This window comes from Rattus rattus, chromosome 4 (genome assembly GCF_011064425.1).
Source record: "Rattus rattus isolate New Zealand chromosome 4, Rrattus_CSIRO_v1, whole genome shotgun sequence".
Taxonomy (NCBI): domain Eukaryota; kingdom Metazoa; phylum Chordata; class Mammalia; order Rodentia; family Muridae; genus Rattus; species Rattus rattus.
The window spans coordinates 112,678,358-112,733,926 of NC_046157.1; the positions used below are offsets into that span (position 1 = coordinate 112,678,358).

Below are 55,569 nucleotides of genomic sequence, written 5' to 3' on the forward strand. Positions count from 1 at the left end.
CAGTCTGGCCTACATAGTGAGTTTCCAGATAGCCCGGCTTAGGGAGACCCTTTCTCAAAAAGGGAAACAAAATGAATCAAACAAAAGGATTTAAACCATAGGATTCAGTGAAGGGTAGGTCCAGTGAGAGCCAGACTCCTGAAGGCTGTTTCCAGATTTACAGTCTTTATGTGGAATATCAGAGTCTGTCCCTGTGACCAGTAGAATAGGAATTTAACAGGAGATAAGAGGTGGCTTGTGGCTTTGTAAGTCGAGGTCAGCAAACACACCTTGTCCAGGCCCCTTGCTCCACTTTCTTGGTTCCCTTATTCCCGGGAAAGCCAGTTACCATGCTGTGAGCAACCCAGATAACGTAAAACTACAGCCCCCGACGAATGGACACAGATATGAACTAGGAAATGGATTTTCCAGCCCCAAGTCAAGCATTCAGAAGACTGCAGCTCCAGACAACACAGAATATAGCTTGTGAACCAGAACTACCCAGCTGCACTATTTCATAATTCCTGTGGTTAGGGAATCATGACTTAATAAATGTTTACTGTTTTGAGCCACTCAGTTTGGGGAGGGCGGAAGGTGATTTGCTATGCAGCAAAAAATAGCTAATGTACTCCTCACAGCCGAGTGGCGGGATGATCCAAGAAAGAAAGAGAGCTTGGCACCTCGTGCCACCCTAGAATCCCTCCTTAGTCAGAGATACGCACCAGTGCATCTCTCCATTCAACAAATGCTGCAACTGGAGGGAGGGGAGACAGACCAGAGAGTACTGGCCGCCCTCGAGCTGGAGGCGGAACAGCACTTGCTTGAGCCTGTGAGACCCTCCAGTTCAATCCCTAGCTTCTCCAAGCCCATACGGGAACACACAGGAGAGCTGCATTTACAACTGAGATAATAGAATTACACCTGCTTGGTGATTATTTTTCAAAGATTTTAATTAAAAAAACTTTAAATATTTTTATATTAATTTTTATTTATATGAGTAAGTATACTGTCGGTGTCTTCAGACACACCAGAAGAGGCCATCAGATCTCATTACAGATGGTTGTGAGCCACCATGTGGTTGCTGGGAATTGAACTCAGGACCACTGGAAGAGCAGCCAATGCTCTTAACCACTGAGCCATCTCTCCAGCCCCTTAACGGGTTTCTTAAGCTTTCCAAATCTCCATTGGAAAACTAAACTAACACCCCACGTTGTAAAATAATGTAAAGTGCTGGGCACGCACCTTTGATTCCAGCACTCAGGAGGCAGAGGCAGGTGGACCTCTGTGAGTTCGAGGCCAGCCTGGTCTACAGAGTGGATGCCAGGACCATCAAGGTTATACAGTGAGACCCTGTCTAGAAAAAAAACAAATAAAATAAAGTAAATACATAAAGAAATTGATGTGGGGGGGTTGGAGATTTAGCTTGGTGGCAGAGCGCTTGCCTAGCAAGCGCAAGGCCCTGGGTTCAGTCCCCAGCTCCAAAAAAAAAAAAAAAGAAAAAAGAAAAAGAAAAAAAAAAAGAAATTGATGTGAATGAACATGGATTAGCACTGCCAATCAGAGAGAAGAAACAAATAATAATGACTAGCTCTCCTAATTGTTCATAGCTACAAAAAGGGGCTGGCGAGATGACTAACTGGGTAAAGGTGATTGCTGCCAAGCCAGAGGACCTGAGTTCTAGCCCCAGTGCCTACAGAGTAGGAGAAAACTAACTCTGGAAAAAGTTGTCCTCTGATCTCCAAACATCACACACACACACACACACACACACACACACACACACACACACACACACACACACACACTAAAATAAATAAATTAAAAAAATTTTTTTTTCGAAGCTGAGGACCGAACCCAGGGCCTTGAGCTTGCTAGGCAAGTGCTCTACCACTGAGCTAAATCCCCAACCCCAAATTTTTTTCAATAGATTTATTTTTATTTGTCAATTGATTCTCAGCACCCACATGAGTGTCATAGTCTGTAACTCCAGTCCCAGGGGATCCAATGCCCTCCATGTGCACCTGCATACACACATGTGCACAATCATATTTCTAAGCAAACATTCATACAGAGAAAGTAAAAATAAAATCTAAAAAAAAGTTTTGGATTTTTTTGTTTGTTTGTTTTGTTTTTTAAGAAAAGACTTCACAGAAGACAGAAGAGGCACCCATTCCTGACCTCAGGAGTGGAGAGAGCCATGAGGAGGTCAGACTGTGAACAGATTAATGCTAAGCTCACCATTTCCTTGATGGAAGTAGTTGCACTCCCCCCTTTGGTTGACCAAAATCTTTGCTCATTTGTTCCAATAGCAAAATTCTTGAGACCCGTTAATTTACAAGAAATTAAATTCACGGACTCATGGTTCTGGTGTCTGAGATGGCGAGAACCGTGTGCTGAATCACAGCATGGTAGAAGGCCAGGTCCTCTCTTCTTCTTGCAAAGCCATCATGCCCCCTTCTAGTGACCTTAGCGAATCCTAATGCCTTCTCCGAGTCTCCACTCCCAGGTGGCGTTGACACAAGATTTTCAGGACTGAATTGCCCACACATGAATTCCAGGGGAGGCACCCAAACCATAGCCCCAGGAAGGACCGTACAGGACAGCCAAGAATTTAAATTAAGATTGAAGGTGCATCTGATTCAGTGCTCTTGTGTAAAAGCCCTGGAGGCCCAGAAATACCAGCTACTCACTACAGGCTCTCCTGGGAGCTTGTGTGGTGGCAAGCATTTAGATGAACTTGAGGAAATCTGGACACCTGGGAATGAAGACCTCATGTTCTGATTTCTGGGAGGGGTGGGGACACAATCAGAACTTGCCTTATTGATTTGCCCAAGGTGATAGATTGCCACATGTGGATTGTGACGTTGCCATGTGTCTCAGGTTTACTGTTGCTGGGGTGAAACACCATGACCGAAGCTACTTGGGGAGGAAAGGGTTCGTATGGCTTATACGTCCACATCACGAATCATCATCAAAGGAAGTCAGGACAGGAACCTAAGCCAGACAGGAGCCTAGAGGCAGGAGCTGCTGCAGAGGCCACAGAAGGGTGCTGCTTACTGGCTTGCTCCTCATGGCTTGCTTGGCCTGCTTTCCTATAGAACCCAGGGCCACCAGCCCAGGAATGGCACCATGCACAATGGACAGGAGCCTCCCACATCAATCACTAATTAAGAAAAACCCCCTACAGCTGGATCTTTCGAGGACCTTTTCTCGGTTGAGGTTGCCTCCTCTCAGATAACCCTCGACTGTGTCAAAGTTGACATGAAACTATCCTGCACACCATGAGTGCGACCACCAATGAGGAAGAACTGAGAGAAGGTTCTAACCCTCCAAGGGCGGCTCCAATGCTTACAGAAACACATGAGACCAGTACTGCGCTTACTGTGTGTTGGTCAGGAAATCAATTTAAGCCCAGTGGATGTTGTGCACACCTTTGATCCCAGCACTCGGGAGACAGAGCCAGGTGAGTCCCTCAGTTCAAGGCCAGCCTAACCTACTCAGTGAGTTCCAAGACAGCCAAGGCTACACAGAGAAATCACATAAAATAAAACAAAATAGAACAGAAAGGGGGAAAAAAAATCCATGTATCTGGATCAAGATCAGATTTTTTTTCTCTCTCTCTCTCCCTCCCTCTCTCAGGAAATAAAATAACCAGGGCTGGAGAGATGGCTCAATGGTTAACAACACTTGCTGCTCTTGAAGAGGATCTGGGTTCAGTTGCCAGCACCCACAAAGTGGCTCACAACCATTTATAACTCCAGTTTCAAGGGCTATAAAACCCTACCGTTATCTTCGTAGGCCCCAGGCATGCATGTGGTACCCATACACACACACAGGCAAAACACATACACGTAAAATAAGTAAATCTTTAAAAATGCAATGCAGTACAGGGGTTGGAGAAATGGCTCGGTGGTTTAGAGCATGTACAACTCAAGCAGAGGGTCTGAATTAGGTCCAGTACCACATCCGGTGGTTCACAACAGCCTCTAACTCCAGCTAAAGCCACTGGCTTTCCTGACCCCAGTATACTTGTGAGTGCGCTGGAGAGAGAGAGAGAGAGAGAGAGAGAGAGAGAGAGAGAGAGAGAGAGAGAGAGAGAGATTAAAAATAGTCTCAGGAAACAGACTTGTAGTTTTATATCTAAAGCCACTGGCTGAGCACTTCCTCTTCTCCTGCCCTAGTCTCTGTCCCTATCTTTGCTGCCCCTTTAGAGGAGGTCTAACCCACTCTACAGACGTCTAAGCTGTCATAGTACACTGCTGGGACAAGTGGGCATGGTGACCAACGGTGCTGAAAGTGGTGATCTCTAGCAACTTCTGAGTACCAGGAATGGTTCGGTGGGTGGGGCTAGGGGACCCCTTGTCCTCATCACTTGACTTGGGCCCAACCTCAGCACCTCAACAGCTGTCTCTGTCTTGTGTCCAGTGTATATCTCTGCCTACCAGACCTCATTCTCCACATGTTGCTAATCAGTGCTTTGTGCTTTTTTTAAAAAATTTTGTTTTGTTTTGCTTTGTCTCAGAGGCTCTCTCAATCTAGTGGAAGATGCTCCAGAGCGAAAAGAAAGCGAAGAAGGCAGGTAATGGAGAAACACTAAATGGAAGAGAAGCTGCCTGATGGGCAAGCAATCTGTGTGTCATACACTTTATGCTACTTGTCCTTGCTACAAGAAAATTCTGTTTTTCAGTTTTAAAAGTGCAGTAAAACATATGAAAATACCTGATTGAATATCAAATGAAATACCACACTGAAGTCCTGGCCCAAGGAGTGACTTTGGGCCACTGGCTCATTTAGCCCTTTCTGAAGGCTCTTGGTCCCTATCCAAAGGGAGAAAAAAGGGCTCTGGATGTGTGTGTGTGTGTGTGTGTGTGTGTGTGTGTGTGTGTGTGAAACGCTTCTCCAAGTCAATAGCTATGGAGGGCTATGAGCCTTCAAGTTTGATACAGCCTCTTCCTACTGCTAGCTTGTAATTTGAGAAGTCTGGTTCTTCTGCTGTGTGATGAAGCCTGTCACTCAAGAAACAGAACGACAGGAGAAAAAAAGTACACACACGTACACACATGTATACACACATTTATGTACACACACATATACACACCTATACATACACCTACATGCACACATGTATATATACGCACATACTACATATACATATACATATACATAATGCACATACACACAGTACACATACAGCACACACGCATATATATAAACACCCATACACACTTATACACACATATATACACATACACACATACGCATATACACATATAACCCACATATGCACATACATACATATACACATATGTACATGCACACACATACACACACATGCACATGCACACACACATACACACACTACATACACACAAATACATACACACATACCATTCACACATTTACACACGGCACGCACACACACACATACACACACACACACACAACAGCACACATATGAACACAGAAAAAGAAAGGTAAGTTAGTTTTTTTTTAAGACTCTTTATTTAATTATGTACATATATGGAGCCCAAAGGAGAACATGAGATTCCCTGGTGGTGGAGTTTTAGGCAATTATGAGCAGCCATCTTGGGTCCTGGGAACCCAACTCTTGACCTCTGTAGCATACTCTTAACCACTGAGCCATCTCTTCTGCCCCCTATTTTTTTTAATTTAACTTTTTATTGATTCTTTGTGAATTTTACATCATTCACCCCAATCCCACTCATCTCCCCATCCCTTGGTATCCACCCTCCACCCTTGCAATCCCCCACAAAAGAAAAAAAAAAACTCATTGTGGAAACTGCAGTGTGCCCCAGTGTATCCCACAGTACACCCTTTTGTTCACACTTCCTTGCTTACCATGTTCATTGCTATGCGTGTTTGGTCTGCTTCGAGGCCTCTGGCCTCTCATATGCTATTGCTCCTCACTCCCCTTGGATGTCCTGCTGTGGCCCTGTGTCATGGAGCTCCTGCAGCCCTGGATTTGCAGCACTGAACTCTTCACACACTCCAGCAGTTCATAGATGTTGTTGGTGTTGGGCTGGACCGATTCAAAGCCCAGAGCTGGGCCTGGGTGGTGGCTGAGCTGGACAGCCTGCCAGCTCTCCCGCACCCACACCACTAGGGCGAGCTCTCCAGCTCTGCCCCAGCTAGCTCACTCAATGCTGCAGCTTCAAAGGCTGCTCTCACACCCTCGGGGCTGGTTCACAGGCAACTCTTGCAACCACAGCCAGCTCCCTAATTTTTTTGGGGGGGAGGGAGGAAGCTTGACACTTCCCATATATAAAATAAACACCAGGCTGGCCTCAACTCTTAGAGATCTATTTGCCTTTGCCGGGTGAGTGCCAGGATTAAAGGTATATGCTGCCACACTTGGCAAACTGGAAAAAAAAATTATCTTTTAGACGGGGTCTCTCTACACAGTCCTGGCTGTCCTGGAACTCACTATGTAGAACAAACAGGCCTTGAGCTCACAGAGATCTGCCTGTCTCCGGCTCCAGTGCTGGGTTTAAAGCACCATGACCAGCTTAAAAACATTGTTTAAAGACTGAGGAGATGGATCATGTAAATGGTGAACACCCCATGCATGTAATGATTTCAGATTCAATAGGCAGAAACAGTGGCTCCCCCAGAAGAAGCTGGCTAGCATGTGTAGCCATATTGACAAGCTCTGGGTTTGTTTGAGAGACCCTTCCTTTATCTTGCCAAGGGTTGCAAAAGCTTGAGCGTCTGTGGAATTTCTTTCTGTTCAATTTTAGCCAAAGCCAGGTATGACCACTCATCTTTATAATAATTCTCTTGACATTCTCTCTTTTTCTTCATGCTACCATATGCTAGGCAAAGCAACCCATCACCAAACTGCATCACTGGCTGATTCTGTGCTGTTCTAGATCCTAGAATCTAGGGACACCGGGTCGTTCAGACATTCTGCTTCCTATAAAGCTAAAGGAGGCCCTACCAGGTGATGTGCTTTGTGATTTGTTATACTTTTCGGGTCAGGCTGGCCCTGTCTGCTAATTGTTTGGGATAAAAAGCACGAGGTAAGACAGACAGACAGCGGGGCAACAGACTTGCCAGAGCCGGGAGTGAGTTAGCCCATTGACCAGCTTCAGATGCATGCAAGGGTCAGACCGTAGTCAGGTGCTCGGGGCCGGTGATCCCAGGAGCTTTGCTTCCATTCCTTTGTAAATATTTAGCGTTTGTTATCTTGGTCTTCGGTTTTCTCTAGTGATCCCTAGTTAATCCCTTACAATACGAAGAGGTCAGGGCTGGGGACATAGCTTAGTGGTAGATAGAGCATTTCTTTATGTGTAGGAAGCCCTGTGTGTTCTCCCCAGCATCGAAAAGCAAAGCACCTTCAAGAGGCGGGTGCGTTGGCATATGCCTGCAATGCCAGCCCTCAAGAGCTTCATAGGGAGGATAGTGAGTTCAAAACCAGCCTGGATTACAACACAGCAAGACCCTGCCACAAACGAATAATAGACAACCGTTTGGATGGATGACAGCAGATGTTACCTGGGACTTGCTTCAAGAGTGTATAAAGAGCTAGGGATGCAGCTCAACGCTAGGTCGCATTTGCCACACAAGTAGAAGACTTTAGTTTTGATCTCTAGACCAAAGAATCCAAAGAGATACAGACAGACAGTGTTTGTGTGTTTTCAGAAACAGAAAAAACAAAAAAACAAAACAATCTTGCTTGGGTAACCAGACTTGGGGGACAGTGGGTGTTCCAGTGTGGAGATGGCAGTAGTGGGCAGAAGAGGGAAGAGGAGGGTGAGTCCCAGCTGGGGTCTGTGGAGACCCTCAGATTCATGTAACCTGGTGCTCTTCACGGAGGCTCTGGACAAGCAGAATTTGGGGGTCTCCTGGATGCTGAATAGTAGGTAGGCTTCTCTCTCCCTGATTTGCTAAGACTTCTAAGTTCTGACCCCATTTATTCTGTGAAAACGATTCTAACTTCTATCCAGTGTCACTGCCTCCAGCTTCCTTTCTCCCTTCCCCACAGAGGCCAAAGTGCCCAGATTGGATCTGGTTTAGTCTTATGTGACCTTTTCCTCAGCTTCTCTCTCCTTTCCCCACCATTCTACGGATCTCCCTCTGGAGAAAAGGGAGATCCGTGTGGCCAGGGGTAGATGGAGACACACGGTGATTTAAAAAAAATAAATGAGGGCATCTGGGGAGGAACCTACTATTATTGTTTTTGCTAAATGACCGGGTTGCCAAACTGCCTTTTAAATATTTATGTGTATAGCCATGGATTTGTGCTGCTCTCTCCTTTGATTGGAGATGCTTCGTCTTGCAAGAGGACATAAGTAGTCAAAATGCTGACAATGAGCGTCTCTGAGTGCTCGGCCCTAAATGGGGCAGCTATACTAATATCCCTCTCCTCCATACGCACCATCAAGGCTGAGAACATCTCAGAAGATCTGGGCCGGAGAAGAAATTGAAGAGCGGAAGGCAGAGAGCAGAATTGTCTTCTGGGCAAGCCATGGCCACGACACTCACACGAACCAAGAGTGGTTGTGGTTACCCGCCCTAGATGGAACCGATTATGTTTTCAGAATGGATAGCGGACAGGCACCTGAAATTCCCCGGCCCTAGATGAGAAGCTATTGAAAGCTGGTGGGAAAGGAAGAGTAACTTCTCTCTGTGAGTGCACCCTCTGGCTGGCTGCCCATGAAACTCCGCCCCACAACCGAGCATGCGCTAATCAGACTCAGTGGCTTAGAAAAGGGGTGGGGTATGAAGTTGGAGGGAGACATATTGTGAGTTAGAGGTCCAGGGGGAGTAGATGTGATCGAAATACATTGACTGCATATACCAAATTCCTAAAGAACAAATAGAATTTTTTTCCCCCGAGCAAGGAGTAAGGGCGTGTTCTCTCTAAAAAGCATTTGCCTCATGTGGTCACCTAGCGCATCTGTTGAACTCTTGCTATAACCAGTGAAGACCTCACTGAGCATCCTCACATACTCAGAATCCCAGGCCTCATAGACAGTCAGCAGCCGACAGCTCCCAGTGGGGCTTTCAAAACTCTGACCCAACACCAAGCGTCCAGCTTTCTGCGGTTCTGTTCCCAAGGAGAATACAATGCCAGGTGCCCCCCAGGGACTTTTGAAACCTACTTGCCCAATTAACACCAACTGTCCTTCTGTTTTGTGGCTTGGCATTCCTGCCCGAGACACACCCTTTCCTCGGTCTGGCCCCTCCCACCTGATGTTTTAGCTTTGTTTACTCCTGACACTCTCTACACTGAGGTCCCCATGCCCACCCTTGCTTGCTGGGATGATTTGAGTTGGGACTTGAGCTGGCTAATTTTTGGCTTATTTTGTCTCCCTGTACAGGGAGAAAGGTCCCTTCTCTCGTGAGACAATGCAACGGCTTGGACATGTCCACGTGACATAACGTAGGTTTCTGTGATGGCTAAGTGCACAGGCTGCCAAACTTACAGTGATGGCTTGCACCATCCCCTGATAAATGCACCCACTTTCCCCAGCCAACCTATCCATTCCAGGGCCCATGACACGCCCCGGGAGACTTCCAGTGTTGGGTCAGAGCAAGGCTTAGGCTCTGGGCACTATGAGGAGAAAGGCAGCCTGTTTGCCAACATCTCCTCCATCTTGGGAACCTAGAAGGTGAAGAGACTAAGAATCCATCTTGGAAGGGTTAGGTCCTGGTTCTCCAATTCAGATCCCCGTGGCATAAACGCAATACCAGGGACAAGAAAAGGAGTGAACTGGGCTGGAGAGATTGCTCAGGGCTGGAGAGATGGCTCAGGGCTGGAGAGATGGCTCAGCAGTTAAGAAGACTGACTGCAGGGTTGGGGATTTAGCTCAGAGGTAGAGCACTTGCCTAGCAAGTGCAAGGCCCTGGGTTCGGTCCTCAGCCTGAGTTCAACTCCCAGCAACGACATGGTGGCTAACAACCATCTGTAATGGGATCCCATGCCCTTTCCTGGTGTGTCTGAAGACACTGACAGTGTACTCACATACATAAAATAAATAAATCTTTAAAAAATATTTAAAAAAGAAAAGGAGCGAACCCTCTTAAGATAGCATCATTGCCTAAAGGGGGAGGTACACATATACACTCAGATAGGGCTGCTCAGGACCTCAAGACTGGAGAGCGTCACCTAAGGACCACGTTCTCTTGCAGAAGGAGGCATAAGTACGGACTTGACACTCCACCCCCACCCCCGCAGAGAGACTGATGTCTTTCTCTGTCTCCCTACCTAGAGGTTCAAGCTGACAACCACAGCCCCCAGGTACAAGTCTGGCCTCCCCTGATACCTCTTACATTACCATCTATGTACTAATTATTATTTATGTGTATGAACATTTCGCCTGCATGTGTGTATGCATAGCATGTGTGTGTCTGGTTCCCTCAGAGAACAGAAGGCATCTGATCCCTTGGAACTGGAGTTACAGACCATTGCAAGTCACCGCATGGGTGCTGGGAACTGTACTCGCCTCCCCTGAGTCTTCTGCAAGAGCAACAAATGCTCTTAACCACTGAGCCATCTCTCCAGCCCTGAATTTCATTTACTTCTGGGGTCTTCTCTTATTCTCCTAATGGTTTTGGGATCCCCACTGTGAGTAAACTAGGCCTTAATAGACCATGGTTCTGGGTTGGGGATTTAGCTCAGTGGTAGAGCGCTTGCCTAGCAAGCGCAAGGCCCTGGGTTCGGTCCCCAGCTCCGAAAAATAGAAAAGAAAAAAAAAAAATAGACCATGGTTCTGTTACAATCTATCCACCATTGTTCCTGTCTTGCTTTTCTCCCCCTGCTCCTTCCCTTCTACCTTTAAACCAAGTGGCTCAAACGCTTGTTTTCCTTTTCCTTTGTTAGCTTCTGCTGCTTAGGCTGAGTGCCTACCTACAGAGCCTGAGTAAACACAGACCCAAAAAGGGCAAAATAAAAATAGCAGATTGGTCAATAATAGAACTGCAGAGTTTATAAGGGGAGGCGGGGGAACAGAGGAGGTGGGGGGTGGGAGCATCTATAAACTACAGGGATGGTGATAAGGAAGCCTGATAGACCCTTCCAGGGACCTGGGTGAGGGGAGTATTTTCAAACAATACAGGTGGCTCTTCTGGGTTGACAAAGACAGGGAGGGGACAGTTGCCCAATCTGAAGGTATTGTTCACCAGAAAAAGTTGGTTTTCTGGCCTCACTCTGTGTGTGTGTGTGTGTGTGTGTGTGTGTGTGTGTGTGTGTGTGTGTAAGGGGAGGTACCTCCTCACAAGGAACTTCCTCCAGCTGTCTGTTTACAGAACCCACCAGCTGCGATGCCAGAGCATTAAGTCAGGCCTCTGCTACCGAACTTCCCCCACAACACTGCATGAGTGTTCCTTTCTGTTTGGGCTTTTTGCTGCTGGTATTGATTGCTGCTTTTATTGGCAGACTGTGTACCAAAGTAAAAATAAACACAGGGGTTTGTACAGGGAGATGGAGAAGGGCTTTCTGTGTCTCTGGGGCCAGCAGAAGCCTTGCTGGGAGACCTAGGGGTCAACCCAGGCCCCGTGCTTAGCTTAGCTCCTGAAACTGAGGTAAGGATGTTTGTCATCCACGTCCTGCCCTTCACAGGTGGACAGCTGTGGGTGGATGGCTGTGGTCATCCCCACACACTGAGTTCATAGCTGCCTGCCGGATGACATCCAAGTAGGGCTGACCAGGAAGCAGTGATCTCAAGGCTAGAACAGCAGCCACACCTCTCCGTTCATTTCCACAAGCAGCTGCCTCAGCTGGCCAGTCACCACAATTTGGGGTTAAGGGTATGGTTCTGAAAGAGCAGGCAGCAATGACTATTACTACACAGGCAAAGACTATTCACAGAGAGTTGTCGTGTCATGTTCGATGTGTAAGCCAATTGTTCTCACTTGCTTAGCCAGGTGATGCTGTGTTATCACTCTTCCTGCTGTCAAATTAAAAACTGAACCCATAACTGAACAATCAAATCAACCCAGGCATGGTGGTGCATGCCTGTAAACCCTGCACATGGGAGTCTATGGATGGAGGATCGGGGAGTTCACGGTAGCTTTAGATTTGAAGAGTTCAAAGCCATATTGGGCTATGTAAGATCTTGTCTCAATAGTCATTCTTACAGACAGGAACTAGGATTAACGGTGGAGATCTGAAAGGCCTAGGATTTGTGCCTAGGTTCAAATCTGTAAGATATAAAATACTTCACGTGGCCAGAAGGATTCAATAACTGTTCCTGTATGTGTTTGTTTATTGAGCTCCCCCTCCCGCCACCACCACCCCCCCGCCCCGTATAGCTATACTTGTTTATTGCCATTTTTCTGATGCTAGGCTGTAAACTAAGGTGTGCAAGAATTTTGGCGTGTTCGTTGCCTTATTGTTAGAGTCTGCAAGTATACATATTCAATGAAAACATCCCTAAATAGAAATGACAGGTGAAAAACCTAGCTCAGAACCTGAATCCTCAGCACCTTAGGGGGCTGGTGGTCTCCAGACAGAAGCGAGCAGTGGGCTGGGGGACTTCGGGGGCAGAGACAATCTATTTCTGGTCTTGGGTCAAGGCCAGCAAAAATACCAGAAGTGAGGAGGCTGTAATGCCAGCCTGAGCCCTCAGGTTCCCTTTTCTTTTTCTAAACCAGGAAATGGCATGCATTTTTCTCGCCGTGCTTGTGGAGAAGCACACCCGCCCTAGAACGGAGCTACAGAGCGCAGGGGACCCGGAAGCAGCCAGCGCGTGAGGCCTGGGAGCCGGGCTCCCTAAGGAGGAGCTCGGGAGAAGCCAGGCGGCGCGCGGAGGCTGGGCTGGGCGCACCCCCGCCGCAGGCTCCCGCGCTCGCCTCGCGCCGTTCCACCTTAAGCGCTCAGACCTCCTTAAGCCCGGCGCGCGAGCCCTGGGTAGGGGCGGGACCTCGCATGCAAATAAGGGGCGTGGGGCGGCGGGGCGGGGCGGGCGGGGCGCGGTCTGACGTCAGGCCCTCGGCTGGGGCAGTTGGCGCGGCGGCGGGGGCGGCAGGAGGGCAGGAGCGGCGGCGTTGAGTGAGGCGCGCGGCGGGCGCGGGCAGCGGCGGGGCTGGAGCAACATGGCGCCGGGGGGCGGGGGCGGGCGGCGGGACGGCTGGCCGGCCCGAGGGCGCCTCCTCCTGGCCGCGCTGCTGCTGCTGCTATGGACGCGGGCGGCCAGCGGCCAGAGCAGCCCCCAGCAGAGCGTGATCCTAGGCATGAGGCTGGCGAGCTGCAACAAGTCGTGCGGGATGAACCCGGATGGCATCATCTTCGTGTCCGAGGGCAGCACGGTGAACTTGAGGCTCTACGGCCACAGACTGGGCGAGATCTCCAGCAACCTGATCTCCTTCACCGAGGTGGACGACGCCGAGACGGTCCACAACTCCACCAACTGCCTGGAGCTCACCAAGGACTTAGTGGTCCAGCGGCTGGTCAACGTGAGCCGCGGGAACACGTCGGGGATGCTAGTGGTGATTACCAAGTTCCTGCGGAGGAGTGAGAACATGAAGCTGTACGCGCTGTGCACCCGGACCCGGGCCGACGGGCCCTGGCTCAAATGGACGGACAAGGACTCCCTGCTCTTCATGGTGGAGGAGCATGGGAGGTTTCTGCCGCTCTGGCTGCACATCCTTCTTGTTTTGGTGCTGTTGGTGCTGTCGGGCATCTTTTCTGGCCTCAACTTGGGGCTTATGGCCCTGGACCCGATGGAGCTGCGCATCGTGCAGAACTGTGGAACTGAGAAGGAGAGAAGGTACGCTCGCAAGATAGAGCCCATCAGGCGCAAGGGCAACTACCTGCTCTGCTCGCTGCTCCTGGGGAATGTGCTAGTCAACACCTCCCTCACCATCCTTCTAGACAACCTCATCGGTTCTGGCATCATGGCAGTGGCCTCCTCCACCATTGGCATTGTCATCTTTGGGGAGATCTTACCTCAAGCCCTGTGCTCCAGGCATGGGCTGGCTGTGGGTGCCAACACTATTGTTCTCACCAAAATCTTTATGTTACTCACTTTCCCCCTGAGTTTCCCCATTAGCAAACTCCTGGACTTCGTCTTGGGTCAGGAGATTCGCACTGTTTACAATCGGGAGAAACTGATGGAGATGTTGAAGGTGACAGAGCCCTATAATGACCTGGTGAAGGAGGAGTTAAACATGATCCAGGGTGCTCTGGAACTAAGGACCAAAACTGTGGAGGATATCATGACCCAGCTACACGACTGCTTCATGATCCGCAGTGATGCCATTCTGGACTTCAACACCATGTCGGAGATTATGGAGAGTGGCTATACTCGCATTCCCGTGTTTGAAGATGAGCAGTCCAATATCGTAGATATCCTTTACGTCAAAGACCTGGCTTTTGTTGACCCAGATGACTGCACCCCACTCAAGACGATCACTCGCTTCTACAACCACCCGGTCCATTTTGTTTTTCATGACACCAAGCTGGATGCCATGCTGGAGGAATTCAAGAAGGGTAAGGACTGGGGTGGCTCCTGGTTAAATGTCCTTTTGATATCTCCCCCCACCACTTCCCCTGAAGCATCTCCTGCGTGCTCTCTGTCTTCTGTTTCACTCTTCTGTTTGTGCAATTGACTCTGGGTCCCTCTGTCCATGTTTCCTGTACCTCTGGGGTGAACGTTATCACAGGCGCAGCAGAAGCAGCTCTCACTGTGCTCTGTGTTTAGTTGAATCCAAGCTGAAGGAGACACACTTGTCTGGAGCTGCAGGAGGGATACAGGGTAAGGCTCATGGCTGAAAAGCAGCCACCAGGCCTCGTGGAGACGTAAAGGGTGGTGAGGGGAAGTAGTCTGGGAGCTGAGGATGTTGTCACAGGGGGAAACATTTGAGGGGAATCTTGACTGATGAAGTGACTTGGGACTGGGTCGCACCGCTCTTGCGAGGATTGTTTTGTGGTTCTAGTGGATCTCCTGGCTCTTCTGACCCATGACCACCAGGGGACTGCTTGGATATTTTCACACTTTCTCCCAGTTTGCCCCAGGTTTGGAGCTCTAGATTTTGTGGCAGGGTAGTATCATCACTCACCCTCCAGCCCACAAGCAAAATTGGGAGGTCTCTCCTGGGCTCCCAATTCGGAACTCCCACAGTTTCTGCTGTTTAGCAGAAGCATGGAGGGAGAGCTTTGGTTACTGCTCCATCTTTCCCAAGAGTCAAACATAGTCCCCCCCCCCACTCCCAGTCTTCAGGTGGTGTGTGTTTGCTGTGAGTGTGTGTGTGTGTGTGTTTGTGTGTGTGTGTGTGTGTGTGTGTGTGTGTGTGTGTGTGCTTGGCTAGCTCCCCCATAAGTAGGCACTTAAGAGGGTCTACTCCCTTGCCTCCAAGCTCAGGGCACACACCAGCAAAGACTTCCTCCCTCTTCTGCCCCGAAACCCTCAAAAGTGGCTGTAAACAAGGCAGCTCTAGAGTAAAACTCTCCTAGGGTGAAGGAGGTGAGGAGGAAGAAAGGGAACTCTGTAGAGGAGACCCTGAAGCTCATATGACTTCGCTTCACAGTCCTGGTCCCAACCTTCCTCCTGTACACAGAGCTGTTTCTGGCAAAGGCTCAGCTGACCCGGGAACCACATTTGAACACTAGTTGTGATAAGCCCGGGGTCATTTCCGAATCCGGAAGGTGGTGGACAGGCTTGAAATGGGATCAGGAGAGATGGCCTTACCAGGTTTGATCCTCAAAGGTGCACTTGGGTCAGGGTCACGGCCAAGGAGGCAGGTTGGCAACTGTCCCTTTTACGTTTTCTACAGAGATCTTCAGCATCAGAGCCAAGGGCACCTTGAGGATGGTGACCAGGACAGGAGTTAGTCTGGATGGCATGGAAGGAGAGTTAGTGCTGTAGACCCAGGAGCCTGTTTCGCTCTGAGTAGGAGCAGTGGGGAGTGTGTCTCCTCCCTCCATCTTGCAGCTGAAGGACCTGAAAGTTTCCGTGCAGTGGCTTCTTTGGGAACTTCATGAGGATTCCCATGACAGCTTCCTCCTTACCTGCCTCTGTGGTCTGAGGTGGTTTTCTGGTGACAGATATACCTACCAGTACCTCCCCATCAGTTTGGTTAGATCTGGATCCAACTAATATGAATTGGCTTAATTTGATGTCCAGTTCTTCGCCCCCCCGGAGCTGAGGATCGAACCCAGGGCCTTTCTAGGCAAGCGCTGTACCACTGAGCTAAATCCCCAACCTCTGATGTCCAGCTCTTGACCAGCAGGGCTGACCTCTGTTTCATGGGAGCGTACTGGGTCTGAGCAAGGCGACTTTAGACTCTGCTCTGTCCTGTGAAGAAGTGTCCTTCCTTGAGCTGGAAAAACAGAGCTGACATCTCGTAGGCCAGAGTTGTCCTGAGCTGAGCCCTATCCCCACAGTCTGGTCCATCCACCAGACTTTCCTTGACAGAGTCTTGTGGCCTGAGTCCAGGCCTTAGAGTGTGGATCCCAAGCAGTTCATGGAAAAGCAGGAGCAATCTACCCTGTGGTCAGGAGATGACAGTGTGACACAGTGGTCACTCCTTATGAACAGACCCTGGGCCATGTATGCCTCCTTGCTGATGTCTGGAGGACTTAGGAGACCAGTCTTAATTTTGTAAATTTCCTCAGAGGTGTCTTGCTGTTGCCCCCTGCTGTGTGGGCTTTTCTGGGTCTTTCCATGGTGCCCACCCCTATCCCGAGGCTGCCAGGACAGCTGACACACACCTAGTGTATACTTACAGCTTCTAAGATTTTTCTTTTCAAGATTAGTGTCTGGAAGGCTCTTTTATTTTTGTTACTAACCAGGAACAAGTACAGTTCAGCAGTGCCAGCGTTGTGCCAGACGGAGTGGCGTATTTCAGGGTCTTTGCTGGATCTTTCACCCCCAAATTGTATGATGGCTCTAGACCTCACTCTGCCAGAAGCCCGCCTGACTGAAGACTTTCTGTCTTGTCTGTCTTGTTGAGGTTTGGTTTGGCTTGAGTCAGCTTTCTTATTCTGTAGCTGAGGCTGTACCGGACTGTAGGTGTGCGCCCCAAGTCTGCATCTGTAACTTTTTTAAACCAGGTTCTTTAATTCCCCACTCCCCAGCTTTGTTAAGTTCCTTGAGCATGGGGCCCCGCCTTACTGATTTTCACCGCTGCAGGCCTGGCCAACAGATGGGGCCTCCGTGAGCGTTAGCTGAACAAATGAATGGATGATTGTCTGCCAGGCTTTCTGTTCCTCAAACACACCTCGACACTCCCAGCTCTGGGGCCTTTGCCCCAGCTGTTGTCCAAGAAAGTTAGTGTGGCTTCCTTCCCCTAACTCACCTCCTCGGCCTTGCCTCTGGAAGGCCTTGCGGTCACCCCACTTAAGCCTGTCACCCCAACATCTCTCTCGACTTTCCCAATCCTCCACCTCTGTGCTCCGTTCTCCTCCTCAGCTCAGGGGCTTAGTGGTTTGCCAAGCCCTCATCTCCACCCAGTACGATATAAGATCCAAAGGGCAGGCTCCGTGCCCTGGCGGTTGTATGGATAGCTCTGGTATGGCCCTTGGCACATAGTAAGGCCTCAATAAAATTTTACCTAGTGAATGAATAAGTGAATGAAGGACTTGTCGGATTTGGGAGAACATTATTGCTGTTCTAGAAGCTTCGGAATTTTATGACAAGGCTAAGGGAAGTACTGTGGCATCTCCGGCATCTCCGTCTGCACCAGGAGAAGTGGTGTGTGTGTGTATCTTGATTCCAGGCATAGAGAGTTTGGGACTGTCTGAGTGTAACACTCAAGGCCCATTGCCAGTTGTGTCCCTTTGCCTGCTAGTGAGCCGTCTTTGGCCGTGGGAGGTTTTACACAGCCTCCCTCATTAAGGTGGATCACAAAATGCCCTGCACAGCACATGTGCGGGTGTGGGGAGCTGAACTCCCCTAGGATTAAGGTAGAGAATCCTGGTTCCTACCTCAAGACAGTTAACAGTAGATGCTTTTGAACCCTCTTGCCACGTTCAGGACAGGCTTGCAGGTGCTCTAGGGACTCTCAGGAGTAAGACTCTGTGTGGCATGAAGACATGCCATTAATCGAGGCCACCCAGATTCATGGAGTTTGAACCTTGGCCCTTCTGCTGGAACCTCGCCTAAAACTGTTTGCAGTACTGGGTGTTGGGAGTGGGCTTGTCACAGCTGGGAATCCTGAAACAAGAAAGCCCAGTGACTCCTAGGCCACTTTACATCTGACTTCCCCTTAGATGCTTTTGCAAATGCTAAGGCAGAGTCATGGATGACGCCTCCCCCCACCCCAACCTCGAGCCCACCTTCTAGCCCTTCTGTGCCCCTTCCTGGGGAGTCCTGCCCTTGCCAGGCCTTAGCTCATCTTTAACCATCTTATCTCTCCCCACCCACCTTATAACCCTCTGGACCACTGTATATTGACGGATATAAACACTCCACCCAGCCAGAACTGGGGTTACATTCTACCCAGCTTGGTCACTGACCTATGACGTGACCTTGAACCCGTTAGTACTCCTCCCAGCAAGTTAGCAGGGTGTAATTTGGAGAAGAAAGCAAGCTAGAAATATTTTTGTGTTAAAAAAAAAAATCCCTCCCATATTCCTGCCTGTGCCACGTCATATTTTCCCATCTACTTAATTTATTCCCAGAACAACTATAAAGTCAAGAAAAAAAACACTGCCTGAGTTTCGCATTCACCCTCAGTTCCTGCCATGTGACATACCGACAGTAATGTCTCCTGCTCCCCGACACAGCTACCTGTTCAGGCGTTTGTTCAATAAGCATTTAATGTTTTGCAGCACTGCGTGTCAGACACAGCGCTGGCTGTGGAGAGTCAGACTCTTCAAGGCATCTATTCACAGAGCTCACAGTCTGTCAGGGAGACAGGCGTGAGACCAAGGCTTGGTTGTACAAACACAGGTAGGGCAGGCGGGCACAAACGTCAATGTCTGAGGTGTCTGGCTTGTGATTTGGGGATCACAATGTGATTTAACTGTGGTAGGAGAAGGAGAATCGTCAGTTTGGTGAGAATGGAGCAAAAGGAAATAAAAAATCTCACCCTCTGTTGCTCCTTTGCTTAGCACCGTAAACATTAGAGCTTCTCACATTTGCTTCAGTCACCCAGCCTTTTTATTGAAAATTAACATTTCCCTTCTAAAGCCATTTTGTGTGTGTGCATGTGTGTTTGGGGGTGAAAGATCCAGCAAAGCCCTTGAAATATGCCACTTCCCTTAGCCTTTACAAGAGCACTGAAATTTTTAGGAGTTCTTTCATTCTGCTGTTGGTTCTAGGGACCAAATGCTTTTAGCCCAGCATCTCACTGGACTGGTTTTGTTTTCTTGAGACTGTGTCTTACATTGTAGCCAGCCACTGACCTTAAACTCACAAGGATCCTCCTGCCTCAACCTTCTAGGTGCTGGGATTATAGGCAGGACTCACCACGCCTAATAGTCTTCGTTTCTGACAGGGTCCCACTCAGTGGCCAAGCACCTGTGCAGGTGACATGCTCACATGGGGCCCAGGAGGAAGGCCAGGGTCGGGCTGGGCACCGTCACTGCCAGGCTCATGAAGAAGGTGAAAAGGTGTCAAGGACCATACTGGGCTCTGCGCAAGGAGAAGCCTGGGACATCTAAGCCAGGGGCTCAGGGACAGCGCAGGGACAGTTGCTCAGCTGATGTCCATCAGCCCCTCATCAGTCAGTGATTTGATCTTGAGGAGCCGCACCTGAGAGTGACGGTTGCCATCTGTGTGTGAATGTCACTCTGGACATAGGGCATCGGTCCCAAAGTGTGGGCAGCTGACATAGCCTTTTGCCAGCCAGGCGGCTGCCTCCTTTCTTTCTGCCACTGTGCTGTGAGTAGGGGGCAAAACTCTCGAGCAGGCTGGCACCTCGCCACCTGCAGGCTGGTTCCCTCCGAGGAGCCGGGGCGCAGTGATCCCGGGAACCTAGTGTGCATAGACCTCCCTTAAACCAGTTGTGGGTGTGCCAGGGTGTGTTGCTTACGTCTAGGCCCTAATAAGAGCTTCTTAGCATTCCAGCATTGGCTTTGCAAAAGGCTCATTTTTTAATTGAAAGCGTCCAGCTCTAATGGTTTCCTGACACCACAGGTCAGGATAAGGGTCACTGAACAAAGTTTAACCCGGAAACAGATGAGGACCGAGAACACAAGGTCACAGAACAGCACCCAATGGGGGCAGGGGATGAAGGGAGGGGACCTCGGAGAGGAGGCTGTCTTGTCACTAGAAGTCTGGAGAAAGAAGCAGTGAAGCAAGAGGACCTTTCTGTGGGCTCTTCACAGGGGGTCACTAATTCACACACTTCTTGGGACAGCTTAGACAGATAGGAAATGACTTCACTGGTCCTTCGTGGGTAAGAGAACCTGTGCCTCTTGGCACTGCTTTTCAGCCCTTTGGGCTTTGAAGTGCAGATCACTGTTTTCTCTGTGTCCCTGCTCCTACCATCCTCTAGACAGAGCCACAAAGACATCTTTGAACAGAAGGAATCCTGTCGTGCCCTGAGAGTGACTTCCCTGCCAGCTCCAGTCTGCTGACGGAGACTGTGCTTAGCCTGCACTCGATGTTGGTTACAGAAAGGCCGCGCGCACGTCCTGGGAAGTATGAATCGGAGGGGAGCAGGCCAGGTTCCTATGCCGCTGTCTCATGCCTGGCGTTGGCAGGACCCACTGGTTCCTTTATCCAGCCCATGAGAAGGGCAGGCTGCCCTTGCTTGCCCTCAGACCACTACTCTCTCAACATTTCTTGTGGGCTTACAGACACTCTGAATTTCTCTGAGGATGTGAGGGTTACCCAAGCTCCCCCACTTACCCACCACGACCCTAGGCCCCGCTGCCATTTCAACCAGCCTCCATCCTGTATGCCTGCACGGGTCGCAGCTGTCCTGGACCATAGTTGTCCCTGTCCTCACAGCTGAGCATGCCAAGATGTCCTGTTGCGAAAAGCTTGCAGCCTCTTCTGTAGACTGAAGTCTGGATTGCTTCTTTGTACTCCTGTTTTATTTATTTGCCGTTTTCTTTTTTCTTGTACTTTTATTGCTGGTCATTATTTTTTTTTTTTTTATAGCCATAAAAAAGCAGGCATCTCACTGCCAGAACTTCAGCAAAGATAACAAAAAGTCTAAGCCAAACCAAACTACCAGCGTGTGACCGAGAGGGAACTCCTTGGAATATTCTGATGCGTTGTGACAGCTTTTTTAGAATTTCACTTTCACAGTAGGGCACACTGGGGCATACTGAAATCCTAGCATTCACGTCTGTCAGCTGAGGTAGGAAGATAGTGAGTTTAAGCCTAGGGTGGTGGGGAGAAAGGGAGGGAGATTGAGGCTTAGCATTGTCACAGTTTTTAAAACTTCTCACAACAAACAGCAGTATCAAAATCATGTCCACAGTGGCACAAGTCTGCCACCCTGGCAACAAACGGGACAGCAGTGGGCAGATCTCAGATTTCAGTCCAGCCAGAGCTGCATCGCGCGACTCCGTCTGAAACAAAACACAACGAAAACCATTTTTATTCTCCATTCGTGTGCTCTGCCTGGAGCCGCCCTAGATCTTTGACATTAACATTACTGTCGGCAGTTTTATGCCCAGCTTTTGGAACACAGCCTAGGTTGGTTCTTTTTTTTTTTTTTTTGGTTCTTTTTTTTGGAGCTGGGGACCGAACCCAGGGCCTTTCACTTCCTAGGCAAGCGCTCTACCACTGAGCTAAATTCCCAACCCTAGGTTGATTCTTCTTAGGTAAGAAATGACTTCTTCTTGTCCTGCATTCTCAGTCTTGTTTTGCCCCACATGGGTCTGGAGGAAGTGGAGCCCAGAGAGGCCCAATGTGCAGTGCCACCCTTTGGTTCAGGGGTTAAACTCGGTGGGGCTGGGACATTCCCCAGAGCTTACCATCAGAGTCGCTTTCCTGCTGCAGGCCTGATCTACTGTGACCTGGGCAGGGCTCTAGAAAGACTGGTTCCCTGGGCTCTCTGGAATGTGTAGTCTTTGGCCTGCAGGCACCTGGAGCCTCCTTAGAAGGAGGATCCCTTCCCTACCCCAGACAAGCACACATATGTGACCCCTACATAGGTAGGGAGGCTCATTCACATGTCCACACACATCCCCCTACCCCAGCTTTGCATTTGCATAGTTGTGAACACACATGCATGTACACACACACACACACACACACACACACACACACACACACACACACACACACACCCCTATCTGTGTGCACAGGCAGGGCCATGCCCTGGTACTTGAACGCTCACACACACACTTGTATGCACAGGCACTGTAACCCACAGACCTATTCCCAGCTTAAGTCTTTCTTCTCCAGCTTTCCCAAGAGTTAAAGCGAGTCTGAAAAATAAGTAAATAACCCACGTACAGCCAGTTTGTTTTGTGATTTGTTTAGAATGGTGACCTTACTCTTGAACTCAGAAAAATTCCCTTAGTGGCCATGAATCTGCCCATCCACGCTGGTGACTGTGTCCACCTCCAGGTTGATGTGGGGACTGAAGGAGGTCAGGCATGCAAGGCATTTAGCTCTGTGCCCAGTACTATGTCACTGTGTAGTAAACATTAGCTATGTTAACTGTTACCGTTCCTATTGTCCAGAAGGTGCCCGAGTTGGCAGTGACAGCAGCTGGTGACCACAGCAGCTCTTATGCATGACAGTCGGCCCCGCTCTTCAGCGTGGCACCTGCCTTTTTTTAAAGTTATAAATGTATTGAGCTCAGCCAAAAGTCCACTATAGGATAGAGATGGTTCATTGACCAAGAGCAGTCACTGCTCTCCCAGAGGACTCAAGGCAGGTTTCCAGCACTTATGTTTGCCAGTTCAGTCACCTGGAACTCCACCCCTAGGGTCCGATGCCCATCACCACACATGTACACGCACACGCACACGCACACGCACACGCACACGATTAAAATAAATTAAAAAAAAAAGAACTTAGTTTCTGTAAAAAGCAAGTCACTCAGTTTTTTAAAAGCCTATTAGAAAGCCATCTGCAAAAAGTCCAATATTCTCTTATTTGTAAATCGCAAGCTGAGCAGAAAGGAAATAATATCTGGGCGAGAACTGAAAACAGGATATTCTCTTTGTGTGTTTGTGTGTTTTTGTTTTTGTTTTTGTTTTCTTCTTTTCTTTTTTTCGGAGCTGGGGACTGAACCCAGGGCCTTGTGCTTGCTAGGCAAGCACTCTACCACTGAGCTAAATCCCCAACCCCGTGTTTGTGTGTTTATGTGTCCATATGTATGTGCATCTGTGTGTGTGCCATGATGGGGCTGCTGTCAGAGGACGACTTCTGGGGATTGTTTCTCCCCGTCTACCATGCGGGTCCCCAGGATGGAAATCAGTTTATCATGCCTCGTGTCAAGTGTCTTGTACCCTCTGAGCCATTTTGCCTTTCCTCTCTACTCCTGACTCAGGGCCTTGAGCACCCTAGGCCTGTACATTCCCCCTGCTAACTGGGAAATGTTGAGTCCCATCTTAATTGCTGGTACACCCATTCCCCAAGTACGAGGGCATAGGCAGGCTAGTCAGGCAGGAGGAACGTGGCCTCTCGTACCAGTCACAGCAGATGTAGAGCTCACTGTGTAAAACCGACATATTCATGGCAATCTTCCTGCCTCAGGGATCTGTCTGAGTGCTGCAATCATCGGTGTGAACCACTGTGCCCAAAACGTTTATCTCACAATGATACACAACTGTGTCCTAGTAACACTTAGGGAGGCAGAGACAAGGGATTGGAGAGTTGAAGGCTAACTTGGCCTACACGGAGAGACCCTGTCCTGGAAAAAACAGACAAGCAAACAGAAACAGAATGCCTTTCTTAGAAGTGTCCAAGCAAGAAGGGTGAGGGAGCATGCAAGTGCTGCTGCCTGGGAACTATGGCATAAGCAGACCGTGGCTTCCAGCCCAGTCCTTTGAGAAGTGGCTGCCTTCTGAAAAACAGAGGGGCTGGCAAGATGGCCGCTGCCCCTTTGGGTGAAGGTACTTGTTGCTAGGCACGGTGACTGAGTTTAGTCGAGGCACACATGATGGAAGGAGAGAACTGGTTTGTCTTCTGACCTCCAAAGGAAACTGGTACAATCACACCCCAAATAAGTGAAGAAACATAGCATAAAATAATAATAAATGAAGTAAAAGAGGGGGCAAGCAGAGAGCTTAAAGGAGACGTCTGGATACTGACACTTACGGAATACTGATCTACTCCTTGGACGGGCTGAGGCTCAGCAGGCCTGTGTCTCCACGCCCCGTGCGGATGGCTCCAGAGGCTGCCCTGCTGAGCACTGGGTGGTGTCACTTCAGTTATTGACTTAGAGATTGTGGTGGGAGAGTGACAGTGAGGGAGGTGGAAGGGTGGCCTCGGACCGTTACCCTAGCGACAGGCTGAGGCAGGAGGATTGCAAGTTCAAGACCTGCCTGGGCTTTAGCGTTTGTTGAGGTTAGAAGGTCACTTTAGAAGGTAAGTTTTCTACTTCACCTTCTGCATCCAGGACTGAACTCAGGTCTCCACACTCACAGGTTTAGAGCCCTCTAGTTGAACACCCTTCCTTCCTTCCTTCCTTCCTTCCTTCCTTCCTTCCTTCCTTCCTTCCTTCTTCTTTCTTTGTCTTTCCGATACTTTTCCCTGCCTTTGGTCCTTCCTTTCTTTCTTCTCCCCTCCCTTCCTTCCTCCCTCCCTCCTTCCTTCCTTTCTTCCTTTTTGTAAGTTAAGGTTTCTTTGTAAACCCGACTGTCCTGGAACTTACTCTGTAGACCATGAATGGACTTGAACTCATAGAGACCCATCTGCCTCTGCCTCCTGAATGCTGGGATTAAAGGCATGTGCCACTCTGCCTGGCTTTCCCCACTATTGGGGGCAGGAAGGGGAGCAGTTTCACTAAGTATCCTCGGCTGACCCTCAACTGATTTCTCATTGACCTCAGTCTCCCCGGGTGCTAGGATTTCAGGTGTGTGCCATCACTGCCATTTTAACAGGTTTTGATATGTGTACACACTGTACAGTGACTACATCAAACTAATTATCATATGGATTCCCTCATGTAATTAACATTTTTGTGTGTATGTGTGTGGCAAGAACATTTAGTCTTGCATTGTTAGTAACTACAGTCACCATGTTGTACAATAGAGCTGTTCAGCTCATTTCGAAGACCAATATCTGCCCACCCCCAGTCAGTGCTTCAAAGCTTTTGATGACTTCAGCACCTTGTGTAAGAATATGTGTGTGTGTGTGTGTGTGTGTGTGTGTGTGTGTGTGTGTGTGTGCGCGCACGCGCGCGCTAGTGCATAGCTCCTCACCTGGAACGTTTCATGGAGCTGTAGTTTGCCTATAGATTGTGGGAACACAGGCGGGGCCTTACTCCCTGCGCACTCCTGAACAGCTTGTGAGAAGTTTAGGGTTTCCTGTGGATTCACTTGAGTTCACTGATTTTATTTTTTGGTGCCGGGGATTGGAGGTTGAACCTGTAGTCTCATGCACACAAGACAAAAGCTCTTCTGCTTATACAAGACTGGGAGGTCTTTCCCAGCCCTGCCAGTACGCTAGAACAACTCCAAAGAATTAGGGAAGTGCAACTTGTAGAATTGCAGTATCACGTTGAAGGAAGAAGGCATATAGACCAAAAAGGGTCTGTGCCTGTGGAGTCTAGGCGCCTTCCCTCCTGGGGCAGCAGTGTGGTCACCAGCCTGGAAGCCCCACCCACTTGTATCAGGGCTACAGTATGTAGGCATGGTTGGATGAAAGTCTGTCCCAGTTCCCCATCCTGGAGACTGGCAGTGCAAAGTCCCAAAGCTGGCTTAGTTAGCAAGTTTGCTCTTCTGGTGACTAGTGCCTGGAGCTGTCTGGGAGTTCCCCAAGGTGCTTCTTTATTGGGGCAAAGACATTTGGGCTTCTGAAGCCCTGTGCTGAGAACTAGGGAACCAGGGTCAAACACCAGATAAACCTTTTAGCCTACATGCAAGTGTAGAGAAATAGAATTAGCCTTTATTGTTGACCTTGCTATAAACCGAGTCAGCATAGTGATTCTCATTCCAAACTCTCAGGGTTTGTGCAGTTCCCATCTGTGAGCGGTGGCAGTTTGTTCCTTCACTGCTAAACCTTTCCCGCTCTTCGTCTTGTTTTGCTTTGTTTCAGTGGTTGGGATGTCACAGCTCCTAGTGTCCTCACCCCATTCTTGTCTTGGGGAAGTTTTCAAAGCTGACCATGGAGGGCTGGGGAGTAGCTCGGCAGTGTGGTGCTTGCCTGGCATGCTGGACTCAGGATGCTGGACTAACATGAGGGGTGGGACTCAGGATGGGAGGAATAACAACTGTCATTTGTTTTTTTAAAAGATTTATTTATTTTATGTATATGAGTACATTGTAGCTGTCTTCAGACACACCAGAAGAGCAGAAGAGGGCATCAAATCTCATTACAGATGGTTGTGAGCCACCATGTGGTTGTTGGGAATTGAACTCAGGACCTCTGGAAGAGCAGTCAGTGCTCTTAACCGCTAAGCCATCTCTCCAGCCCCCTAACAGTTGTTACTTGTAATGTTGCTTCTTTTAACTTTGTAGACCTCCTTTATCAGAGACATTCTTCCCTGAGCAGTTAAATTCATTCTCTCTCTCTCTCTCTCTCTCTCTCTCTCTCTCTCTCTCTCAGGTTAGTGGACAGCTGTCCTTCTACCTTTCCGTGGGTTCTAGGAATTGAACGCAGGCTCCTAGGTTTGCACGGCAACCCCTTTTTACCTGGTGATATAAGCCAATGATTAACCCCTTTTCATCTGAGATACTGATGTTTTTCCCACGTTAATTCAAATGCTGCATGACTGGAGCTGACCTGTCATATTCTTGATTTATTGCTCCCCTTTAACATCACTAGATTTAATTTGCTAACATCTTTTCTGGGAATGTTGGCACTTACATTCATGAGAGATGGAGCTGTAATTGTTTTTCCTGCGATTATAAAGATGCCATCGGCTCTTTTAATAGCAGGAAAAAATAATTGTTTAATAATTAAGTCTTTCCCCCTCTTGTAATTAATATCTCACTTTAGGTGAGCAAGTTTGAACATATCAGATAATCCTCTTGTCCTCTGGTCTCTCTCCCTGCTCAAGTACTGGCCTCTTACATCACCTATGCTGCGGTTGCTGTCGTTTTTCTCCCTCTTCAGGTTTGTCTATCAAGATCTAGAATAATTTTAATAGTTTGTAAACAATTTGGAACTGGTATATGACTACCAGGAACCCACTGGAGTTCACTAAGGGGAAAAATTGCTAACTTTCTTTTCATTAATGTGTAATGGGGTAGAATTACTAGGCTCATGCAGTGGAACGTCGGTCACAGGATAGAATGTGCTTGGATTTCAGCAGAGCCTTTAGCAGAATTTCCTATTAGATATTTATGGCTAGCATGCACAGCGTGTTCACCCACTGTGGTCTGACGTATGACCTACCGACATATCTATGGCAGCTGCCCGCGGGGTTTGAAGAACAAGGACCTCCTGAGGCAAAGAGGCAGAGGCAGGAAGGGGAAGGGGGAAGGGGCTCCTGGCTGGATGCTGCTGGGACAGGTCAGTGCTGGGAAGGGATGAGCCCAGAAGGAGGCTGGCGGTGCCTCCTCCAGTACTTCTGGATCCCTGAGAGCCCCTGACTCTGCGCTCTTCCTGTGCAGAGAGCCTGCACCCACACACCAGGTTCTCAGCCTGGTCAGCGCCTGGGCTGCACACCCAGACTCTTCTCTCTTTGTGACCAGTGGGGCAAGGTCTGTGTTTTTGTCCTTGTGCCTGGCTTTGGATCCTTAAGTCTCGTATGAGTCCTTCTAACTGTCCCTATCCATCCTACCTAGATACCTTAGATCTGAACTGCGTCTATATTAGATAATTTCAGAAACATCTAAAGAACCTGTCCTGGACACCTATCTTAAATACAGGAGATATAGAGAGTTTTACACATGTGCATGCGCACGTACACACACACACACACACACACACACACACACACACACACACACACAGAGTTTCCATGTGCTATCAAAGGGGAGGGCACAGTTGAAGAGCACTGTGTATACATATGCCTAATGAAATATTATGAGACCAGCTCAGTGGCAGAATGCTGGGCTAAGAGGCATGTGGCACTGTATGCCGTACCCAGCCCTGAAAAAGGGACTTTGGGGTGGGGGAGGTGTTTAGAGATTTTATGTATCTCAGATTCACATCTGGCTCAATAAAAACGTAATGACACAGGAAATAAAAAGAATGCAAAGTATTTTAAAAGTAACAAACAAAGCCCCGTATGTGGGCATCTGACCCAGAGGGTGGAGGTACTGTGGCTTGTCACCTGTGCAGACAGAGGTTTCGTCTTGGAGACCAAACCCACTCTGCTATTCCTTCCGCTTGTCCCAGAACTCATGATTCTTCTGCACCTGCTTCCCCGGTGCTGGGGTGCAGGTCTGTGGCATCACGCTACACATTCTTATATCCATTTTAAAATATCCCCACTCCCCAAAAATTGCAGCTAGCTATAGTTATTCTGGAAAGGTAGGTGTATTCCAAGTGCTAGGGACTAAATCCAAGGCACGAAATGCTTGGCATTGTGGTTTTCTGTTAAACTGTGCTCCAGCAAGGCGGGTCTGTAAACGTTCTTACTTTCCTCACTTCCTTTTGTTACCAACATCAAGGAGAAATGGGGAACATTCCTGGATATATATCTGCACATCCAGGAGTGGTGGCACACACACACATCTTTAATCCCAGCTCTCAGGTGGCATAGATGATGGGTCTCTGAGTTTGAGGCCAGTCTGGTCTGCATAGTTAGTTGCAGGACAGCTAGGACCGTGTAGAGACCCTGTCTCAAAACCACAGATATATACACCTACCTTTTCAGGATAACTACAGCTAACTGTAGTTTTGTGGGGGGGAGTGGGGGTATTTTAAAAATGAAATATATATATTTATATATGTGTATATTATTACCATGCATGCATATATATACATACACACATGTGTACATGTATGTATATGCATGTGTGTATGTGTTTATGTGTCTGTAGATGCACGTACAGCACTATCACTGTTTACTCCTAACAGGACATGTGGGGGTTGGCAGTGTATGTTAGTTGGTAGAGTGTTTGCCTTGCATACCTGAAGCCTTCGCTTTTGACCTCAAGAGGCAGGGGCAGGGAGATCAGAAATCCCACGTTATCCTCAGCTGCATAGAAAATTTGAGGTCAGCCTGGCTCCTTGAAACCCCATCCTAAAAAAGAAAAGCCTCCTTGTACAAGTAGTCAGAGGTGAGAAGCAGGGGAGCTGGTTAGTTTGTGTCAACTTGACTGAAGCCAGAGTCATCTGAGGAACGGGAACCTCAACTGAGAGAAGACCTCCATTAGGTTCACTCACAGGCTGGCCTGTGGGCCTCTTCTTCATTGATGGGAGAGGGCTCAGCCCATGGCGGTGGGGCCATCCCTGAGCAGGTATCCTGGATGTATAAAATAAGCTGAGCTAGCCATGAGGAGAAGCCAGGAGGCAGCACTGCCCCGGCCTCCACTTGGTTCCTGCCCTGAGTCTCCATCTTGACTGTCCTCGGTGGGGTGTTGTGGCTTGGGCTGTGAACGCGGAAGAGACCCTTTCCTTTTCAAGTTGCTTTGTTTGTCTGGTCTTTATCACAGCAATAGGCAAGATGGATAGCAAATTTGAGGCCAGCCTGGGCAAAACTCTGTCTCCGGAAAGTCCTTTTGAGATACAAATTGAAATATTAGATATCTAGATATCTGTAGGTATAATTTTATAGACGTTTACAGATAAAGCCCAGGCTTACTTAAAAAAAAAAAAAAAAATCCAGCGAAGTGAGTGGAGCAGAGAGAGGGAAGGAGACCGGCCGAGGGCGGTTACGTAGTTAAGAAGAGGCTGTGATTATGTCATTCCCTCCACTTTTGCATGTGTTTAATATTTCCCATAATGAACGACACAGAAAATGAAAGGCGCGGGTGAGCATGTCCCTGGACTGGGAGGGCGGCCCCCGGTCCCAGTTCCTTCTTTGTCAACAGCTCTGCCCTGGAGCTGAGGGTTGGGATGCAGGAGCACACAGCTGGTCCTTGCAGAATGACCCTGGATGTGGCGGTGAAGCTCGAGGTGAAGCTCAAGGTCGAGGTCTGTAGTAGGAGACAAAGCTGCACTTCCTGGGACCCTTCTCAGTAATGACTGTGGGGACAGACAGACTGACTTCTGGGGAGAAGGTCGTCCTAAGGGTGTGGTGGTGACACCATGTGGTGTCTGCTGTGCAAAGGGGAAACTGAGGCATGGCCATCTTTATGGGGCTCTGATTTCTTTCAATCAAATTGTATTGAGAGAGAGAGTGTGTGTGAGAGAGTGTGAACAGATGGGGATTGAACTCAAGTTGGTGACAAGTGCTTTATCTGCTACGTCATCTTACAGCCCCAGTCTTATTCCTTTTGGACAACAGACCCCACTTTGTTGTTCATCCTAGCCATCAGCCTCCTGAAGAACTGAGACCACAGGGTTATGCCACAGGGATTTCCAAGTTTCTAATGGACACCCTATTCCAAAGAGGTGGTTTTCGTTTATACCTCTGCTCTCTCAGGTATTATATATGTACAGGTACTATTTTAATAGTACATTTCATAAAACAATTAAGAACAATTCCATTACATTTATGTATGTGTGTATGTATATATGTATGTATGTATTTATTTATTTATTTATTATGTTTATATGCACACATTCGAGATTGTGCCCTGTTGTGTGTGTGTGTGTGGGGGAGTAGGTCAAAGGACAACTTGTGGCAACTGGTTCTCTCCTTCTACCACGTAGCCAAGAGATCAGACTCAGTGTGAGCCCTTCTACCCACTGAGCCATCTCACCATAACATTTAAAGAAGTAAAGATGAAGTCACCATACTTAAATTTGTTTTCCTAACAGTTATTAATGTACAATAATCTAAACAAAACAAAATCTGGTGGCTCTCAAGACACACAGTACACCCCTGGTAGGGGCCATGGTTAATGGCAATACCTAGAAGTCTGTTCTACTTATTTATGTGTAAGTATTATTTATTGATTATTTATTGCTGATTACTTATTTATGAGTGTTCTATCTTCATGCACACCTGCATGCCAGAAGAGGGCATCAGGTCCCAGTGTAGATGGTCATGAGCCACCTTGTGGTTGGTGGGAATTGAACCTCTGGAAATGCAGACACTACTCTTAAGCCCTGAGCTGTCTTAGCAGCCCCAGCCCATGGCCTTTCTAGTCGTGTTCCCTCAGAGCCTGCCATTACCTTCCAGGAGGCACAGCACCTTAGATCTCTGCTTGATGAGTATTTATCTGGCTTAAAGTGCAGGACACCCCTGTGCGTGCTCCCTCTTGGGCTGGAGAGGGAGTAGAATGTACAGACCCCTCCCATGAGCAGGCAGATCTGGGCAGGCTCCACAGTCGGGGTATGTGCAAACAAAAGAGAAATTTACTTATTTTGGACTCGGACCTAAGTGTAAACAGAACTGGTACTGACAGGTTCCAGGTAGGCCTGGCCCTGCGATCTGTGGGCTGTGCAGTCTCCAGGAAGCCCTGTTACCACCTGGTTCCCATCTCTGTTTTTGGCAAGTGGGTCACAGAGGCCACTCACTCTCTCTCTTCTCCTTGAGGTTGTCATCAGTCAACATTTCTGTCTTCTTTGTCTTTTGCTCCATTGGTTTTCCCTTTGTCATTTATGTCCTTTAAACAAAAACCTGGGGCTGGAGAGATGACTCAGCAGTTAAGAGTCCTTGCCCTTGCCTAGCACCTGGTTTGGATCTGAGCACCCACAGGACAGCTCACAACTGCCTGTAATGCAGCTCAATGGGTCTGATGCCCTCTTGTGGGATTCAGGGCATTGGACGCACATAGTACCTATTGATGCATACAGGAACATGTACAGAGATGCATGCACACAGAACACCCATGTACATAAAATAAAAATCAATAAATGTTTTCTAAAGATTAAAATACATAGCCTGGCATGGTGGCACACACCTTTAATCCCAGCACTCGGGAAGCAGAGGTGAGTTCCAGGCCAGTCTGGTCTACCAAGCAAGTTTCAGGACAGCCAGGACTATACAGAGAAACCCTGTCTCAAAAGAAAAAAAAACAACAACAACAACAACAAAAAGATTAAAAACATATCTAAGACAGGCATAGTGATGCACAATTTTAATCCCATCACTTGGGAGGTAGAGGCAGGACAATCGCTTGAGTTCTAGGCCAGCTAGGACTGCATAATGAGACATCTCATAAAATTAATTAATTAGGGCTGGAGAGATGGCTCAGCGGTTAAGAGCACTGACTGCTCTTCCAGAGGTCCTGAGTTCAAATCCCAGCAACCACATGGTGGCTCACAACCATCTGTAATGAGATCCGATGCCCTCTTCTGGTGTGTCTGAAGACAGCTACAAGTGTAACTTATATAATAAATAAATCTTTTAAAAAATTAATTAATTAATTAAAAATAAATAGACTAAATAAAATGACTAAATGAATAATTAAATTAAAAACAACATCCTTACTCATGCTGCCCATTGGTGGTGCCTACTGAGTTGCTGGCTTCCTGAGCATTCCTTGTATTTAGCTATGCTAGAGGAATGAACCAGCAAGGCCGCCCTGGTAATTGATGGGAAGGGTGAAGCCGGGACTCCTGCTGATTGGGGGATGTGGAGACCACATTAGCTTCACCATTGATGTCAGCATGGACAGGAAAGAGGCTGGTGTGTATCAGTGGCCCGAGTGGGTGGAACTCTGGGACCCTGGCTGAGGGTTAAAAGAGAAAAGGCTCAGAAAGGGGCAGGCAGTATTTCTTTTTGTATGGTTGGGTTTTTGAGACAGAGTCTCCCTGTGCCACCTCAGCTGGCCTATGACTGAATGTGTAGATGAGGCTAGCTTTGAAATCATGGAGATCCTCCTGTCTCTGCCTTCTGGTACAGTGCAGCTTCTGCACGGTGAAGCACAATGGTCACTTTCTCTGTGCTGCTTCTCCTTGCTGCCCTTGTTGGTTGGTCTGAGCCAGTCTCACTATGTCTTCCAGCCTGACATGAGACTTACCCTACAGTCCAGCCTGGACTTGAACTTGTGGTGATCCTCCTGCCCCAGCCTCCTGAGTGCTGAAGTTACAGGCATGCGTCACCACACTCGGCTTCTGTAATGTTTATAACTTTTATTTGTTTTGTTTTGTTCTTCACATTCCGTGAATCACTGGCTCCTCCAATAAACTTAGGCCTGAGTCATCCTTTATAGCCGCTGCAATTCTGTGTTACAAATAGGTTGGCTCTTCCTGGCTATACCTTGTACACTATATGGTTATTTCCTTAATAGTAAGTCACTTCCTAGGAGTGGGAGGAAGGGCTGAGTCCAAGGTCTTGCACATTGAACATTTTTATATATGCTGCCATGGTCCTGAAGAAAATATTTAAACTCCTATCAGTAGTGACTAGTTCTTTTAAGGCAGAATAACCATCTGATAAACCGAAACAACACCACCTCCTGTATGTAGTTTACCCTAGCACTGCCAAATTAAGCAACGGACTGATAGGTAAATTTTTCAAACCCAACAAAATTTGCATTCCCTTGGGTTAATTTGTATTTATTATATTTGTATTTAAAATTAAGCTTGTAGGCAGGAGAATTGCAGTGAATTTAAGCCTAAGCTACAAAGTTTCAGGCTACCATGAGGTACAAATGGAGACCCTGTTTCCAAAAAAAGGGGTGGGGTAGGGTGGGCTAAGAGATGGCTCAGTGGCTAAATACAGACTAGACTTGTGACTTTCTGATATAAAGACTTGCAGTGATGTGGGCTAGCCTGGTTAGTCCAATACCTCTCAGTGAATAGACTCTTTTCTTTTGATTCAAATGTCAGATTTGTAATCTGATCTCTCTCTCTCTCTCTCTCTCTCTCTCTCTCCTCTCCCTCTCCCTCTCCCTCCCTCTCCCTCTCCCTCTCCCTCTCCCTCTCCTCTCTCTCTCTACACACACACACACACACACACACACACACACACACACACACACACACACACACACGAGGGGGTGTGTCAAGTGGAGGTTTTATTTTGTTTGTTTTAAAAGCAAGGTCAGCTTGGTTGGTCTGAAGCTCACTGTAGCCCAGGCTGGCCTCCACCATCTAAGTGCTGGACTTTATTTCTGAACCCTTTCATTGGTTTGCCCAGGACAACACTGCTGTAGTCAAAGGTAACCTTATCTCCAGACATGGCAGACATAGTAGCATGTGGTTATGGGAGAGGCCAAGGTTTACGTGATCCTCGGAACCCAAGAGTCTGAGAGAAACCTGGGTACCATAATGAGACCCTCCTTTATTTTGAAAACAAACAAGATTTGGGCGTGAGAGATGAGGCAGACCCTTTTTTCACAAGCCTGACCTACCTGACATAGAACCCTAGAATCCACATAAATATGGAAAGAGAGAATCAACCCCACAGAGTTATCCTTTAACCTCCCGCAGGCACTGTGGTATGCCTCTCCACCCCCAACATACACACATTACAATAGCAAGTGAAATTATTTAGGGGTATAAGTAAAATTAACTTGAATTAAAGTAAAGGCTTCTTTTAGTATTCCTTTCTGTTGTGACTGGCCAGTTTCTGCCTTGGCCTGGGTATCTCAGGTCAGCCCCAAGCTGCAGATCAAGTGATCTTCAATGATTGGATGGTTAAGAGGGGAGAGGGTTGTGAACTGAAGACCTTTATGTGAAACTGCAGCTTGCTCCTGAGCTCTGGTAGCCTGTGGTACAGCCTGAGCTCCTGGGCAGCTGGGTGACTGCTTCTCTTGTCTGTTCTCTGGGGGAACAGGAGTGTGGCCACGCCTCTCCCTCGCTGCCCATTTACAGGCTGCAGTGGGTCAGTGGTATTGGGTCCTCTCAGTGCTTAGCGACTCCACCTTTTCCTTTATTATTTATTAGGATTAACTATAATTATTTCACGTAGGCTCACACTTGGGCCCTTGTTTGCTATAGTGCTAGTAATTTACCACCTGCGCCATCTGACCCCCCCACCCTCCACTGCCTTCTTGCAGCCTTGGAAACCCAGCAAGACTGAGCACGGTGCGTGCGGGTACAGCCTACCCGGCAGCCACAGCCTTTTGGTCTCCTAGCTTCTGCCAGGTCATTTGCCAGGCCTGGGAGGAGAATGGTCACCATAGATGTAGCTAAGATAATGGATGAATGGCCCCAGTCTTCCCAGGCTGGAAGGCAAGGACCTTGTCCCACTCTGGCTCATGCCTCTCCCTCCCTTTCGCTCTGGGAAGGGCGGCTGCTCCTCCTGCTGGCTGAGGTCAGCACTATTAATAGCTAGCTTAATCCTGCTCAAGCCTGGGCAGAGGGAGGAAAGAGAGCCAGTTGCCAGGAAATCAGTGTCCAGCCATCTGTAAGTGCCGACCAGTGACCCAAGGCCACTCTGTCCAGTCAGAAGTCAGTACCCAGGACCTGTTGTGGGAACTCGGGATTTGGCCTTACTGGGTGACCCAGTGGGAAGGCCACCTGGCATAGCACCATCTCTGATAGGAAGATCCCTTTGATCAGGGCCTTTTTTCTTCCCAGGCAGAAAAGTAGCTGGACTGACGAGGGCCCCTTTGGACTTTGAAACCCAGAACCCAGTAACATATTTCCTTATAGTCTCTGACGGATTGTAAACATTTTTTATGGGAGGGAGGAAGACATGGCAGTTTGCTAAAAGAAGTGTGGTACAGGGCGGGGTTCTGGCCTTCTAGGGCTCTGGAGACTTCCTTTTAAAATCTGGATGAGAGGGCTGGAGAGGTGGCTCAGTGGTTAGAGCACTGACTGCTCTTCCAGAAGTTCTGAGGTCAATTCCCAGCAACCACATGGTGGCTCACAACCATCTGTCATGAGACCTGATGCTCTCTTCTGATGTGTCTGAAGACAGTGATGGTGTACTCACTAAATAAATCAATCCTTAAAAGAAATCTGGATGAGGGTTCAGAGCACCTGGGTACTGGGAATAAGGAGGCTTCAGGATTAGCTGGGGTGATGTGTGAGCTTTGAGCAGAGAGGACAGGTGTGCCACAAGCTGGGGATGGTAGCCCACTTACGCAGCTCAGCGTTTGGGAAGGAAGGCAGGAGGGTGGGAAGTTCAAGATCATCACATGCTGCGTAGTGAAGTCAAGGTTAGCGTGGTCACACAACCCTGTCTCACAACCTGACTAAGCAAAACCAGATGCGACACGGGAAAGCTGGAAGCAGAAGGTTTCACTGAGGGGCTCAGGTTATAGGTCCTTTCTCCCTTTGCCTCCAGCTTTTAACCTGTCATTCCTCGTGAACCAGGGCCATGGCAGGGATGACGGGGAGGGGAGCGAGGGGGACTGAGGGAGTGGAAGCTCACCTATGGCTGGCTGGGGGAGGGTTAGTTTCCTCCTGGCTAGTTCTGGGACAGAGGTCAGTAAAAGGTAGAGTGGGCAAGCTTGCCTCAAAGTAGGACCTGATGCACCCAGGACAGCCAGGACTCTAGGATGCCTCCTTCCCACCCACTCGTCTGTCCCCTTTCAAACAGTCCTGGCACTTAGGACAGCGGGACAGCACAGTGTTAGAATGTCTTTACAACATTTCCTTGCATTTGTTTTATTTATATGTGTGTGGGCATGCACATGCTATGACCCACACATGCATATATCAGAGGTAGCTTTGTCTTGTTGTGTGTTCTCTCCACCTGGTGGGTTCTCTGTATTAAGCTCAAGCCATCAGGCTGGGCCACACCATCTGACAAAGCAGACCTTAGCATGCTGTCTTGTTATTTATTTATTTTTTTATGTGTTTGTGTGTATGTGTCAGTGTGTGAGCATGTGTCAGTGTGTTGAGCATGTGTCAGTGTGTGAGCATGTGTCAGTGTGTGAGCATGTGTCAGTGTGTGAGCATGTGCACATGCATGCAGGTACCTGTGGAGGCCAGAAAAGGATGGCAAATGTCCTAGAGCCGTAGTTTCTGGCAGTTGTGAGCCACGCAGAATATGTGTTGGGAACTGACCACAGTCTTGGAAGAGCAGCTAATGTGCTTAGCGCTGAACCATCTTGCTACGCCCCCTCCCCAGAGCCATTTTTTTAAAAAGTTACTTTGTGTGTTCCTGCTGACTATAAAATGAATGCAGTTGGTTATGGAAACTTGGAGTGTCTATATAGAAAAAGAGAACAATGAGAAAGCCAGTCCTCGGGTTACCCTATATAAAATTGCTGTTTTGGGTCAAAAGCAGCCAAGTACCAGCAATTATATATGGACCAACCAAATATTAGTGCTTCATCATATTTCCTCTTTGAAAAGTGGGCTCTCCAGCTGTAAATGTGCCATTTAAATACTCCTCATTTCCCATTTCAGCCACAGCCCAAGTCCCATTATCTAGGTGAATGGTCTTCAACCGCAAAGTAAGGTAGCTCACTAAAATACAGTTATATGAGGGTTACAGCCCATGTAAGGGAAACCATAAACTCGAGTCTTAGTTGACATTCCTAGTTTTGTTCTGTCTCATGTGCTGGGGTGGCAATCCTTGGCCTACTAGGTAAGCTCTCTAACACTGAGCTGCGTCTCCAGCTCCTGATCCGTGTGCTTCATTATTTTTATAAAATATCTTTTTTAAAAAAATTTATTCATTTATTTATTTATTTCATGTATATGAGTACACTGTTGCTGTCTTCAGACACACCAGAAGAGGGCATCAGATCCCATTACAGATGGCTGTGAGTCACCATGTGGTTGCTGGGAATTGAACTCAGGACCTCTGGAAGAGCAGTCAGTGCTCTTAACCTCTGAGTCATCTCCCCAGCCTCTTTATAAAATATCTTTGATTATTATTTGAAATATCATGCATAGGTACTATGTATTTTGATCATACCCTCTTCCCACCCTCTAGCTTGTCTCTCTCATATCCTCTTGCTTTTTCTCTGTAACACAGATGGACTAATTGCCTTGGATCTGGGTTGGGTTCCCAATGTCTACACGGAGGCTCACAGCCATCTGTAATTCCAGTACCAGGGGTCATCTGCCTTCCTTGGTTACCGGGCACTCACATGACACACATTAAGTGCAGACAAAACACTTAGACACATAAAATAAAAAATAAATAAATCTTTAAAAATAACAAAGAAACCCACTAGGGCCAGCTGTGCCCCCCATGTGCACTGGCGTGTTAGCGACTTTCCAGCTCTGCCTGCCTGAGCTCGTGCCAGTCTTGTGCAGGAAATCGGAGCTGGCGTGAGCTCATGAACATGTGAGCATGTCATGTCCACAAGACCATAGCGCAGCTCTCCTCCCCACCCTGCAGCCATCCTTCTTCCTGCCCATCTTTCCTTAAGCCTTGGTTATTGATGGTGGTGGGTGTTGTGCTGTGGCGGGTGTTGTGCTCTGGGGGGGTGTTGTGCTGTGGTGGGTGTTGTGCTGTGGCGGGTGTTGTGCTGTGGTGGGTGTTGTGCTGTGGCGGGTGTTGTGAGGCTGTGGTGGGTGTTGTGGGGCTGTGGTGGGTGTTCCGGGGCTGTGGTGGGTGTTGTGCTGTGGTGGGTGTGGGCTGTGGTGGGGGGTGTGGGGTTGTGGTGGGTGTTGCGGGGCTGTGGTGGGTGTTGTGCTGTGGTGGGTGTTGGCTGTGGTGGGTGTTGTGGGGCTGTGGTGGGTGTTGTGGTGCTGTGGTGGGTGTTTCGGGGCTGTGGTGGGTGTTGTGCTGTGGTGGGTGTTGGCTGTGGTGGGTGTTGTGGGGCTGTGGTGGGTGTTGTGGGGCTGTGGCTGTGGGGGGGGTGTTGTGCTGTGGTGGGTGTTGTGCTGTGGTGGGTGTTGTGCTGTGGCGGGTGTTGTGGGGCTATGGCAGGTATTGCGAGGCTGTGGTGGGTGTTGTGGGGCTGTGGTGGGTGTTCCGGGGCTGTGGTGGGTGTTGTGCTGTGGTGGGTGTTGGCTGTGGTGGGTGTTGTGGGGCTGTGGTGGGTGTTGTGGGGCTGTGGTGGGTGTTGTGGGGCTGTGGCGGGTGTTGCGGGGCTGTGGTGGGTGTTGGCTATGGTGGGTGTTGTGCTGTGGCGGGTGTTGTGGGGCTGTGGTGTGTCTTGTGCTGTGGCGGGTGTTGCGAGGCTGTGGTGGGTGTTCGGGGCTGTGGTGGGTGTTGTGCTGTGGTGGATATTGTGGGGCTGTGGTGGGTGTTGTTGTGGGGCTGTGGTGGGTATTGTGGGGCTGTGGTGGTTGTTGTGCTGTGGTGGGTATTGTGGGGCTGTGGCAGGTGTTGTGCTGTGGTGGGTGTTGTGCTGTGGCGGGTGTTGCGGGGCTGTGGTGGGTGTTGGCTGTGGTGGGTGTTGTGGGGCTGTGGTGGGTGTTGTGCTGTGGTGGGTGTTGTTGTGCTGTGGTAATTGGGTGTTTGGGGCTGTGGTGGGTGTTGTGCTGTGGTGGGTGTTGGCTATGGTGGGTGTTGTGCTGTGTGGTGGGTGTTGTGCTGTGGTGGGTGTTGTGGGGCTGTGGCGGGTGTTCCGGGGCTGTGGCGGGTGTTGTGCTGTGGTGGTAGTGCTCTACCTGTCCCATTTAGGGCTGAGCAGTCATAGTCCCTTTCAGCACTCTGACCAGTTAATGAATTTGTCCATTAGCTTCTGGCTTCTGTATGAAGTTTCTCAAACTATGGTTGAGAAGCAGCACAAATCTATGGATAAATAAACAAATATTTAAAAAGTAGTTTGATAATATGACCATTTAACCAAACCACTCTACTAAGCTCCACCTTGGGGCCTATGTCTCCCCAGATGTGGGCTTTTGACCAGGTTTACTGTAACAGACATGACTTCTCTCCTTTGGATCTGGCTTCAGTCTGCTGAGAAGTGCCTGGTTACCTTGCAGCAGTCGGGCGCTGTTGCAGCAGTGGGTACATCTTGGCTGGCAGGCAGCTGCTTCAGCAGTGGCCCTTGATGGTTAACCCATAGCTGTCTTCTCTTCCTGGTGACCTGTTTGCTCTACATGGTAGATTAGCAGTACAGAAACTCCAATTACTAACCCTGACATGCGTCTCCTCATGTGTGTATCCCTTTCTCCTTCCTTCTCTGAGTGTCTTTCTTCTCCCGCTGAGTAGATGAAGAGCGAGAGGAGCCTGCCTGACTGAAAGGACAAAATGGAGCTGTCTTGAGCAGAGGAGAAAGACTGTGGGGTCATGGGCTAACTCTTAGCCCTGTCTGGTTCAAGGTCTTGAGGCTTTTAGCTTGCAGTTTGGATAGAAGATTTGGGGGCACAGGAAAGGGCTATGAAATTTTACTTGGAGTCTGGGAATATAGCACAGTTGTTAAAGAGCTTGCCTACGCTGCACACAGCCTTGGGTTGGAACAGCAGCACTCTATAAAGTGGACAGGATGGTGCTGGCCCTATAAGACCTGCACCCCTACCTTGGGAGGTAGTGGTGGGAGGGTCAGGGGCTCAAGGAGATTGTCAGCCACACAGGGAGCTTCAGGAAGTTCAGCTATGTGAGACCCTGACTTGAAAAAACCAAACTTTTTTTTTTAATTTGAGATATCTTGACCTGTGACTCAGTCACTAGGCAAGGTACCAGCTGCAAGGACTCAGCCCTCCTTAAGAGGTCAGGGAGGAACCAGGATAGTGGCACCAAGCACTTAGAAAACTAAAGTTGGGAGGATCACTGAGTTCAGCACCAGCTACCAAGGCACCCTATTTCAAAAACAGAACACAAAATCTGGCTGCTCACAACGACTGTCACTTCAGTTCAGTTCTGGGGACCTGACACCCTCTGCTGGCTTCCAGGAGCACTAAGAGTACATGTGGTATACATAATATGTCTGAGTAAGCGTGCGTGTGTGTGTGTGTGTGTGTGTGTGTGTGTGTGTGTATGTGCGCGCACACACACACACACACACACACACACACACACACACACACACACACACACTTTTTTTTTATTTTAAAAAAAGCAAACTAGAGATCAGAGAAAAGAGAAGCCCTGGTGCCAGGAGCACAGTGGAGAGAGGTGTTTGTTGCCAACAAGAAAGGGGTTTCCAGGAGGGAGCAAGGACCCCTGGCCTGTAGGTCCTTCCAGAATGAAACCTTCCCATTGAAGGTCATTGGTGACCTTAACAGGAGCGTCTTCTGTGGGAAAGAAAGGTTCTGCCAAGACAAACAGGTGTCCCCATTGGCAAAGCACACAGCTCGGGGGCCCTGAGCTAGCCCAGCAGAGGGTTCTCCTAGCCAGGAACCTTTTTGTGAGGCCCAGTGGGCAAGCCATCTTTAGGGACAGTGTCAAGAATTTTTGGCATTGAACAAGGCTGACTGTTCAGTGGTTCCCCGTGGCTACATACCTACAAGGTGCCTGGCAGGTGGGTAGCTGCTAGACTCTCTGTCCAGCTGCTACTACATGCCCCTGACCGAGGGCTTCCTGTGTTCTTGTACTATAGCCTCTCTCTTCTCAGAGGCCTTGGAGGCCCTGGCAGGCAGCACCAGGCAGAGCCTGTCATTTTTCTCCTCCTTAGGTTCTCGCTTCCTCTTCCTCCTCCTCTTCCTCTTCCTCCACTTCCTCACCCTCCACTTTTTCCTCTTTTTCCTTTTCTTCATCCTTTTCCTCCCCCTCTTCTTCCTCCTCTCCATCTTTTTTTTAATTCTAGTGACAGAGCGTTAAATATATTCTAGGCAAGCCTGGGTAACCCAGGATGGCCTCAAGCTCACAGCAATCCTCTTGTTTCTGCCTCCTGAGTATTGGTCTAACAGATGTGAGTCATCACATCCAGTTTTTGTATTCTTTAAACAAAAGGTCTTTAATGTAAGGCCTTTACAAGTACTGTGAGTCCTCCTATTCATAAGAGCAGTATCTGCTGGCAAGAGAAGCATCAGAACCTGGAAAGGAAAGCAAACCCCAGTGACCACCCAGTGACTCAAGCCTAATGTGTTGATGTTGCTTTATGCCTGACCTAGTGTGTGTCCTCACAGGGAAGTCCCACCTGGCCATCGTGCAGAAGGTGAACAATGAGGGCGAGGGCGACCCCTTCTACGAGGTGCTGGGCCTGGTCACCCTGGAGGACGTCATCGAGGAGATCATCAAGTCTGAGATCCTGGATGAGTCGGACACGTACAGTGAGTCGAACCCTCTCTGCAGGCGCAGAATCCTACTGTCTCTCTGAATCTGTGCCCCTAGGTAGAGAGGCTTCAGTGCAGGGGTGTGGAGGCTCTGGGCGCCTGGAGTCAGGTCTGGCAGCCTGCTAGGCGCCCTGTATTGGCCGTGGGGAGGAAGGGCACAGTGCTGAGCCTCCTCTGCCCTCCCTGCCTGGGGCCTGCTGCCCCTGTGGAGAGAAACCTTCCCAGAGAACTGGGGTTCAGGTCCAGGCCTTTGCTCTCACAGCTGACAATCGAACCCGGAAACGGGTGTCCATGAAGAACAAGCGTGACTTCTCTGCCTTCAAGGATGCTGACAATGAACTCAAAGTGAAAATCTCACCTCAGCTTCTTCTGGCCGCTCACCGCTTCCTGGCCACAGGTAAGCATGTGGAGCACCCTCTGCCATGGGAGAAGGAGATATAGTCACAGAGGGAGCAACCCTGGGCCTCTGACCCTTCCTCCCAGAGAGAGCAGTGAGTGCTAGGACACACTCACCTCGCAGGGGTCTGGGTACCACCACCACCCTCCCTCCCTACCCCACGGAGAGCACCATGTTCACCATGGTTGCCACAAACTTCCAGACACAATGTAGCTAGTTTACAGAGTGAGTACTGAGACATCCAAGGAAGTACCTGGGAGCCCGGGCCCTCAGGCTACCTCCCCCTAGCCTGCTCACCTAGCCTGAAGGGCCTCCACCTTCCCTCTGAGATGGTTACACCCTAGCAGCACTCCTCCCTCTCCTCTAATTCAAAGCACCCTTGGGACCTGGGTGACAGCTGAGACACACCCTGCCACCCGTGGTCTCTCCCTAGCTGCAGCTTCCCTCTGACTCACTTGCCAAAGGTGCTGGTAAATCCCTTTCCCGTGGTGGTTTCCGATACAGTGCAGAGAGTAGTAGTTGAAGGAGCACTTAATTAACATCCCAAGCTGAGAATGCCTCTAGACGCTGCCTGTGGTATCCACTTAAATATGAGACCACCCAGGGAAGTCATGTCCCCATCTTCCTGATGAGAAAATGGAGACAGGCCATGACTGTCGGACCGGAGCCATGTAGGCTGGCTGATGCCATCTCAGCATCAGAGGCCAATGTGGGACTTCCCAGGGAGGCGCAGGCTGAAGAAATGGCCCAAGCAGGGAGGAAGCCGTCCTGGCACAGAGTGGCCATGGTCACTTAGATGTTGGCACAGAGGTGACCCGTCCGTTTCTTGTGCAGAGGTGCCGCAGTTCAGTCCCTCCCTGATGTCAGAGAAGATCCTGCTCCGGCTGCTCAAGTACCCCGACGTCATTCAGGAGCTCAAGTTCGATGATCACAACAAGCACTGCACCCGCCACTACCTGTACACCCGGAACAAGCCGGCCGACTGCTTCATCCTCATCCTGCAGGTGGGCCCAGACCCAGGGCTTAGCTGCTCAGGCCGCCCCACGCCCACATGTGGCCTTCTGATAAACCACAAGGGAGGGTACAGCCTGCCCCTGAGCGTGTGTGCTCCAGGTCACATGCATGGTCTCCCTTGAGGGTCTCGTGCCCACAGGTCCAGCCCTCGAGTGCTGCGGGGCTCTGTGGCCAAGTGTTGCTGCCTCTCTGTTCTGTGATCTGCCCTGCTTTAACCCTTCTCCCATTGCCACGCAGGCCTCAAACCATCTCCAGCCATGTTGTGACCTTAACCCTATGTTCTTTCAGGGGAAGGTGGAGGTGGAAGCAGGCAAGGAGAACATGAAGTTTGAGACCGGTGCCTTCTCATACTATGGGACCATGGCTCTGTCCCTGGTGCCCCCAGGTGAGCTGTGGGCTGGGTCCCTGGACTCTCTGACACTTGGGAATTAAGGGGCCTGGATGGCTCATAGCAGAAGGAGGCAGGTAAGGGCCTCTTTTCTGTTGGAAGGCTGAGGGTAAGAGAGGAGCAGAGGGGGACCAGCTGATATGGAAAGACTGCAGACAGGGATGGTCAAGGGACCAGGCAGCTGATGAGCTTTAGAATGAAAGTGATCACCTGCCTTCAGCCGCAGACACCGTGATGAGATTAGGATGGACCAGTAGAGAGCCACTGGAGTATCGTGACTAAAACATCAGGGTAGGATAGGAGGTACATGAAGGCCTGTAGCCCGCAGAGTCCGGGTATGCTGGTGTTGGGCGGCAGCTCAGAGCTGATTGCCTGGGGAAGTTGGAGATGACTTTCTCAGGGCCTCAGCTACTGCATTCTGGTCAGGTTTGGTTCTGATTGTAGGGGCAGGCATTGGGAGCTGGGTCCCCCAAGGATGACCTCTGGTCCTGGGTGGCTCAGGAGGTCATTTTGGGGAAGGGTAGAACCTCAACATCCTAGCAAGTCTCCCCCCCACCCCCCACAGGCTTTTCTCTGTGTGAACACTCTAACCTTGGCAAAGAGTAAAAGCCACATTTGGTGCCTAGAGCAGGCTATGCCAGGAAGCATTGGCTGTAGCTCTTGGGAACCCTGTGCCATGCTTGTCCCTTTCACAAGAAGCTCCCAATGCACACGACCAGGGCATCCGTGAATATCAACACAGCCTAACCACCACCTTCCCTGCCCATGCATTAGGGTGAGCTGAGGTATTACAGGCTCCGGGGGTCAAGACCAAGGGCAAACAAGCTGGGCTCCAGAGCAAGTGTGCCGTCTAGCCTGAACCTGTCACGCCTAGCAAGGACCAACCTGCCCCTGCGAGGGCGTCTTTGTCTGGTTGCTTGGGAGAGTTTTGGTCCTTTGGAATGGCCTTGCTTTGTAGCTGGCCGGAACTCTTTCTCCTCCTGCTGAGAGTGTAGGAACCAGCTAATGTTTGGGGAGTTCTCGTTGAGAAGGGCTTGAGGGACTCCTCCCAGTGCTGAGGAAGAGTGACTTGGAAGCCAGGCACTTCCTCCATACAACTCCTTGGTCTGTCCTCACCACCAGCACCCTTCCATCTAAGTCTCACCCTACCCTGCTTGAAGTAGCCTGGCCCATCAAATCTGCCTCTCCCTTCTGTCCCTGGGGTTTGTGACCCCTTCCGGTCACTGACTTCCTCCTCTGTTGCTCCAGCGCCTCCTGTGCAGGCTGGGTGCTCAACAGGCAAACTGAACTCCCTGCTCTCCCGGCTCGCAGGTAATGGGGCATGCTCGAGAAGTGCGCAGCGCCACCTGTTGCTAGAGCTTTGTACTGCAGCTGCACTAATGGCTCCCGGGGGAACCTGGGAACTAGGTTCTGGGCACACTTAGGATCTAGCCTGAATCTTAATAGGTATTGTCTCTGCGTGGCTGAGAGTTCAGTTTCTGGATAGGTCTGCCACAGTCCTGGAAGGGCCTTTTCAAATGTCCATCAGTCCAGGAGAAATTACTTCCCAGCAGAAACACACACACGCACTGCCCAGATGATGGGCTTGGGAGTGGAGGATTGTTCCAGAGCAAGCCAGGTGTGCACACTCAGCCTGGAGGAAACAAAGCCCAGCTGGCCAGCACCCTGCTCCAACCCGCTCACACGCCTCTGCATAGCCTAAGGAGGGAGCCCCAGTCAGCCCGCCCATCCCTGAATCTGTATCTACTGTTCTTAGCTAAGCCCTATCCCTGTCCTCCTCGCACTTGAAACATGGGACTAGCACTGTCCCCAGGCAGAGAGCCCAGGTAGAAGACGTGAGAGCCCAACTCGCAAGGCCTTGCAAGGCCTCTTCTCTGTAACAACTGACTCGGGACATTCCCTCCATCAGCTACTGAGGAGAGAAACAAATGCCAGGTGCTGCTCCTGGACTTGGCCTCTCTGGGAACCATGGGAGCCATTAGAGACATTCAGCTTGAAGGTCCTCATACGCACTACAGCCCCAAAGGATGTGGGAAGGAGCCAGTCACTCTCAGGTTCTGACCAAGCTGCTGAGCCCTGCACAGGCAGGTCAGGACCAACTCAGGACAGCCTTGAAACTTATCTAGTCATTCTGTCTGTCTGTCTCCCCTCTCCTCCCCTGCTCCCCCTCTCACCTCCCCACTTCTCACAACCCGAAGCTTCACACAGGCTAGACAAGTACTCTACTACTGCGCTGATTCCCTAGCCCCTCGAGTTTTTCTTTGATTTTCTTATTTTTACCACTGTACTTGATTGCTCTTCCTCTTTTTTTAAAAGATTTATTTGTGTAAGTATTTTATGTATATGGGCACTTTGCCTGCATGTACATATATATGCACATTAAGAGACAACATCAGACAGTTGTGAGCCGCTGTGCATGCTGGGAGTTGAACTCAGGACCTTCAGAAGAGCAGTGAGTGCTCTCAACTGCTGTGCCATTGCTCCAGCCCTGATTTTTCCTTTCGTTATGTGATTTTCTTTTCTCTGAGTGTTCCCCAGTATACCACACTATTCTGACTCCCTGTCTTAAAATAATAAATAAAATGATGACTTAGTTGCAACTCACCGACTTCAGTCTCCCTCTCTCCCTCTCCTGTGCTTACTCTTGTTTCATGGGTGGCTAGGAGTTTACGCACCCTTAGCCTGAATCCTGGTGTTTGTACCTAAATGGATACTCTTCTATGTTTCCTCCCATGGGGTCAGGCGAGAAGACTCAGAAGGTGATAGTTCTTGCCACATGGCTTGTAGACCCGAACTCAGTACCCAGAATCCATGTGGCATGAGACTTTTGGCTGCTGAGAGCTGTCCTCTGACCTCCATGAGTGCACATAGTATGCACATGCATGTTCATGCATACACATGCACACGCACAAATTAAAAGGTAAAAATAAAGGGACCATTGGGGATTTAGCTCAGTGGTAGAGCGCTTCGCAAGGCCCTGGTTTCGGTCCCCAGCTCCGAAAAAAGAAGAAAAAATAATAATAAAGGGACCAGAGAGACAGCTTAGTAGCTAACTGCTTTTCCAGAGGTCCTGGGTTCAATTCCCAACAACCACATGGTGTCTCCCAACCATCTGTAATGGGATCCGTTGCCCTCTTCTGACTTGCAGGTGTTCGTGCAGACAGAGCACTCATACACAAAATGCATACTTTTTTTTTAATCTTTAAAAAAATAAAAATGGAGAGATGGCTCAATGGTTAAGAATGCTAACTGCTTTTGTAGAATATACAGGTCCAGATCCCAGCAGCCACACAACACCTTACAATGTTTGGGGTTTGTTTGTTTGTTTGTTTGTGTTTTTAAAGACTGGGTCTTATTCTGTAGCCCAGAATGGCTTGGAGCTCACTGTGTAGCTCGGGCTGGTTATGCATGTATGTAGTACTGGGAACTTTAAACTCGGTTCTCAGGACTACTCAGTGTTAGAGCCTTTGGTAAGTGTATTCTGTATTCTAGGCCCAAGGTTTGATCCCCAGAAGAGAGTAAACAAATCCAGCTCCTGTTGTTGTGTTAGCATTAATGAAAGAACATCTTGTCATTCAAATACTATGAAGGGTCTTTGCAATTTATTACACTTACTTGTGTGTGTATGTGTGCAAGCGAGTGTGCACAGGTATGTCAAAGGACAACCTGTGGGAGTCGTTTCTCTCCTTCCATCCTGTGGCCCGGGGGTGGAACTCAGGTCATTAGGCTTGGTGGCCAGTGTGATAATATTAAGTAATAATGCTGGTATTCCTTTATTCCCTGGAAGCTAAGCAGAGTTTCTTTTTTTTTTTTTTTTTTTTTTTTTTTTTTTTTCTATTTTTTGAGAGCTGGGGACCAAACCAGGGCCTTGCGCTTACTAGGGCAAGCGCTCTACCACTGAGCTAAATCCCCAACCCCAGAGTTTCTGTTTACATTGGCTCCTGCACGTGGTCTTCCAGTGACCCGTGGCAGTCTTAGCAGTGGAGCCGCTCCCTGTGTCTGTTCCTAGTTTCTTCTAAAGGACAATCAAAGCTCCCCGTAGGCGCCTGCATGGTCTCACTTGGTGAAAGGCTGGGTTGGTCTATTGAGTCACTGGATCTAACATTCTGTCTCTGCTGTGTGCAGCTAACTCAGAGGTTGGTAACGTCATAGCCACTTAGAGCAGATGAGCCCACTTTAGTCTGCTCCAAGCAGGCTCCCTCTCACTTCAGAGTCAGCGTCCCTGCACGGCAGTGTCCTCTAAGTGAGTTACGTCTCTGTGCATGCCAGTGTCCTCTAAGTGTTCTCAGCACTGAGAACCAAGGATGGGAGCGTTCAGTGCCGCGGTCTCTTTGTTCTTCCTTTAGACTCCAGTCACTGCCCTTACCTGGATAGAGAGATCTGTGTTGCCTCTGGAGCCTCTGGCTTTCTGGGACAAGGCTGGTTTCCCCATTCCAGGGTTGCGGCTACACATAGAGCACACCTTTGACCCTCGTAAGAGCATGGCAGCTGTCATGTTGCCAGGGTAGGACTCATAGTGACAAAGCAAACTGTAGGTCTTCTTGTTCTTGAGACAAGGCTAGACTAGCTGAGGCTAGTCTAAAATGGGATTATAGGCACGGGCAAGTCAGCTGTTCTTTTTAATACATGTATTTTGTTTAGTATATGCAGCTTAATGCGCTGTGGTGCTGTGCGCCTATAATCCCAACACTTGGGAGGCAGATAGGAGAACTGTGGGTCAGAGACCGACTTGTGCTATGTAATGAGACTTGCTTCAAAAAAGCTTTAAAGATTATTTTACGGGGGCTGGAGAGATGGCTCAACGGTTAAGAGCACCCGACTACTCTTCCAGAGGTCCTGAGTTCAATTTCCCAGCAACCACATGGTGGCTCACAGCCATCCGTAAAGAGATCCGATGCCCTCTTCTGGTGTATCTGAAGATAGCTACAGTGCACTTATATATAATAAATGAATAAATCTTTAAAAAAAAAAAAGATTATTTTACTTAACTGGGTGGTGGTGGTGGCACACATCTTTAATTCTTGCACTGGGGAGACAGAGGCAGGTGGATATTTGTGAGTTCGAAGCCAGCTTGGTCTACAGAGTGAATTCCAGGACAGCCAAGACTACACAAAGAAACCCTGCCTCAATTTATTTTATTTTATTTTATTTTATTTTATTTTATTTTATTTTATTTGGAGCTGGGGACCGAACCCAGGGCCTTGCGGATGCTAGGCAAGTGCTCTACCACTGAGCTAAATCCCCAACCCCCCCCTGCCTCAATTTTTAAAAATTATTTTACCTTTCCATTCATGTGTGTCTGCATGAGTATATATGCACCTCTATGTCAAGGCCAGAAGTTATCAGATCTCTTGACGATGTTGAAGGGGCACAAGACCCGATGCATGGCTTCCGGGATCTGAAAGCCAGTCCTCATATTATGCAGCGAGCTCTCTTAACCGAGTCAGCCTGTCTCCTGATCGTTCTTTTTTTTAAGGCAGAGTCATTTTGTGTAAGTCGGTGTTAGACCAGGATAGTTTATCTGTCATGTGGGAAATCGTTGTTATCCTGACTAATGAGGGGTTTTGAGGCCATAACTGTTGTCTTGGTTTTCATCTCTGGTTGGTTTGCTTGGGTGGCATTCTTAATTACTTCTCACGTGACACTTCTAAGCACGATAACTCGCTGACCTGCGCAGTAAGAGCTTCTGTGTGTGTATTCCTGTTTGCTCCTGAGAACTGTGACCTGTTCTGTGCGGAACATGATTGGAGTCCCTAACACCCATGGCCGAGGTCAGGCCAGGCGCTCGAGCAGGCCCTAGGGCCGGCTGGCTCTGTGCTGATTGTCTGCTGTCCCCACAGACCGGTCCCCAGCCCACCCAACTCCACTCAGCCGTTCAGCCTCCCTCAGTTACCCGGACCGCAACACAGACATGACACCCTCCTCCCTGGCAGGCAGCAACCAGTTTGGCAGCTGCATTCTGGGCCAGTATGTCTCTGACTTCAGTGTACGGGCGCTCACAGACCTGCAGTACATTAAGGTAAGTGCTTCTCGCAATTCCCCGAATCTGCTGGCCTGTATGCATTTATGTGCCTCTGTTCTGTAGCCAGTGTGGCCACTCCACACCAGAACACTCTTTTTTTCTTTTGTCTTTTTAAGAAAAATTTGGATGTCACCTGTTATATTTCTCTTAGGCCCTTGTCCCTTATACATGCCAGGCCAATACTGCCCCATAGAACTATGTTCCTAGCCCCTCTTGTTTTGTACTTTTGTTTTCTTGAGACACAGTGTGACTATGTAGTCCAGGCTGGCCACAAGCTCTGAAAACCGCCTGCTGCAGCCTCCTGAGTGCTGGGATTACAGACATTGACCATCACACCTGGCCTAGCAATTTGATGATGGCAGTGGTGGCGTATATCCATGTGTGTGCGTGCGTGTGAGTGTGTGTGTGTGCGCGTGTAGGTAGGTAAGTGAAAAGATGAAGAACAGAGTTTTCTCTGTTCACTTTTACGTGGGTTCTGGGGGTTGACCTTGGGTGCCCAAGCCTGTGTGGCAGGTGCTTCTACCTGCTGATCCCTCTTGCTGGCCCCTAGAACACTTCTCCTCCCAGCTCTTTTGGAAGGACCCACCTGATCACATCTCTCCTGGCCCAGTCTAGCTGGGTCTTCACATCTCAGCCGAGCACCTCACACTTGTCCTCCTCTCTCTCTTCCTCCTCCCTCTGCAGGTCACAAGACAGCAGTACCAGAACGGGCTGCTGGCCTCCCGCATGGACAACAGCCCCCAGCTCACCTTGGATGGCTGTGCCACCTGCACAGAGAACTTAACCGAGAGGCCTGAGCTGCCCATGGTGGACGAGACGACGACTCTTCTCAATGAACGCAACTTGTTGCTGCACAGAGCCTCCCAAGAGGGCACCATCTGACAGGAGGGCCCGGGGACTCCCGCCCACCCTGCGGGGTCTCCCCAGTGGGCCCACATGAAGTCAGGGAGCCTATTAGGCTAGAAGGGGTGCAGGTAGATATCCTGCATGACTGAGCAACCAGACGTCCCTGCCCAGGGGCTCTGGCTGCAGATGGGGACCTCTGAACAGCTCTGACGTGAAACCTGCCCAGTCCAGCTAGTGAGCAAAGGCTGTGGGGTTTTGTTTTTTAAAACACTGAGAGAAGTTTTAAGCTAGGCGCATTGCTCCTCTTTTTAAATATCATTTTGGGAAGGGAAGACAGGGTTAAGGAACTTTATGTAAAAAAACAAAATTTTTTTTCAAGAAGCCCCACAAACTGTAAAAGGGGAGGAGGGCTCCTCACTCCAGGAAGCAATAGCCATAACCTGTTTCCAGCAGAGACCTTGCAGCCTGTGCCTGTCGCTCCAGGAGGCGCTCTTCTGCAGCAGTGGGGACCTGGAGCCCACTGGAGGGGATTCCTGGGAGGAAGCAGGGATCCAGGTGATAACATCGACTGCCGGGACACACGAGCAGAGCTGGGCAACGGATCAGGGACACGGTGACCCCAGCATCAGAGAGGAATACATCTGCTCTTGTCAACTGCCGGATCCAGTGATCTCCTAGAACCCTGCCCAGGGCCTCTCTTGGTGAGGCGGGACTCGGCCGAGAACCAGACGTGGCTCTCATCTACCTACCACTTTGGACAGTTCTCCCCTGGAAGGGTCTGGCCCCAAGAGTTAGGCGTGGTCTTTGGCTCTGCAGTTGCTTATCTGCTTCCTGGCTCTGGTTTCACTCTTACCAAAGGTTTCCTCTCAGAGGGGAGAGCATCAACATTAGAGGTGACTTATTGGGCACTCCTGGTAGTCTCAGGCTGTCTGATAATAGGTAGATCTGTGTCAGCAGTCATTCCTACCCAACCATCTGCTGGAAGAGTCAGGGCTCAGTAGTCCGCCCAGGAAGGTCTCTTTCCTGACTCCCCATTCTTATCTATCCTGGTCCTTCTGGGGACTGGAAGCCCCCCAAGCTCAGTCATTGCGTCTTTGCCTGTGTAGTGGGCAGAGGACCACCTGAGCTCTGAGCTCTTTTCCACTTAAGGACCCCAAGAAAGGAGGGTTCCCTAAGGACAAGCAGCAGATGGCCTGGTTCTCTCTGCCTGAGGCCTGTGCTAGTGAGAGGTATTTGATAAGCGTAGGCTGAAGCTGTTGGTACTGCAGGGCAATCCACTCCATGTGAAATCCTACCCCAGTTCCACCTGGGAAACCTGAGTGCAGTCAGTCCATGGGACTGAGCTGCACACTTCTATTGTAGGGAGACTGTATGACCAAGGGCCATATCTACCTTTTGTTGGGACAAATGGAGCTGCAGTATAAGAGCCAGGCCAGCGGGAGCACGGGCGAGTGGGAGCACAGGCCATCTGTGTTTGTTTGTTCACTCCATTCCTCAGCCAGCGGAGTCCTGTCACACCAGGTACTCTGCTGTCTGTGTACCCAGAGAATCCTAACTCCTAGGATGATGCACCAAGGTGTCCTGTACCCCTGGCCAATCTGAAGTCTCCTCCACTCACAGAATTTACTCTGAGAAGCCTGGAGATGGCGGCTTTCAACGATAAGGGAAAAAGACATCAGACCTCTCGTTCCTTAAGAAACTCTTAGTTCTCTGTAGGTGCGGCATGCTCCTGAGTCTGTGGATGAGGTGCCTAGCTGTGTTACTGCGAGACCTAAGTGCCAGGTAGAGCAAAACCCTGTGGTGGGTGTGAGGCAAACGTAGCAGGTGCACACACTTCCACAGCTACCTCTCTGCATACACAGTCACCGACAGCCAGGCCCCGCCCCTCCCCTCCTCACTTAGAATCACTTCTTGCAGAGGGTCATAATTATTTCCAAATATTACTGGTCTGATGACTTCCTCCTCCTAGTGCAATTTTTCACTTCTTCTTCCAACCTCTGGTTCCTGGGCAGAGCCATACCCTGGAACTGGCCTGGTCTGCGTGTCTTCCCAGCAGGGGAGGACTCCGCAGACGGCGTCCGAGTGGGTAGGCAAGTCACAGCCGCCATAGCAGATGACTCCTATTTATTTTGCATTAAGATTTTAATTTGTATATTTTTGTGATTTATTTTGGCATTGTTATGAGTTTGACTCTCGGGGAGTTTTGTTGTTATGACTCTTGTGTCTTTTGTCACAAAACAATGATAATATTTGCTAAACAATATATGGAATTTATTTTTGATTGGTAATAAAAAACGAAATGCACATACGTTTTGGTGAGCATATAACTGGGTATTTTGCTTCTGGACTATTGATGTACAGACAGAAGTGACTAGCTGTCACTGTGACAGGACCAGAGCAGCTGAGTGTTGTAGAACCATTTGGAAGCGAGATGCAAGGAGAACTGCAGTTTACAAACATATAATCACGGCAGTTGTCACAGAGTTGCGGAGTGGCAGCTGCTGGCGGGCACGCAGGGCAAGTTGGTCAGATGTCATAGGACTCGGTTTGTGAGTGTTGGGATGGAGCAACCAGAACGGACAAACTGCCCCCCCTCCTCTCTGGGGGCTGAGCGCTGTTTGGGCTCCGTGCAATTGAGGGACGGCGGCGTTTCCCAACACACAAACTACTTTGCGTAGCCCCATGGGTGGCTTTGGGGGTTGGAGTGTCCATCAGAAATGGTTGGTCTAAGGTTTCCTCGCCGTGCTGCCTAGGTTATCACTCAGAACCGCAACTGTGGAACCCTTTGGTGGCAAACACACATGCTGAAGACTTGCGTGTGCAGTCCTGGGCGCCCAAGGCTGGAGAATCAAGCAGAGCTCATTTGTACTTGATAGAGAGTCTCCCTGTGGAGCCCATGTTGGTCTCATGTGGTGGTGACCCACTGCCTCCAGCTCCGAGAACTGGCAACTCAGGTCTTGTGCTTGTTTAGAGACAGGGCTTTTGTTATGTACCTCTGGCTGTCCTGGAATTTCCCACGTAGACCAGGCTGGCCTCAAACTCAAAAGATTCACCTGCCTCTGCCTCTCAAATGCTGGGATTCAAGACGTGCGCCACCACGCCCAGCCCTGGTTAAATTGTTTTTTGGAAGAGATCTTGCTCTATGGAGCTGCCTGGTCTCCATTTGTCTTCCTTCCTTCCAACACCCTGGTTGACCGGGACATGCTGGTGTGTCATCTCAACACACAAGAAGCTGAGACAGCAGCATCATGAATTTGAGGCCAGGGGGGTTGGGGATTTAGCTCAGTGGTAGAGCGCTTTCGCAAGGCTCTGGGTTCGGTCCCCAGCTCCAAAACAAAAAAGAAAAAGAAAAAGAAAATGAATTTGAGGCCAGCCTAGGCTATACAGGAAGGCCTGCCAACAGGGGGAAAAGGAAAGCACTTGGGTAGGCAACAAAGGAATACTGCAGACGAAAGGCTAACGTAGAAGTGTGTATGCAGAAATGAGATGAATGGTAACCATCTGTTGTCTGTCGCAAGTGTGTTTGGTGCTGAGCCCTTGCTTGCTACACACCAGCTGCTAGCTCTGTGAGGAAGAGCCCCGGAAGAGATCATGGTCCACCGCCTTTGCACTTCCTGTCACCTCCTTCTGGGATATTTCTTCCCAGACCTTATACGGTTTGCCCTTCGTATCATTTCAACTTCTGTTCAAATGTCACCTCCTTCGAGAAGCCTCCCTTGATTACCTTCACTTCAGACAGCATCTCCTCAATGTTTCCTCATAAGACCCTGCCAGATCTTAAAACGTTTTCTTGTGGGCTGGAGAGATGGCTCAGCGGTTAAGAGCACCCGACTACTCTTCCAGAGGTCCTGAGTTCAGTTCCCAGCAACCACATGGTGGCTCACAACCATCTGTAAGGAGATCTGATGCCCTCTTCTGGTGTATCCAAAGACAGCTATAATGTACTCATATACATAAATAACTAAATCTTAAAAAAAAAAAAAAAAAACGTTTTCTTGTACCAGAGTTGATTCTGAGCACCGTGAGGTGGGCAGAGGCTGCTGTTCCTGCCAGACTCCCAGCCTTTTGGAAGGCACCTGTCCTACACACCCTCAGCGTAGGAAATGCTCATCACGTGAGCCAGTGAAGATCTTGGCTGGATCCTTGGCTCAATCTCATCAACACAATCAGGTGACATCACACTAGAGAGCTGGCTCAGTGGTTAAGAGCACTGACTGCTCTTTAGAGGTCCTGAGTTCAATTCCCAGCAACCACATGGTGGCTCACAACAGTCTGCAATGGGATCCGATGCCCTCTTCTCGTGTGTCTGAAGACAGCGACAGTGTACTCATCTATAATAAATAAATAAATTTTTTTCTTTTCTTTTTTTCGGAGCTGGGGACCAAATCCAGGGCCTTGCACTTGCTAGGCAAGCACTCTACCACTGAGCTAAATCCCCAACCCCATAAATAAATCTTAAAAAAAAAAAAAAAAAAAAAAAAGTAAAAATGCTCTGGCCTAGATGGCCACTAAGGGAAACGTCCTAGGGAAGGTCAGCGAGAAACCTAAGTAAAGGCAAGCGTCTCCATTGAAATTGAGATGAACCAGAAATGGGAGTAAAAAAACAGCCAGGAGAAAGAATGCTCTAAACTGAAACCGGCCACTCTAGCAGCCTGCATTCTTCATGGGCTTAGATATAGACAGTTTAAAAGACCATCTGTTGTTTTCTACATTGTACTCAATCTTCTTTAACTCAAGGTTTTTAGCCTCAAAAAAAAAAAAAAAAAGTAGAGAGAGGAAAAGTCTCTTGAGTTCCTCCTTCCTTTCCTACAGGCTGTTCCTTGCTGGCTGATGGCTTCGGACACGTGATTCACTGCATGCACACCATCTGTTCTAGCCCGGTGTCAGCATTTTATCTTGACTTGGAGAC

At 49.2% G+C, this 55,569-nt stretch overlaps 1 protein-coding gene across 1 annotated transcript; it reads left to right on the forward strand.

Moving 5' to 3' along the window:
* Positions 1-13,006: 13,006 nt before the first annotated feature.
* On the forward strand, positions 13,007-52,968 carry Cnnm4 (cyclin and CBS domain divalent metal cation transport mediator 4). Its single transcript, XM_032900933.1, has 7 exons — positions 13,007-14,434; positions 41,847-41,990; positions 42,256-42,390; positions 43,225-43,394; positions 43,693-43,789; positions 49,633-49,811; positions 50,499-52,968. Exons 1-7 carry the CDS (start codon positions 13,039-13,041, stop codon positions 50,694-50,696), a joined length of 2,319 nt encoding a protein of 772 aa, XP_032756824.1. The 5' UTR covers positions 13,007-13,038; the 3' UTR covers positions 50,697-52,968.
* The last annotated feature ends 2,601 nt before the right edge of the window (positions 52,969-55,569 follow it).

Bases quoted from the DNA above. Each gene is read 5' to 3' on its own strand.
- Cnnm4 (XM_032900933.1), top strand. From the start codon at position 13,039: ATGGCGCCGGGGGGCGGGGGCGGGCGGCGGGACGGCTGGCCGGCCCGA. The intron at 42,391-43,224 runs GTAAGCATGTGG...TTTCTTGTGCAG, and splicing joins TCACCGCTTCCTGGCCACAG to AGGTGCCGCAGTTCAGTCCC. The intron at 43,395-43,692 runs GTGGGCCCAGAC...ATGTTCTTTCAG, and splicing joins GCTTCATCCTCATCCTGCAG to GGGAAGGTGGAGGTGGAAGC.